Source organism: Sturnus vulgaris, chromosome 5, assembly GCF_052056855.1.
Source record: "Sturnus vulgaris isolate bStuVul1 chromosome 5, bStuVul1.hap1, whole genome shotgun sequence".
Lineage (NCBI taxonomy): Eukaryota > Metazoa > Chordata > Aves > Passeriformes > Sturnidae > Sturnus > Sturnus vulgaris.
This window is the reverse complement of record NC_142247.1, coordinates 71,171,102-71,230,090: the sequence shown is the minus strand read 5'-3', so window position 1 is coordinate 71,230,090 and position 58,989 is coordinate 71,171,102. Positions and strand designations below refer to the sequence as shown.

At 47.5% G+C, this 58,989-nt stretch overlaps 2 protein-coding genes and 1 long non-coding RNA gene across 11 annotated transcripts in view; all 3 read left to right on the top strand.

Annotated features, from left to right (window-relative positions):
- RBM17 (RNA binding motif protein 17) overlaps positions 1-6,059 on the top strand; it is a 12,307-nt gene extending 6,248 nt beyond the window's left edge. For both annotated transcript variants that reach the window (XM_088165971.1, XM_088165970.1), the window contains exons 7-12: positions 1,637-1,778; positions 2,704-2,855; positions 3,503-3,576; positions 3,918-4,016; positions 4,339-4,411; positions 4,557-6,059. In XM_088165971.1, coding sequence (XP_088022097.1) covers positions 1,637-1,778; positions 2,704-2,855; positions 3,503-3,576; positions 3,918-4,016; positions 4,339-4,411; positions 4,557-4,660 — 644 coding nt within the window. In that variant the 3' untranslated portion in view covers positions 4,661-6,059. The remainder of the gene's footprint in view (positions 1-1,636; positions 1,779-2,703; positions 2,856-3,502; positions 3,577-3,917; positions 4,017-4,338; positions 4,412-4,556) is intronic.
- Positions 6,060-17,532: 11,473 nt separating this feature from the next.
- On the top strand, positions 17,533-57,810 carry PFKFB3 (6-phosphofructo-2-kinase/fructose-2,6-biphosphatase 3). Of its 8 annotated transcripts, none has more exons than XM_088165968.1 (17): positions 17,533-17,933; positions 42,931-43,056; positions 43,360-43,456; positions 43,709-43,775; positions 43,894-43,968; positions 44,272-44,328; positions 46,019-46,143; positions 46,885-47,092; positions 47,366-47,512; positions 47,653-47,757; positions 48,735-48,864; positions 49,027-49,089; positions 49,242-49,306; positions 50,804-50,974; positions 52,004-52,026; positions 53,846-53,896; positions 54,871-57,810. In XM_088165968.1, exons 1-17 carry the CDS (start codon positions 17,918-17,920, stop codon positions 54,875-54,877), a joined length of 1,533 nt encoding a protein of 510 aa, XP_088022094.1. In that variant the 5' UTR covers positions 17,533-17,917; the 3' UTR covers positions 54,878-57,810. The 8 variants fall into 8 exon arrangements, with proteins under 8 accessions (XP_088022094.1, XP_088022091.1, XP_088022089.1 ...); XM_088165965.1 differs by lacking the exon at positions 17,533-17,933 and adding an exon at positions 38,097-38,681; XM_088165963.1 differs by lacking the exon at positions 17,533-17,933 and adding an exon at positions 38,098-38,681 and having other exon boundaries at positions 53,849-53,896.
- LOC148223766 (uncharacterized) lies at positions 27,971-36,791 on the top strand. Its single transcript, XR_015804105.1, has 2 exons — positions 27,971-29,939; positions 34,290-36,791. It is a non-coding gene; the product is annotated as an uncharacterized LOC148223766 (long non-coding RNA).
- Positions 57,811-58,989: the final 1,179 nt, after the last annotated feature.

The window sequence follows — 58,989 nt, the reverse complement described above, 5'->3', positions numbered from 1 at the left end:
TTTATTTAGTTAAGTCCTCCTGCTTTTCCCATTGCAGTCTTTGTAGCAGCAGGACATGAACAAGTTGTTTGTTCGGGGGGGAGGCTGTGGGGGACCTGTGATGCTGCCCTGTTTCACATCTCTGTTCTGAAGAAATCTTTCTGCATTGCTGTACAAGTGACTTGGCAAACTGGGCTCTTCCAACCATGTGCAGCTACTCACTTCTGATATGCAAGAAGAAATGTCACAAGCAGGTTTCTCTGGGTAGACTAGAAACCTCCACACTGTGTAGAGAGAATTTTTCCATTGCTCTTTCCTTGAGGAGGTACTTAGTGAATATCTTTCCTAAAGGAATTATGCACTAGAGACAATTTTTTAAGTCTTTCAGGGATGCAGTTTAGCTGACGAGATTTGTGTGCAGTGGTAGTGAGGATCTCAGTTGTCCACAAGATGGCATCATTTTGCTATAGGAACAAAACTATTACCTTTTTTTTTTCATGTTTAACTGCTGTAAATTTTAGGATTTAAAATAATTACCAGTATGTTGTCTACTTTCGAAAATAATAATAAGAAAAAATCCTATGCACACAAACTATGCTTTGGGAGTCCTCATTGTATTTATGAGAGGATTAAAATGTAAAAAATACCTCAAAGCTTAAATGTATGATACAGTGAAAGCATTTGACACATATAAACATTCAAAACTGTAAGACATTGTTTTGAGTATATAATTAAGAGCAATTGATCAGTGTCAAGGAAAAGTAAATACAGGATGGAAATAGTAGAAATATCCTTAAGGGGAGAGCTTTTAAAACATGACATGGTCCCACAAAGAAGCCTTTGTATAGCTTCTCACTTGATGCTCAATTCCAGGCTGGAAGAAAATAAGAAAATATTTATTTAGCAAAAGTCCCATAGTCCAGTCCATCTGCTGTTTAAGTAAGAATTATTTTTCCTCATATTATATCCTCAAACTTCGTGTCTGACTTTTTATTGGATAAGATACAAGAGCTAGTGTACAAGAAAATATACTAAAATTAAGTCAGTCTGGTAAAAGTCCTTAAGTCCATTAAAAAAGTGATTTTTTTCTAATGTTCTAGTAGGCTTTTTTTTTTCAATTTGCTGTTTGACTTGTCAGTGGAAGGTGATTTAATAATCCGACCAGTATGATTGAGAATCCAGATCCATCTCCATCCGCAGGAAGAGCTGCAGTTCAGAAATTCTCAGTGAGATGAGTTGCATTCATTCTTTTTAATAGACTTTTTAATATGGTTTCTCTTCTCTGCAGATGTGTGGTGTATTTTTATTACAGTCCTTGGGCCTTGAGTTGTTTGCATTGATCAATTTTTGTTATCATTCTGTTCTGATGAATGGGAGTTTGTCCTCCAGATAAACTCTTTGTAGTGCAGGTGGTCTCTTAATGTTCCTCTTCTCCACTTAATAAGAGGTTAATAAATGCATTATAGAGCTGTGGAAATCTACATCCAATGAGGAAAACCCAGAATAACTCAGATGTTGTTTCTGAGGGAGAGGTGAGGGGATGTTGAAACAGTGTGTGCAAAGGAAACCTTCTTCTGATTTGGATTTATGTGGAAGACCTTTTCATAGTTTGTTAGGATTTTCTTGAAAAAAACCCAAATGTCTCTATTTTCTCCAGCTGTAGCATCATTCCCATATGAGGAGGAGTCAAGACCTCGGGCACCTTCTTCCAAAGCAGCAATTCCTCCTCCAGTGTATGATGAGCCAGAGAGACCTCGTTCCCCCACAGGACCCAGCAACTCCTTCCTCGCCAACATGGGGTAAATAAATGAGTGATTCCTGCACATTTTGTGGGAAAAGACATTGGAAGGTAGTGGAAACCAAAAGCTGAAATAGTTTGTCAGGAGAGAAGAGCACAACCCATTGCATGTGTGTGGTTAGTATGAGTTCACAGAGTCCATATTGACAGGATACAGGAAAAAAAATGTGGATGGACAGGATTGAGGGAAACATCTCAGGTGGTTGCATCAAGGCTGTGCTTTTAAGCCACATGCCAGCATAAAGTGTTTATGGCCTGTACAAAGGAAATTGAACATTGAAAATGCAGGTGGCATGTTAGTTCTTCTAGGTTTCTTTCCCAACTTTGTCTTAAATTTGCTACATACCAGCAAATCGATATTTCAAATAATTTCAGCTCTGCTTTGTTCAAACAATTCAGAGTGTATTTGCATGAATGCAGCAGCTGTGGCTGCAAATCTGCCCATTTACTTTCCTGCCCTGTATGTGATGCTTGTGTTTGCTACCATGGCAACAAAGGGAAGGTGAATCTATAGCTAAAAATAGGTTAGAGACCTCATTTTTGGGTTTGATGGAGTTTTTTTAATTGTCCTGAAAAAGATAACTGAACTTGGTACTGTTGGACCAGCTTGTGCATTGTTACAACCTCTAATTAGCAGTACCATGGAACCCTCACTTCACTGAAGTAAGGGCTAAAATTCTGACCTAACCTGCTTTACTTTGACCACACAATTGGCTCTTTCTTCTATAACTTAGTGTTTACCTAGCCACACTTTTTAGCCTTTTTCTTAGAAAAAAAAATCATGTAACTTGTAGAAGCTCCTGTACTTTCTGCCCCCGTGTAAGGAAATTTTAGAAGGTAGAATATTTGAGCACTCAGGAGAAATGCAGCGTTAATGTTTTGTGGAAGAAACCTTTATGAACTGATTTTTTTTTTTCTCGTTGCAGGGGGACAGTAGCTCACAAAATCATGCAGAAATATGGTTTCAGAGAGGGCCAGGGGCTGGGCAAACATGAACAGGGGCTCAGCACAGCACTGTCAGTAGAGAAAACTAGCAAGAGGGGTGGCAAGATCATTGTTGGTGAATCTACAGAGAAAGGTAATTGTGTCCTGCACCAAGTGTGTGGGAAATTAAGCTCTTGGGTTTCTGTTTACCCTCTGTCCTTGTTGAAAACATTGGAGTTGGAAAAATTACTCATATTTGTTCTTGTGGAAATTTACAATATTTATCTTTTTGTAAAGTGATCCCGTATGCGTTTTTTTTTAGCTCATCATCCCTTTCCTCCATCAGTTGTCCTCCTTTAGTGCTGGGGAAGCCTCTTCACTTCCAGGGCTGATCCTGCTCTGCCCTGATGGCTTTTCCCTGTCTCATCCTGTTGATATTGCTCTCATTTCCCTGCTCTTGTCTGATCTTGAGACAACATCCAGGCTTCTGAGCACAAGTGGTGGAAGTCAGAATACTTTTAGTCTTGTAGTTCTTATGATACAATTCTGAAGTTAGGAATTATTTCCCTCAAAGGAGTAGTACATTGTCAGTGTTACTGCTTAATTCACACCACTGGAATTGTTTTTTCTGCTTACTGTCATTCCATGTAGCTGCAAGTTGTGAATAACTGTTCCTCACCAATATGAAATTACATTTTGTGACTTTTATTCCATTGTTTGATCAATAAGATTCTCATAAAAGTCCCTAATTGAGCTTTAATCTTAAATTATTCCACAATTCACTGTTCTGTCTTCATACAGAAACGGGCAAGAAGGCAGATTCCAACCCCTTGACTGAGATACTGAAATGCCCAACTAAAGTGGTCTTACTGAGGGTGAGTTGGGAGTAAGGAAATGTGTCTTCATGTTGAAATGTTTAAACCTCTGTTCCTGATACAAAACTCTGCACAGTTCAAATGGCTCTGGCCTGCACCCACATGGTGTTCTGTGCTCTGGAGAAATTATGTGACTTCCTGGGGTACAAGCTGTGACTTTAAATCAACACTGCTTTAAATTGTGCAGTTCCCTTGTCTTAGGGACAGGGACCTGCCTACTCCTGTAGCTCTTAAGCTTTTAAAGTATTTGTGGTCACAATTCACAGAACATCTGTGATTTGTCTACACAATCACCTGCGCAGACTCCATCCAGTGAGTTGGGTTTATTCTTTGACTTTTAGAACATGGTCGGTGCTGGGGAGGTGGATGAAGACCTTGAAGTTGAAACTAAGGAGGAATGTGAGAAATATGGCAAGGTTGGGAAATGTGTCATCTTTGAGGTAAGAGACAATCTGTCTCTCTTTTTGGCTGCTCTGAAAGTAAACTGGGCACTCATCCCTCACAACTGGAGTGTTACTGCCTAAGAGGGACATACATAGAAGATTTCTCAGGGTCCTTTTTCTGCGTTGGAATTCTGGATTTTCTGTACCTGTAAGATACAAGCAACTAATAATAGCAACTGTGCAAAAATCACTTGAGTATTTTGTTTTTAGAACCTTCTTATTTCATTCTTTCACTGCCGTTGTAAAGAACAGCAATTGAAAACAATGTTCTTGCTACTGTTCTGATTACTTGTGGCTTGGGGTTTTTGTTTTGTTTCAGATCCCTGGTGCCCCTGATGATGAAGCTGTAAGAATATTTTTAGAGTTTGAGCGAGTTGAATCTGCCATCAAAGGTAGGATCCTAAATCGTATCCTGTGAACCTCAGAGTTAACTTCTGTAGAGAGATTAAACAGTCTCACTGGTCATGCTGTTCAGTTAAAGAGATGTTTATTTTATTGAATTGCTGCTTGCTGATCTGCTCTTCGTTTCAATTCCAGCTGTTGTGGATCTAAATGGAAGATATTTTGGAGGCAGGGTGGTGAAGGCTTGTTTCTACAACCTGGACAAGTTCAGAGTGCTGGATCTGGCGGAACAAGTTTGATTTTAAAAATCTAGCTCGAGGTGTCATTGTTTTGGCAATCACGTTTTCAGCAGTAGTCTGGGAATAAAGAAGAGAAAAGTAGCTTTCCTAGCAGACTGGAAACGAGCCTCATTGAATGGATTTTACACATTCATTGTGACTTACGTTTTTTTGTAATATAAAGCCCTTTGAAAGTAAGATTCACGTCTGTGTGGTTTTAAATTGCACATTTCTGCTTTCTGCTCTGGGGATCCTGGTGTTTTTGAGCTTTCAGATGACTTTGCTCTGTTGAAAACCCACTGCCGAGGAGATGCTTTGTCTGTATTCCTGCTTTCTTTGTTCTGGTGCTTCATCATGGAGTTCCTGTGCTGGATCCACAATAAGTGTGAAGCTTTGGACAAGGACTGTGTGCTATGGTCTTCTCTTCCCTGATGGTCTTTCCTAGAGTTAGAGCTTTGCTCTCCTGAGTCCTCATCTCTGCACACCAGTGATTTGGGTCATTGGACAGTTGCAGCTGGTTTGTTCTCCCGACTCCAGGACAAAGCTTCCGTGCTAGAATGGAGACTGAAATAACAAGGATTGAGTTTGTCTTCACAGATCAAAAGAAAATCCATGTCTAATCCAGGGAAATGGAAAGAGGAGGGAATTTAATGGACTCTTAGCAAGAGCTCTTGGGCAGTCTGTGCTGGGAATATCCAGGGATAACTGATTTCAGGTCATTAGGGAGAAGGGAAACTCTTTCCTGTTATCTGGCCAGCTGTCAGAATCTCACTTCTCTAACTCACACATAGGCAACTAACTTTGATTAATCATTTCAAACCTGACATTTGCTCTTTCTGTTTATATTTCTGTATTTGAGGTCAAATACCATCAGGATTAGGCTTTCTTTTCCTTTTGGGAAGGAGTGCCTGTGGAAGTTTTCAAAGTAGGAGGCCATGGAGAGAAGTTCTCATGAAAATCTGAAGAGTTGACAAACGAAACTACTAAACACTACTACTCTTGATGTAAAATACTACACAGCTCTCTGCTCCTGGGTTTATGTTTTGTTTGGGAACAGTATGTAACAGAGTTGGCAAGAGGTGACTCTGCAATGGTGGCAGTTGTCTCTGTGCCCCATTGCACCCAGAATTGTGCAGATACTAAAGTGACTGTCAGCCCTGAGAGGCATTTTAGCTGTTTGAAAGCTGATGCTGGATGTCTTCTTCCTGTTACACACATGGACTGGGGGGAGGGGGGACAGACCTGTAGTTCAATGCTGTGAATATCTCCAGTTCATGCCCTTCTGCTGAGTTTTAGCTGCAGATTTCTATGACAAACCCGTGGGTCTTGTGTTCTGCTTATTTTGTCTGCTTGTATTCCACCAACCTCTGTACAAACATTTGCTTGTAAAACTGAATTTTTAAAAAAAGCTGGTATTTTATCTGCTGTGTGTTGGTTTCCTTACTCTGCTCTTGTGTTGTGCAAGGCAGTCCCTCAGAGTTGGGCACTGCTGCACCACGAGTTGGCACTTCTCTGTTTCAGCCTTCCTGCAGCAGAGGTAAGGAACAGGCCTGACATGAAAACCACAGGACTCGGGGCAAAAAACAGAATCTAGATTCTGTTCCTGCCTCTGCTTTTCATTTTCTCTTTGACTTTGAGCAATACTTTAAGGCCTTTGCTACTGTGTAGTAAAACAAAGAGATTAGCCTGGTATGAATTAGCATAGGTTTGCTTGTAGTACTCAAATAATTTGAGTGGGTGCTGTAGAAAGTTTAACCACTGGTAACAGATTGTGATCTGAACTTAGCTTGAAATATGACTTGGATTTAAGCAAAATGATTTATTTATGGCTCTTATTTCAGCAAATACCTCTCGAGTGACTAGGCTGTAAGCATTTCCTGAGGTACCCAGGCTGATTTTTGTGCCTTTAACCAGCTGTTGTGCTTTTTAGCCCCAGCTTCTGAGCTTCCAGTCTGATAACTTGCAGGTTTTCTGTCTGCTGAGAATGGCTTTATTGGCAACTTTTGAACCATTTTATTCTGAGAATCCTTACTGTGGTTGAAGACAGGAGTAAAGTTTATCCATGAAAATGTAGGGGAGAGGGTTTGTTCATTTATTATTTTGTGTAAGAGATTGATGCTATAAAATGAGGTGTTTTTCTGTACCATAGGGACGCTGAAGCAAGCACTGGAGCACTGGACTACTTGTCTGAGGTCTATCTGTGTGGTGGGTGCTGTACAAACATGTGACAGTGGAGCCAGGTGTGTAAGCAGGTGATGCAAACAAACCTGCACAGGTGTGGAAACTTGCAAAGGTTCAGGCACTCACTGAGCTCTGTGCTCAGACTTCACTGGTCTCCTTAGCAGGAAGATTTTTGCAAATGCACCTTCTCCCTGTTCTTCCACACTCTAAGTGTGTTGGCTCAGACTTCCTCAGGCATGTTTGTATCTTGCATGCCTTTAAAAATTTGGTTCTGAATTTACTTCTCTGCTGGAGAATTGGCCTCCTCTGGAATCTTGCCACTGACTTCTATTTCTAGTAGTTTCTCAAATAACATTTTATCTAACACCTCCAGGTCTTCCTGCTTGCACATCTCTTGTTCTCTGTTTCATCAGTGCCCTTTCCAAAGGCTCAGCAGCACTTAATTTGGAGCTCTTTGCAGCTGACAAGTTTTATTTGGTAGTTTGTCTTTACACCCTGGAAATTGTGCAGCCACCTCATTCTGTCATCTACGTACGTGGTGACTGGTCTGAAGCAATAATATTTTTGTTTCTCTTTTTGTGTGGTGCCCCAAAAGGTTCTGACTTCACAGAAAGTGAAGAGGATGATGGGCTGTTAAGAACATTTACTTCACGTGCAGTCCAGGATTGGTTATAGTGCTTCAGGTGAAGCACTGGGTGTTTTTCAGGTATGATTTCCTAAATTTAAGTTTTAATTCCTTGGCTTAAGCACCTGTATAAACAGTGTGATTTTCTAATGTGTTGAATAACTGCATCTCCTCTTGGGCTAAGTATGAACTGTTCATTGCTTCTGGGAATTCAGATTAGATGCCTGCTTAGAGAGATTTGAGTGTCCTGAAGCCACCAGGAAGCTGAGAGGGACGTGTAGGACGTGTCACCGTGGAGCTGAATGAGGTGCCTGGTGCATTAACAACCCTGAGGTCTTAAGAATAGGGATTTGCACAGTGGCATCACCATTCGCTGCCTTGTTCTCTTCCTAAATCAGAACACTGGCTACTATTTTAATAGTGAGGATTTAGTGACTTGATTAATTTCTTAATTGCTAAAACCCCAAGGTGCTGTTGCTGAGCAGTAGCAGCTGGTTCAGAGCCCATTGTTAAGCACATAGGTTATGATTTATTTTCTCACCTGCACTACTCTACACTTAACCTATGTTGAATTTCACCTGTCAGTTTATCACTTTGCACGTTCAGTGTCAGACTAAAATCTGATGTGAGATGAAACTTGCAGGAAACATTTTTAATACTATTATTGTCAAAATCTTAAGTTTGCTCTGCCACTGAAAGGTGAGAGTTGTTGCCCTGAATAATTTTGTCTGAATAGCCATGGAGGGAGGGAGGCAGGTGCAAGAATATTTTGCCCAAGGACATGCAGAAGGTGGTTTGGAGAGTTGGGATTACACCCTATTTCCCTGAACTTGCAACTCTGCAACCAAAACCCACATTCCTGGTGGAGCTGCTTTTTGTTGTGGCAACAGAAAATGGTAAAATCTCTTAGCCTTGAGCTTTGGATTCTGAAGCAAGTTCAGAAGTTGTAATTCATGTGCTGCAGTCCATGTAAGTGGTTGCCTTAGGAGGGGCTTATCTGAAACCAGGCTCCTGTGGGAGATTGGAGTGTCAGGGTATTTTACCTTCTGTGCAAAGAGAAAATATGTGTTGTAGCCTCACACAGTTTTCTTAAAGATAGAAAGACAAATATGGAAGCTTTCAAAAAGGATCTTAAACTCTCAAATCCTTCTTGCTCCACCACAAGCAGAAGTCTAATGGGGGAGTGAGAACTTTCAGTCCTCACAGCACTTGGTACAAGAGGCCATGACCAAGACTAAGATTCACCCTATGTTACATTGAATTAAATCCCATATCGGTGCCTGGGATTGTTCCTCCTTAGGTACAGGACTTGGCACTTCTTGTTGAGCTCCATGATGTTCCTGCCAGCTTCTTCCCAGCCTGCCCAGGTCCCTCCGGGTGGCAGCATGACCCTCTGAGGTAGCTGCCACTGCTCCCAGTCTGTGTGATCTGCAAATTTGCTTTAGTGAAGGTGTTAAAGAGGACTGGACCCAGCGCTGGCCCCTGGAATTCACCACCAGCTCCTGGTCTCCAGCCAGACCCTGAGCCACTGATCACTGGCACCAGGCATTCAGACAGGTTTTGGTGTCTGCTCCTGCAGCTCCAAGAGCTTCTTTGTGAGGAGGATCTTAGAGATGACAATGTTTGCAAGTCTTACAGAGGTCCAGGTAGACAATACCCACAGCTCTCCTCTGCCAGGCCAGTCTTTCATTGTGGAAGGTCAAGCTGGGCAAGCATGACTTCCCCTCAGTGAATCCAAGCTGACTGTTGCTGATTTTCTTGTCCTTCATAAAAACAGTGTTAGATTAGCTACTCCCAGAATTGTAGAAATGATTTAAAATTCTCTAACACTTGAGAGAGACATAAAATATCCACACAGCTGAGGTCCATGTATGGATGCATCTGGCACTGGTAATGTGTTCCTAGCTGGATGCAAGACTAACCCTATTCCTTTTCCCAAAAAAGCAGGAGCTGATTGTGATCATGGAGGATTTAGTGTTGCTTACAAGCACTTTCTGTCACAGTTAGTTCAGTACTGTAATGATTAAGTCCTTAGGAGAATTCCTGCCTTTAGGTGATGAGGCAATTGTCCTTAAAGACAAACAGGGATTGATTGTGTCTAGCAGTGTGTGCTCTGTTAATTTGCTGTCGCTGAGCAATGAGAGGACACAGCCAGGAAATGTGGATTCCTGCTTTGCTGCTCTGGGGAGATGTAGGTTCTTCACAGGTGGGTTTGAAAGTAGCACCTGGGCTTGGGAATTTTTTTGGTATGTCATCTAGACAGCACTTTCAATAAAAGACTTCCTCTTGCCCTGTGATACTTGATTTTATTCAAGCTGCAGAGCAGTTAAAGAACAATCCCAGTGCCGTTATCATCTTTCAGTTTGGTTTATCCTCACAAATCACCACTGGCTTCTGGTTGTGGATGTAGAAGGTACTTCTAAAATCCAGCTGGAGATGAACACCATGCTCCTGGCAGGACACATGCCCCTTGACTTTGTGTTTAATATGTGAACACAGCTGTTTGTTACCTGTGATATAGTTTAGAGGATAAATTCATCTGCTTTGTCTTGTTTTGAATCATAAAATCATAGAATGGTTTGGATTGTAAGAAACCTCAAAGACCATCTAGTTCCAAGCCCCTGCCATGGGCAGAGACACTTTCCACTAGACCAGGTTGCTCAAAAATTAACCTTTTCCTCAAAAGACCTTAGTGACATTTCCTGCTTCACAGTGGACAACAGGATTTTTTAAGGATGCAAAAACTGGTAATTGTGTGAGTTGCTCATAACATCAGCCAGAGTTGACAGACCTTAACCCCTGGGTAGCACTGGATGTAATCAGAGATATGCATGCCTTATGTCAGAAGCAGTAAAGGAGTAGCTGCTCCTTTTTTTCCTCTCCTTTTTTTCCTCCTCACGGAAGGATTTATTAACTCTGAAACTTTTTCTAAATGAATGCTTGGGTTGGTAAGATTGTCTTTCTTTTTCCTGCAGGTCAGTGGGTTACAAGTGCTGTTTGCCTTGAATGTCCAGTGTGATTTTTACCTCCTGTTTACTGCAAAAAATATTTTGTGCCACTCGCGGTGCAACTCAGCCAGTTAGTGGCAAGGAGAAAAAAAAAGTGCTGTAAAGTCTGCAGGACTTTTAACTGCTGGACAAAATGGTGGGCAAACCTAAAGTCTTTAACTTCTGTTTCTGAAGAGAGAAAATGTCTGTGTGCCTGTGTTTAACCAGAGCTGTGCAGTAGCTGACAAAAAATACAAATGTGATCCTGTTGTCAGCTGTGCTCCTTTAGGGATCTTGCTGCCTGTTTGTGTCAGGTGGGGCTGGATCTTGCTGGTGGCTTTTTGTTCACAGGTACAAACACAGCTTTCCATGTCAGTAAGCAAAGTCCTGTTCGAATGGGGGGAGAATGGATATTGAAAAGGAAAAGGTGCAATGGAAGAACGGGTATGAAACCCAAAGGAAACATTTTGTAAGTTGAAGAAGGGATAAGTGTGTGTGTGGTTTCCTGCGGAGGTTTCCTCTCATACCCCAACTCCTGATCCCTGCTGAGCTCATGGTTGTGGCTTTATGGCTTTTTTCTTTTTAGCATCAGGAAATTGGGAAATCCCAGAGCACGGGGTTGTTAGTACAGAAATATCAAAACACAGCCTTATGTCTTGTATCCAAACAAATGTCTGGTGTCCAAACAACATTACCCACCCCAAGCTTTCAGCCCCTTAGCTGTGGGAATCTGGGGATAGGGCACAAATGTCCTGCACCCACCAGGCCTTGTCTCCCATGCAGGATATCCCCATGCCCTGCTTTGGCAGCCCCAGCAGTTGCAGCACATGCTTAAAGCCCAAGACACTCTCAGCTCTTTTCCAGGAAGATGCCTAACCCTTTCCTTTCTTCTCTCCTGCTTCTTACTCCTCCTCTGGGAAGAGCATGGTTTTTTTTCAAAGCAGCTTTAAAGCATCTTGCCACTTCACAGCCCTTGAGTTGTTTTTCCTCTCCCAGTCTCTCAGGTGTTGATCTCTGGCCTCCATTTGAGAGCTTGCAGCAAGTCAACATCTCAGGAATCCACATGGTCCTGCCAAGACAAAGGTCTTCCACTCATCTGGGGTTTCTCCACCTTCTGCCGCAGGCACAAAGCTGGGTAGCACTTTTGGACTTCTCTGCTTTGAACTTGTAAAACTTGTATAGCAACTGTGAACCAAAACTCAAATGATACTCTGGCAAAACACACCGAGCTCCTCTTGGGAGGATGGGAAGTGAAAACTGGTGGGGTTTGGTGTTTTTCCACTTTAGGAAAGTGCTGAGTTCGTGTAGTTGAAGCGATGCAGTTACCACTGGGAGAGATGTGAGCTGGAGCAATTCCCAGTGTCTTGTCTTCTCTCTTTGTGGGAAGGCATGTTGCACTCAAACAGCAAAATTTAAAGGCCTTTCCAGGGAAATAATCCTGTGGCAATGAAGTGTACTCAAACTGGAGTTCAGAGATTTGCTTCAAGCACAAATTTCAGAGGAAGATCCATCTCCCTGCACCAGCAACAGCCTGCCCATGATCCCATATGACACAACACCATTGCATCCAAAGACACTGTCCCAAAATTATCACATTCACCTGCATGGACTCAGCTCTTCTGAAGAAGTCAGGTACTTTGGGGTAATAAGGAAATTAAGTTTTGAAAATACCTTCAGCTATCACATACTAGTCATAGTTTCTTCCCTCTTCCTCATTCAAATTTCTACCCTGATCATTTAAAAGTGTTTTGCTTTGTTTTATTTCTATCCAGCAAACTGATTTATTCATGGGCAAAGCCTGATGGTTTTTATTTTTCCTGCAGTGATGGGGAACACAAAAGCCTGGAAACTTGAGGCTGCTATCAGCATTTATGTTAAAAAAAAATGGTGGTTTTGGCATCATAAAATCAATACATACTTTTTTTTCCCCCTGTTTTAAAAACAGAGGGAGTTAACTGCATGGCAAGAATTTGCCTCAGCAAGCCTGGACTGTGTGAAACAGAATTGATTATCTGTCACTCTTGATACATCAGAAGAAGGATGCAGATGTTTCTCCAAATGTGACATTTCCTCTCCAGTGCCAGGTAGGTGTGTGGTAGCAGTTCAAAGCCACAGAAATCAATGGAGACGGGAGAGTGAATTTCCTGCATGGAAAGAGCAGAATCAAATTTAGAAACCTTCTGGAGCTGGCAGCAGCAAAGAAGCTGGGAAGGTTTGTGTCTGGCAGCTGCAGTAATTCCTGTCTGCAGATCACTCCTGGGAAGTGCTGTCCAGTTCTTTCTCTCCAAAACCCAAAAGCTGAAAATTGTGCAAAACAGGAGACTGGGATCTGCAACGGACCAACTGGTCACAAAATGCTTTAGGTTAGAAGGGGCCCTAAAGATCATCTCATTCCAACACTTTCCACTATCCCAGGTTGTTCCAAACTCTATCCAATCTGGCCTTGGACACTTTCAGGAATGGGGCAGCTACAGCTTCTCTGGGAACCCTGTGCCAGGGCCTCACCACCCTCCCAGAGAAGAATTTCTTCCTAATCTCTAATCTAACTCTGCCCTCTGTCAGTCTAAAGCCATTCCTCCTTGTCCTAAGTCTTTGACCTGTATCTCTCTAATCCAATCTTCTCCCCACACCTTTATAGAGTACCTAATCTCTGATATGAAGACGCCAGCACTAATACCAGAGGTTAACAAAAGTAATCTCTCTAGGTCAGCTACAAGGGGGAGATTGGCTGTAAACTCTCCAAAAGCTCATTGTTCCCAGTCCCTTCTGCATCTTAAGCCCTGATGACCTGGTTGTCCTGCCTGTTCTCCCAGCAGAACCACACAACTTTCCTCTCTGTAACCTTCCCCTGCTAAATTTGCAAGGCTGAAGGATCAGGCTGGTGATCAGCACATGGGAAGAGCTGTCTGTGAGGAAGGGAGCTGAGTACCAGTGTCTGCTGCTGGAGTGTGGGAGGATCAGCAAAAGCCTTGAAAGCCTGGGCATGGGCTGAAAGCAGAAGTCTGGTGGTCACTGCCTGGTCACTGAAATGTAACCTTGAAGATTGGCTTAGGTGTGACTGCAGCAGCTCAGCCAGAGAACAGCTGAGCAGTGGGAAAAGGGGTCTGATTCTGATAGGGAAAGCAGGATTTTCAGGCAATGTGTAACCCAGGGGAGGAGGAGTAGCCTGCCTGAGCACTCAGACATCTTATAAAAGGACAAAACAGAACTTTGCAAGCCGGATCAATCATGTAAGCAAGTTCCCTGGTGTACCCAGCACCAGCAATTCCCAGCACCCTCATCTTCCTTGGGTTTGTGCCACGCAAGTCATTCCAAATGTTATAAATATTTCAAAGGAGCTGTTTGCATTCTTATTTGCTCGTAGAGTACCAGCCTTGCAGTGAAGGAGATCCCTGTGACTGCCTCTCAGGCTGAAAGCACTGACATTCCTGTCTCACACTGCTCCCACTCCTTATCTCGCTACCTGGAAAGGGAGAACAGTTCAGTACTGGTTTCCTGGCTGGGAATATGCAGGGATGTGCAGGGCAGCTCATTTCATCCCCATGCCCCTGATGCAAAGCCTGCTTGTGCACACAGATGGATTCAGTGCAAAGTGGGGAAGACAAATTAAATCTCCATCGTGGATAAAGAGGTGTTTCTGGGCTTGAGGATGAAGTTGAGGGGAAAATCCCTCTTTGTGGGAGTGGTGAGGCTGGCACAGGGTGCCCAGAGAAGCTCTGGTTACCCCTGGATCCCTGGAAGTGTCCAAGGCCAGGCTGGATGGGGTAGGAGCAGCCTGGGATAGTGGAAGGTGTCCCTGCCCATGGCAGGGAATTTGGAATTAAATTGTTTTTAAGATCCTTTCCAACCCAAACTTTTCCATGTTTCTATGAAATACGGGTTGTAAACCTGTGAGACAGGTGAAAGGATCCTTTGCTAGGTCAGTTCTAAGTAAACAATCCCCCTAACATATTAGTCATTAAATTATGCTTTTGTTTCCTTTGGAAACACCTTCCTACAGGACACAGCTGGGAAAGCTGATAGCAACCATTGAGCTTCCAGGTGCCTCTCCCACAGAAATCAGGGCTTGGGAAGATCTCAGGAAGCTTTCTGGACCATCTCTGAGCCCTGGGGGCACAATCACTGCTGACTAAAACCCTTCCCACCAGGCTCAACATGTTCTGAAAACCTCAAGTGATGCTGAAGCACTGCTACCCTCTCTGGCTGGGCAGCCATTTGTGCTCTGCCAGTAGGAGAGATGCTCTGATTTCAATGTCCTAGACCAGAGTTTGTTTAGTTTCATCTAAATCTTGTTTGGGGACCAGCTTAATTCTCAGTTTTGTTTTTATTTAATTACTACTGTTCTCACTTTTAAGTTGTTCTTTCTAGATGCCAGACAGAAATGCTGTTCAACTGTGACTAAGGGGTGAAGATCCTCGTACACCACAAATCCCCAGTCTATGTTTGAAGTCTTCTCTGCTTATTTAAATTGCCTGGCACCACTGAGATCCCTGAGGTGCTTTCTGTGGGTGAAACCCAATAATATCTGATACAGGGAATGATGCTCTGACTCCTGTAATGGCCTTTGCTGGAGCTTGGAAGCTGGTTTCTGGAATTTTCTGAAAAATGGAAAACGAATGTATGGACGCCAAGGATGGTCCCATCTGAGATCTTTCTAGGTCAATGCACAGAATAACTGGACAAATCCCAGGGCAAGGACCAGGTGACAGAAGCACCTTAATGGGGACCTGAACCATCATCCTTTAATACAGGTCCTGGTCACCACTATTAAACTCTGGGATGCTCCTATTGGGAAGTTTTTGGAGCTGAAGTCCAAGCAATATCAGTGTTGGGAAAAAAAAAAAAAAAAAGCATCTGAGGAGTCAAGCCCCTTCCAAGCTGTGCAGGTAATGAGCAGGATATTATGGACAACAACGTTGGACATGAGCATCCAAACATGGATTTTCATGGATAAGACACTTATTTTGGGTCTAGCCCTGAGTATATTGCATTAAGTTTCTTTTGCTAAGTCTTGGAATCATGTGCTGGAAATATCTTTCTCAAGATGAACTGCTAATCCATATTTATCCTGGGAAATAAAACTCTAAAAATCCGGTTTTGTAGAGATTTGAAATCTCATCACTCCAAGAAATTTCACTGATTTGCTGGAGCAGAGGGCTGGGTAGAGCTGAGGAGGACCAGAAGAACTCCTGGATCCTGCTGCACTGGCCTTGGGCATGGCTGGGGTGTCCTTCCCTTCCACCTGGGTGCTGGGACACATGGAGCAAAGGAGGACTCTCCTTTACCTTCTGGGCTGTCTGGAAACAACACATGAATGTCCAACCACCTGCCTTAAATTTTTCCAGCCTGTGGCCCTTTGCTAAACATCCTGGGAAAATCCATTTTTGGATGGTTTTTCCCCCAAGGAAATGGTTGCTTGCTCAGTTTGCTTGGGCAGATCCCCAGCCTGTCCTGCTGTGTTTTCCAGGGGCAGGGCAGCTGTAACTGATTCCAGTCACTGAGAGAAGCCCAGCAGCCCATGGCATCAAATTTTGAACATTTTTGTTCCTCAAATGATGCTGGGGCCCAGGAACATCTCCACATGCATAAATGAGTTAACTGCATCACTTAATTAGTTGTTTTCATTTTCCTTTGTCTTCACTCAGAGTCAGGATTAAAAACATGAAGGAGACGAATTTCTCGTGTTTGGATTTGGTTGTTTATTAGATCTTATGTAAAGTACAGAGAGTTTTGCAACACTTCTAGCTACCAGCTAAAAGTGAGCAAAACGGAGACTAATCTAGTTAGTTACAAGGTCTTTTAAAGCTAAACAGTCCAATAAAGAGCTAACACCTATATATTTATACTTTTGATTCAATAACCAAACTCCTGTTTGGTTATTGAATCAAACTGAACTCATGCAGTGCAGCACTATCTAAATAAAAACTACTACCTGAAATCATGAAGAAGAAGGAAGAAGACAGAAAGAAACAACAGCCAAAATCCTCCATCTTGTCCCATCCCTATTACTATATTCTAAAAATCCCAAATTCAAAACCCTTCACCATGTAAAATCACACACTTTTATTCTAACTTACACACCCGTGATTTTAACTCCATCACTCAAATTTGGAAGCCTTCTCCAAGGCCTCAGGTCAAAAGCAGTGTTCTCCAGGGGGTCAGTGTCAGAAATCACAGAAAGCTCAAAAACCTCAGGTTTCTGGGTTTCAACACATGTGCAGCAGCCAACACTCTCTGAGTAGGACAGAGGCAGCAAAGCCATGCAGGACTTTGATGTCCCTGTCCCTGCCATTCCTGTTGGAGCCACAGCTCTCATAACAGCCTGGGGGCAGGTTTTTTTTATTTTATTTTGGAGTGCTCCTCACCCACTGTCCTAAACAAGTTTCACAAGTGGGGGTTAAGCCAAGCCTGGCAGACTTTGCCCTGGGGAGGATGAAGAACACTCACCTGAAGCATCAAGGTGATCTGGATGGGGCTGGAGCCTGCAGGAGATAGATGGGGAGACTTTAGGGATGGTTTGAGGAAAATGTTGTTGACTCCAGGAGGGAGAAACAGTTCTGCAGGGAGCAGAGACACAGCATGGAGCTCATGGTGTTGTTCTCAAGCACCAAGATGAAAGGATGGGATCCTATCATGCACAGTTCAGAGTTTTTCTTGAGCTCCCTCCAAGCCAATGCCTCTTTCTACCTCCAGGGAGGGCATAAAGGAACCACAGTAAAAATAAAACAATCCTCCCAGGTTAAAATGTTCCACCTTCACCTCCTGCTGCAACCTGAGCTCCAGAGATGAGAACACACAGACCTGATGCTGTTCCAAAGCTCACGGCTCATCCCAGCCCCGTGATGCCAGGCAAGGGGTACTTGCTCATCCTCAGGATCCAGCACAGCAGGATCTGAACTTCCAGTTGCCTGTGCAAGGGCAGGAGATGCTGAACAGGGGGATCTCAGTTTCTGACCCCCTTATTTCTAAACCAGCTGGGTTTTCCCAGGGCTACCACAAAGAAGATGGGATTGGTGCTCTGATGAGCTCAGAAATTTGCATAAGTGATGTAGGAGGCCAGAATTCCATTATCACACCCACATCCATTACACTCAGTTCTGTACTAGTCCTACCAAGAAAAAAAACACCACAAATCAACTCAAAAACCCTTTCCTGGTGCCTTCCACCCCTTTCTAAGGCAATCAGTTCTCTGTCCTGTTCCTGTCACCTCTCTCCCATCCCTGCTGCCTCCGGGAAGCGAAGGGTTAAAAAGCTCTGAAACTGCAAGAACTTCCTCCTTTCTGCAGTGCCACCCTCGGAATGACGCTGGTTTCTGCCGGGCTTTGCCCAAATATGTCCGTTTCCTTCTGAAAGAAGGAGGAGGAAGAAGGAAAGAAACAAAGATACAGAAGGAAATATATTATTTTTTTGTGTATATATCTAAGAGAAGGCGTCCGCGGCCGAGGAACCCAGGCGTCCGAGCGCATCCCTGCCTCCTCCCGCTCCATGCCGTTCCGCAAAGGTAGGGCTGGATGGGTGGGCAGCATCCCGGGATGCTCCCCCAGGGTCTCCCTGGGCATCCCGGGATGGGTCCGTGCCCCTGGCAATGGGACATTCTGCAGGGATGGGAGATGGGAGCTCCGGGCTGTGCCCGGCTCTGCCGCACCGCCGGCTCTGGGGGAGGATGGGGGACACCCCTGAGGGTGTGTGTGCGGTGGGTGTGTGTGTGTTCTGTGCAGCCTGAAAAGGGCAAATGTCCCCTCTCCGCCCTCCCTGAGAGGTTTTTCGTCTGTCCCCGGGCGAGGGGAATGAGCTGCTCGGGTGGTGCAAGGGCTGAGGACGGAGGGCAGCGGGATGTTCTGGGCAGGGGATGCTGCTGGTCTGAGAACTGGCAACATGCGTTCATTTGTGTCCTTGGGAGGTGCTCGGCTGAGGGGCTGGGAGAAGAGACTGGGGAGATAAACCCGGGCAAGCCCCTTTCGTGCCGTGGTGCCCTCTGATCTGCACCCCAAACCATCTCTCTTCCACAGAAATCCCCACTTGCCATCCCTTGGCTTGGCAGTGTGGGCAAGAAGCACCCGGTATGGAACCTAAAGCCCTGATGGGTGCTCCTGTGCTGGGTTTTCTATTCTCTTGGGGCTGCTGTGAAGCAGAGACTCTTAAATGTCACCTCGTTCCCTTTCCAGAGGGAAGTGCGGGCACGGTGGGACACAGAGTGGGATGCTTGCAGTGGTCCCTTTTCCCAGCAGCTCTATTGGGTGGAGAAACTGAAAGGAAAAACTCTTCTTCATGAGACAAAAAAGCCAAAAGGAGGCAGGATTCAGTCGGGATGTGCAAGGACACGGGCGGAAGGTGCTGCTCAGCATCGCACACAGCTCTCTGCCCGGCGGGCAGCCCTGTGCTGGGGCAGGGGCAGAGGTGTCACACACCGACACTGGCACGGCATCGAAAGGCAGCAGGGAGGGACTGAAATTGGCGGGGAGAGGGATGGGTTTGTTTTTTCTCCCTTTGCCTGCTGTAGGGAGGATGTTGTGGGGGTGAGGCAGTGCCCGCAGTGATGCTCACAGAACCCGGCATCTCCGGAGCCGAGGGCTCTGCTGCCTTTTAAGGCTCACGCAGCGTGATGTGGTTCACACCCTCGCATCTTGCCAGCGCAGCAGACTGCAGGGCTCCATTTAATTTTAGGTGATAAACGGATTAATTTGGAGCAGAGGGAGAGAGATGCTGGGGGTGGGCGGTGGGAGGAAAGCTGAGCGTGTGAGGCTTTCAAAGCGCTGAGCTGGGGAGCAGGGAGAGACCGGGGGAACTTCCCATGTTGGAGGGCAGCTCCCGTGGCTGAAATGACTCTGGGCAGGTCCCCAGCATTTGGGAACACAAGGTGGGTTTGCAGCAATTGATGCTTTTCCATGCGGTCCTGCCCAACACACCTAAATTTGGAAGGACCCGTTTGCTGGGACCCCGTGCTGTGCTTGTCATCGCTGCCAGACTCGTGGGGCACAGCTGAGCTGCAAATCCTGGGCAGTTCTATCCTGCAGCCCTTGTGGCACCGTCGCAGCTGTAGCTCGTCTGTCTACAAACTTCCTCTAGAGGTCAACCTTGAAATGCCAGAACAGCTTTCAGCAGCTCCAAGGTGACAGAGAGGCCGGTGTGGATGGGGTTTGTCCATTGTTTGTGTATTTTACGAATAATTTTTGTCACCACAAGAGTTGTCAAGCACTGGAAAAGTGGTGCCTGGAGGAGTAGTGGAGTCACTGTCCCTGGAGGGATTTAAGACATGTAGACGTGGTCTTGGGGACATGGTTTAGTGGTGGCTAGCAGTGCTGTGTCCTGTCTGTAGCCTTTAACCTCAGTTCAGAGCATCTTGCTGGGCTGCTGGGACCCCACATCACCAGCCCTGACTAGAGCACTGCTCAGTGGCTGCTGCTGGGCTCCCTGGGCTTTCCAGGGACACATCCATAAGCCACCAGGCAGGATGGTTGTGGAGAGCAGAGCCTTGTGGCTGCCCTTCAAAAGCTGCCCACAGCCAGCTGTGCACATCCTAAGTTTGCAGGAGAGTTGGGCGTGAAGATATTTTCCTTCTAGTTCAGCTTGGTGCATAAAAAATCCTTGCTCAAGGTGGTGGCTTTAGCTGGGTTGGAATCTGGCTGTGTTCCTGACCCTCCCAGAGGAGTATGGGGACTCCAGGCAGCTTGGCAAGGAGGCTGAGCCTTTACTCTGGGAGCCTTTTGGGAACAGCATCTCACCTCAGGGCTTGCTCACAGCCACCCTGATCCAGGGTGGAAAGAGGAGGCTCTGCCCAAGGGCTGCTGCTCTGTAGACCCTTGGTAGCTTGAAACACTAGGACACCTTGGGATGAGCATTTTGGAGGCTCTCAGCTGTCTTTGCACAGCCCTGTGCGTGGAAATGGAGCATCCTGTGGCGGAAAATGCAAATTTGCAGCTTTGGCATCACTTTCCTGTGTCTCTCAGAGAAGTCTGTGTGAAATCCTGGTTTCCTTGGCTCTGTTCTGCCTTCTTTCTCCTCGGGCACCATGGCCAGTGGCATTGCTACAGGACCTCCACTTCATGGCTGTATAACATCTGCCATTTAGCCAACCTCAAGGCATTTGGCAGTTTCAGATATTAAAGGAAGATATTTCTAGCAAGGTTGCTCAAGAACAGCCAGGAGGAACGAGCTTAGGACAGAAATTAATTTCTTCCAGCATTGCTGCATCAGCTGGGAGCACTGGAGAGAGTCCTGATCCCCAGGCAGTGCCATTACCCTGGCAAAGGCCTGTCTGAGGCTGCAGCTCTGCTGGCAGGAGGTGTTGGAGCTTTCACCTAAAATGCCCTTCCTGAAAAATATGATTTAATTACTGCAGCTGGCGCGAGGAAGCCTGGGAGTGTGCAGGTGATAAGCTGGCAGGGCACTGCCAGCGAGGGGGACATTTGTCATCTGTCAAAGGACAAATGAAATCCCGGTGCTGCTGGCTGGGAAGGAGCTGGAGATAAGACTGAAAGCCAGCCAGCAGAGATTGAACACATGATGATAGAAGCACAGAATAATTTGGGTTGGAAAGGATGTAAAAGATCACCTAGTTCCAAACTCTCTGTCAGGGCAAGGACGTCTTGTACTCAATTAAGTTACTCAAAGTCCACTCCAACCTCACCTGGAACATTTCCAGGGATGGGGTACCCACCACCTCTCTGGGCAACCTGTGCCAGGGTCTAACCACCCTAATCCTAAGAAATTTCTTCCTTATATCTAATATAAGTAAACCCTCCTTCACTTTGAAACCATCACCCCTTGTCTTATTGCAACAGACCCTGCTAAAAAATCTGTCCCCATCTTTCTTATAGGTTCTTTTTAGGCACTGGAAGGGGCTCTAAGATCTCCCACAAGCCTTCTCCAGGCTGAACAGCCACAGCTTTCTCAGCCTGTCTCTATAACAAAGGTTCTCCAGCCCCTGGAGCATCTTCATGGCCTCTTCTGGACTTGCTACAACAGCTCCACATCCTTCTTATACTGGAGACTCCGAGCTGGACACGATGCCCCAGGTGGGGTCTCACGAGAGTGGAGTGGAGGGGCAGAATCCCTCGCTCTCCTACTGCTCTCGCTGCTTTGTACATTCTGTCAGCAGAAGTTACAACGTCCCCTGGCGTCATTTCTGCTTGCTGAGATCAAGGAAGCTCTTGTTAGCAGGAGCAGCGGTGCCTTTTGCCTGTGAGCATGAAGGAAAGGGCAGGACTGCGCCACATCCCGGCATTGTTATTTCTGCTGCCTGTCCCCTGCGCCACCGAGCACTTTCTCGCTGTCCCAGCTCTTGCAGTGACTCAGATTACAACACACCCTGATGGGAAACTCTGCTTTTGCAGAATGGTTACAGTTCAAGGTGCAGAACTGCCTTTCTGCAGCTTTTTTTAGGTATTGGAAGGGACAATCTTGTCACTTTGGGAGGCTTTCTGGATTGCTGCCAATGCCTTGCAAACCCACATGCTGCTGTGGTCACGTCACCCATCGCTCCTCGATGTCGTGTCTTCCTGGCAGCCCTGGAAAAGTTTTTATCCAGCATTTCCTGTCAGAGGCACTGGAGAGGATTTTTAAGCACTGATGGACGCAGAGAAACCATGTGAGGAGTCAGGAGCTGCTTGAGGGGGGTCCTGCCTGCTGCAGCTCCCCATGGGGACTGTCCCAGTGACAGTGACACTGTGGGTGTCTGCTCAAAGGGCAGGGAGGAAACGTGTGGCAGAACTGGCCCTGGCTCTCCTGACTCACTGGCTCATGCCTGAATCAAACCATCACCTGGTTTTCACTGAACCCCTTTCCTGGAAGGCTGGAAATCCCCTCATTCTGCTTTGTCCCCCAGCCTGTGTTTCTCACCGTGGTATTTTCATTCTAGCTCTTGGTTCCATTTCATCCCCTTTCACCTCACCAGCCTCTTGAGCCAAAGAACCCAAAGGAGCTGGTGTCTGTCCCCCCATCACATCCCTCTCAGCACCTCCCTGTGCTTCCAAGGAACCCCTCAGTGAGCACGAACTTTCTCCTGCCTCTCAGCCTTTGCACTTTCTTTAGCATTTATGGCAACCCATGGGGAGTTTTTAATGGATTTCAGGGTCACCATGCCCAGTTTTGTTCCCATTATTGCTCAATGGATCATGCACAACCAAGCAGCAGAGTTCACCACGTCTCATGGTGCTGGTGCAGGGGGGCACATGCCAGGCCATGGTGGCCAGGTGGGACAACCTTGGCTGACACCAGCTGCAGGTGGAACCACAATTCCACTAGAAACTCTTGTAGGATGCTTCTAAATGGTGTGCAGCTCTGTGAGGTCCAGTGGGATTTTTGTGACCTGCTCTGCATTCTGATCACTCCACAGAAACCAGCTGGTGGGGAGAGATTTGGATTGTTAGCACCTCTCAGACTTCCTGAGTCTGGGAATTAAACCACGTAACAATATTGCAGGTATATCCTCATGTTCTAACCTGGGAGCAGGCAGACACACCTACAACCTCCCTGCCAGGGCCAGCATCCCACCAAGCAACTCAGGATGCTGGAAAACCCTTCTTTTTGGTGTCCTGCCTCCCTCCTGGCAGGGATGGGGAAGGACTCTCCATTGCTGCATTTCTAGCCAGCATCTGAAACCAATCTCAGTGGCTGCAGGAAAGCAGCTCAGATTGGGCTTGGGCTTCACCCCAGTGCTCAGATCCCACCACCAGCATCCCCCAGGCCCCTTTCCCACCTGGCATCCCACCATCCTTGTGCCACTGGGAGCCTGTGCCAGCAGAGCTGCTGCCCTGCTGAACCTTTCCCTAACACACCCTCTGTGATGGAGAAATTGATCTCAGCACAAAACAGCTCCAAAGGTTTTAAATCAGATGACCACAGGTTTCTTTCATGGAGGGACGTGGGAGGATTTCAAAACCAGCAGCAGGCAAGGTGTGATCCCTGTTTTCCTGGTGCGTGCGTGCAGGCACACACATCTCTGCAGGGCACCTGATTCTTTTCCCCATCATAACTACATTTTAAAGTTGGAAAAAAAAATAAAGGATGGGACTCAAGCCCCAGTTGGGACTCAAGATCAAACCCACACAAGCAGATTTAGGTTTCCTTTGTGTTTTCCCCTGGAGAATTCCTTGTCCTGGCAAGAGGTATTAGGATTCCACTAATTAGGATTCCACTGGGACAGCATGTCTTGTATAATCTTTAAATATTCTGTGCTATGAAGAAAGCTGTTATCTTTTCCAGGCCAAAATCTATTTCCCAGTTTCCTGGAGAACAAAATCACTTTCGTTTTGTTCTCTCCTATATACCCCATTCTGAAAATATCACCTTGGTATTGCCCACCCTGTCCCATCCCAGATTAACTCTCTTCCCAAAAGCACAAGGCCTGGAGTGAGATGTCCCCTTCCTTGGTGCTGAGGAACCAGCACCATCCAGTCCAGAAAACTCAACCTCCTGCATTTTGTATGCCAGCCTCTTGCTAAAACATCATGGAATTGGGCTTTCCTTTTGATTTTCCTTCATTATTATGAATAATAATAATAATAATAATAATAACAATAGTAATATTTTCTCCAGGGACTGTTTGTTCTGTTTGTTCAGAATTGACTGCTGACACATTTCTGTTGCCCGTCTCCCCAGTCCTTTACTCCTTATTGGATGACTTCCAGCTTTGGGAGTTGAGGCAGGGGAAACTGAGGCTCAGGAGGGTGCAGAGATGGGCTGGGGGCTGCCCTGACAGTGCCTTTAGCTGCTCTTACCCACGGATCCAGCTCTCTCTGACCCAATCCTGGCTGTGCTGGAGCATCCTGAGGTGTGTTCCCTGTGTAGGCACATTTTGGGGATATTACTGGTGCAGATTTCATTGTAGTGTAGCACGGAGCTTCCAAATCAGCCTCTGTGGGCGGGAGCAGGGTACTAAAACCCCACCTGGAGAGATGTTGATTTGGGTTGTTAATCAAGGAAAGTTTTGCTCAGCCCTGAAAAATATTATCTGCGGACAGAGGGGGCAAGCTGAGACAGACCAAGATCTCCTTGCGAAATGGTTTGGGGAGAAACGATGGGGAGAAGGGGCGATGGGGAAGGTGGTGGTAAATCCACGGAGAAAAGGAAGTATTGCCGTGTCTTTGTGCAGTCCCAGCCCTGCTTTGGGCTCCCTTTTGGCAGGGCTGGTGTTAATCAGCCAGCCCGATTTATTTATTCCCCTCCTCGCCGCCTCTGGAGCATGTTCACGCGACCCGACGCGGGGAGAACCTTTCCCAGCGCAGCGGGCTGAACTTGTTTACCAGTTTAATTTATTATTTTATTGGCCTGCTGGCATGAAGGACGGCGGGGACGCCGTCCCGGAGCTGAGGCCAGCCCCGGGAAGCCACACGAGCCATGCACGCCCCGGTGGCGTGGGCACGGGCAGGGAGCGCACGGAAAGCGCCGGACACGCGAAGGGAGCGTGCGAGAGCCCTGCTGCCCCTGCTGCTGCTGCTCCTGCTGCTGCTGCTGAGCTTTCCAGCTCCTTCCTGGAAACACTGAGAGCAGCTGAGGCTGGTAAACAACACGGACAACCCGCCAGGATCAGGGGAGTTTTTTCTCCCAGTGGTACTGATAACTTAGACTCTTGGCTTTTACGTTTTTCAAATCCTGTAGTGCATTAGTGCATGACTCTAAACTCCATATAAAGTGTTAGTTAACTTGTCTTCACATTTTGGTCAGGCAAAACAATCTCTCTGAGCCTGAGATCCAAGGATACTCTGCTGCTTCAGGCCCTGAAAAGTCTAAACAAAAGTGAATTTGAAGGTGGAGGGGGGGAAGCAAACTGGAGGAATATGACTTCATTACCTGAATCTATAATTATAGAGTTAACCTCTGATATGTAAATAGACCAAACTTTTATCTGTCTGAAAAACTTGTGTTCTATTTTTGGGTGTAGCCCCTTGGGGAGGCTTTGTCTGCCCCTAATGTACCTGAAGCCCCTTCATTATATAAATATAATTTATTCTTTTAACTTTGTCTGGCCTCTGTTTCTAGGTAAGCCCGAAAAGGCAGTAGAACTGGGAGAAAAACTGGATATTTTGTCTCCTGTTCCCAAATCCATGAGCCCCAAGGAGGGATGTGGCCTCCCAGTTTCAGGCTCTCCAGTTTTCAGGCTGCCTGTACTGGGGGATAAGCAGGGTTGCACTGGGTCTTGCTCGTGGGCTTGAAGCTGAGGACTGAACAATTGCTGATTTCTGTGCCTGGGAGACCAAATTTTTCCACCCCTAAAAATGCAAGTGGGCACTGCCAGGTAACCTGGCACATGTGTAAAATAAAGGCTTCTCAGTCACCAATATAAATTTCTCAGGAGGAAGCTTGTGCCTTCACTCCAGGTATGACCCAGGCAAGCACCTCACCTTAATGCCAATAGGAGACTCTAACATGGCTGGAGCAGAAATTTGAGCATTTGACTTGGTTTTTTTTCTCCTTCTCACTGACTTTGTTAGAAATCCTCCTTATTAGCAAGGAATTTCTCACAGGAGCAGTAGGACATAGCTGTGGCTGTGATTTGGGCTTAGGCAGCCTGATAAAGCCTTTCCACTAAAGGAATTTGGGATGGCTTTATGCCAGCACCAGATGCTCCAGGGATGCGTCCATGCTCACAAAACAACATTCCCATTCAGAGAAAAATAAAGAAAAATAAATTTATAGAATAAGCAACATATAGAATAATAATAAAGAAAAATAAATGGTAGGGTTTGGGGTTTTTTTCTAGCCTGGGTCCATTTCCCAGCTGGAAGGTTGGATCTCATTCATGGCTGAGGACAAGGCTTTGGGAAGAGGGACTCAGAAGTAGCTTCACCACAAAATCTCCATGTTGCTGAACTAAGCTGAGCAGGATGAGTTGAGACAGAAGAGACACCTGCCAGCAGTGATTTTTGTGTTTATTTTTTTTTCTCCAAGGTGGCTTTGCCAAAGGCAGAGAATGGGTTTCCACCTCCTGCCAGCTGTGAAGAGCATGTGCATAGGGGAACACAGTCAGCAAAGCCTTTGTTTCCCTTAAACATTAAATCACCTCTGGTTGCTGCCATGTTTCTCCTTTCCCTTTTTTTTTTTTTTCCTTCTCTTAATAATTTTTGGGTGCAGCTCAGCTGCTGAGAAACTGATCACGTCCAACACATTCACAGCATAAATAAAAGAACAATGCAATAAACCATTAAATCATGTAGGGCTGTTGCAACAGCAGCAATTAGGTGGAAGGCATGAGGGTGGGAAGCGTTCTTTTCATGGATGTGACTTTCCTAGCCCAAATTCTGGATGACCTGAGGTTACCTTTTCCAGCCTGGCTTGGGATGTGCTGTCACACCATGCTGGCAGCCATGGGGTTGGGTGGCCTGGCAGGTAACAGCCTGGCTGCAGGCAAGATGGGGCAAGGCAGCGTGGGATGGGGCTGGTGAGTGCCAGTGCTGAGCTTTAGTCACCCCTGTCATCGATGACTGGCTCTGCCTGAATGCAAGAGGACCAGATTTTTGAGCATCATCCGAAGGCACTGGTGGCTGCCAGGGGCTGGGGTGGTTGTGTGTGCTCCTGCACGTGTGCAAGGGAGCTGTGCTTGCTCAGGCTCTGGGCTGAGATGGGTTTGAGCCTGCACAAGATGGGTTTTCAGGGATATTCAGCTGGTCAGGTCTGGAATGAGCACCAGTGTTTAGGGGGGACACAGCACATCCATGCTCTAAGCATGTCCTGCAGATACTACAGCTCCTGTGACCCTCTGGCTAACCCACCTTCATCCCAAACCCATCCTGCTGGCATCCCCCTTAGCCACAGCTGCAGAAAGGCCTTGCTTTTGCATAGCTGACAGGTTTGGGAATTGCTCTGGGCTCTGCTTCATGGGTACAAACTGTCTCCCACTGCCTCAGTGACCATCCATGGAACCCCTGAGGCATCACAAGCACCTTCCCCCAGCAGTGGGTGAAAGGTGCCCATTAATCATGTGCCTGGGACTGTCCCAGCCTGGGTAATAACAACATGAACTGAAGGAAGGTCATTCCTCGAGCCTGAGCCCGGCTCTCCTTTATAGGGAAGCTGGCAGGAAAGCCTGCCCAGGAGACAGGTGGCCCTCAGATCTCTTGTTGACTGTCTAGCAGTTGTTTTCCTTCGGGCTGAGCTCTGGGTAAACAGCTGGGCTGGGAAATGTGAAACCCTGGCTGTGGCCGTGCTGTCACTGCAGGCATCAGCCCAGGGACGTGCAGGGAGCACGAATCCACCAGAGCTGTGCAGGGGGCACAGGGGGATGGACAGGTGAGGTGAGCCTCTGTCCTGGGGTCATTTCTTTGGTTTGAGAGGTGTCCTATTTGTGGCACAGAGTTTGTGCTGAAACAGGTTGCCCAGAGAAGCTGTGGCTGCCCCATCCCTGGAAGTACCCAAGGCCAGGTTGGATGGGGCTTGGAGCAAACTGGGATGGTGGAAGGTGTCCCTGCACATGGCAGGGGGTTGGAACAGGATAATCTTTTATATCCCTTCCCATCCAAACCATTCTGTGATTCTTTAATGAGTGATATTGCTGAAAATGCTGAAGCAGACACAATTAAAGTGTTTTTTCCCCATGCCCATCATTATTCAGTGAGGATGAGCCATAATCAATGGCCAAGATGTGCTTCCACCTGTGCCATGCCCTCCTGGCTCTGTCTCTCAGCTCGAGTAACAGCAGTTTGGGAGAAAACTGAGGCCCTCCCAAGAGCTTTGAAGCACAGCATCTTTCCTTGTGACCCCTGCCAGGAACCCAGACACTGCTTTGCTACTCCCTGTTAAATTCCAGGGCAGAAATGTAAACATTGAACTCCTTTTTCTTTTTTTATTTATTTTTTTTCTTCCCCAAGGAGCTGTTAACAGCTTGTCATTGCGGGTTGGAAAATATAAATGTATTTGAGAAAATATGTTGGCAGCAAGCTCCCCATATTGTTTCAGCTTGCCCCAAAATTCCACAGAAATTTTCCATTAATATTTTTCATGTCTGATTGGAAAATACCGGGGAAAGAAGAAACAAATTCTGTAGATGTTTTTTAACAATTTTAGCCTTTTTTTTTTCTTTCCCAGTCAGGTCTCCATGGCATAGAAAAAAGTAAAAGAAATACATAAATTAAAATAATCTGCTAGGACTTAAATGCATTAAAAATCACTGCTCTATAAGTGGAAGAATTTTAAGAAAACCATGATAAGGAAATTTGGTTATTTAATTTCTGCATTCCAGCAATCTATGTGATCTGATTCCAGTAATCTGGGTCCAAAATTTGGTTAGGAGAGGTCTCAGGAAACTGGAGATTCCCTGAGAGAGGTTTTGACTGTAAGGAGCTCCAGCAAAAGATATGGAAACAAAACTGGACCTTACTACTCTAAATTTCAGCTTGTTGACCACACGCTTTCCCTCTCACTTGTCTTTCACAGACCTCCTAAAAGTAGTGCCTACAGGTCTTGAGTTTAAAAGCATATGACAACACTCTGGAAAAGTGGGACACTTAAAGCTCACCTCGGGATGCTTTGTGGTTTCCACCATCTGAATGGAGAGGGGAGCCCTTGGGGAGGCTGATCCAGGGACCAGCTCAACCCCAGGAGTGGTGCTGGTCCCAAAAGTGGTTCTTCTTGGCCAGAGCTGAGGTGTGTGGGCCACTGTTGGGCAACCTGGATCATGCCAGCCCTGTGAGGAAGCAGGGATGAGCAGGCTGTCCATGGGGCAGACGTGCTCACAAAGGTGAGGTGTGGGTGGGAAGATCCTCGGCACGTACGCGATTTCAAAATGCAGCTCCTCACCAAAGCTCTGCTCTTCCTCCCTACGTGGGACTCTGGATTGGACAAGGACTCGTGTTTTGGATAACTTTGTCCTGGAGAGCACTGAGATGTGCATGGGATGGTTTTGGGCATAGCTCTGAGGTTCCCTCCGTGCTCAGAGGACACAAACTCCTCCAGGACACGTCTCCTCCTGGTTTGCAGTCAGTACCCACAGCAGGGCACCTGAATTGTTCTCTGTGCAAATGCCCATTTCTCTCCACAGGTGGTAGAAGTGGTCAAAGGTGGCCAATTCCTTGTAGACACCCCAAAATTACATAAATCCTTCCCAAACTCTACCCACAGCTTTGCTGTGGATGGAGGCAGAACAGCAGGAGCTGAGAGCTTCAACGCCTCCTCCCTGCTCAGCATCCCCCAAGGGAACCTTTCCATCTGAGCCTCCCAGGCAATGCAGATCCTTCTGGGATGCTGCTTCAAAAGCCCCTGTATCAGGAGCCAAACTGATTATCAGCGGGGGTTGAGACCTGAGATAAAAAAATACCCTTTCTCCTAGGCTGTGATTAATCTGCTGCCCGCTGCTGCCTACAAGCACGTCCTCCTTGATCATCACAAATACAAACCACCACGTGTTCTCCCCCAGAGCTTTGTGTTTCGGGTTTTCTACATTACTTTGAAGAGATTCCCCAGCATCTCTGGGGTATCTGGCCTCACCACATCATTGCCTACAACTTTTTAGATGCTCCTCTGTCACCATGACGATGCTGAGATTGTCGCTGGCCCGGGCTTGTTACATAACGAGGTGAGTCAGCCCCAGAAAGGCCACAGCTTTTGCCATTGTTTGATTTAATAACCTGCAATGAGGAGATAACGATCCAGGTTCTTAATGAAAGGTGGGTGGTAATGAGAAGTTAGGAAACAGTTCAATAGCAAAGTCCATGGGATAATGACAGGCTGTGATTTCCAGAGGGTGATCATCCTCCACTGTAAATGGGCTGAACAGACTCCTCATCCGTGGGGGGTTCACATCCAGCACGGGCTGGGAATTGAGTTCTTCGTGAGCACAATCAACTTCAGGCATTGGGCGCCTCCATGAAAATAAATCCTTTAACAATCTGCGCATACAGGAGGGCTGGAATTCTTTGTTCTTCTCATCAGATCTCCAAAATGCTGCATTGCTTTGCAGCTCTGTGCTGGTTTGGGCTGGGGCAGGTTGGTTTTATTCAGAGTAGCTGCTCTGGGGCTGTGTTTCTGTTGATAATATAGAGATGGTTTTGGTTTAGCTGAGCAGGACTTACATAGAGTCAAGGCTTTTCTGCTCCTCAGCCCATCAGTGAGGAGGCTGGGGGAGCACAAGGAGTTGAGGGGGCACAGAGCAAGGACAGCTGACTCCAAACTGACAGAAAATATTCCATAACACGTTTTGTCGTGTTTAGGAAAGGGGGGACATTCAGGGTGATGGTGTTTGCTTTCCCAGGCCAGCACTACATGTGATGGAGCCCTGCTTTCCTGGGGATCACTGGACACCTGTGGGAAGTGGGGAATTAATTCCTTGTTTTGCCTTACTTGTGCACGTGGCTTTTGCTTTACCCAACAAACTGTTTGTACCTCAACCCATGAGTTTTCTCACTTTTACCCTCCAGTTCTCTCCTTCATCCCACTGTGGGGGAGTGAGTGAGTGGGGCTGAGCTCCCAGCCAGGGTTAAACCATGAAAATCCTAAATTGGGTCTGGTTCAGGTGTCAGCAAAAGGCTGTAATTCTGCTGATTTTCCCGGAGAAGGCACTGTGGTAACACATGCCAGGTCCTGCTGGCAGCAGCAGGACAGGAAATATCTGATCTGGCAGCAGGGACAGGGTAGCCCTGTAAACACACTTTTCTCTCAGACCAGCAGGATTTTTCTGCTGGATCAGTGCCTTGTCGCAGGTGCTTGTGGCCTCTTGATTAGGGATGAGGTAACCTAAAGTCAAGTTCAACATCCTGTGCATTTGCACCCTAAAGCAATCCCAGGATTTTCAGTGGGGAATTTCACAGCTAAAAATAACAGGGCAAACAGGGAAGTGTTCCTTTCACGTAAATGAAAGTACCTGGGAGTAGAAACCTCAACCCAGTGCCAGGTTAATGTGAATATTGTCTATTCAGAAGCTCTGGCAATGGCAAAACCTGAATTGTGGCTCTCTGACTGATCTGCACCCTTTGACCCTTGCTATTGGGGCCAAGCCTGAACTTTGGCAGCCAGGTTTTATTTCAAGGAGAGCCAGTATTAAATTCCTGAGACTGGAATATCCCAAACTCTTGTCATTTAATTACCCTCTAACAATTCTTAGAAACCCTGTTTCGTAGAATCACAGAATGGCCTGGGTTGGAAGTGAGCTTTAATATCACCCAGTTCCAACCCCTGCCATGGGCAGGAACACCTTCCACAAAAACAAGATGCTTCAAGCCCTGTCCAACCTTGGACACTTCCAGGGATCCAGGGGCAGCCACAGCTTCTCTGGGCACTCTGTGCTAGGGCCTCACCACCCTCACAGTAAAGAATTTCTTTATAATATCTACCTTAAATCTACCCTCTCTGCAACCTATGGAGTCAATTATCTTTATGATTTAGTCCATTTATGGGGTGAGTTTTGTTTTGTACTAGTCTTGTCAGGTCAGGAACTTTCACAGGACATTGCTCAATCCTCCTGGACCTGTTTCTGAGCAGACCTGCCAGCTTTGAGAAATGTCCCTGCTTTAGTGGATGTTTGCAGCTTCAGAATGTTATCTCCAAATTTTATTTCTTGAGACTTACAGAATATAATTATTTTTAAAAATTACAAATAAACCTCCTTTCTTAAATATGAACCTCTATCTGGGATGCTCCTTTGGGGTCATCAGTCCTGGCTAATGGACACCCATTGTACACCTTCCCATTTTTGGTCTTAAGATTTACTGGGTCTAGCCAAGGACCATCCCAGACACATTTGGAGGCACCCATCTCTCTGAGGACAGTGGAGGAAGCCTTGAATGACTTTGCTTTTAATTTGACGAATTTGGATTGAATCCAGGATCTCATCCTTCCTTCTTCCTCATATTAATCAAAGCCAGGCATTGCATTTACAGCTTTCCCATTTCTTTTCCTGCTACCCTTTATCTCAGCCAGTTATATAGAGGTGCTTACCTCTAGTTAGAGCACAAATCCAAACGTTCAAAAGAAATAAGGTTTGAACCCTTGCCCTCCTGTCTGAAGAGTTATAAATGAAAAGAAATTAAACAAACAAGCAAACAACTTTGCAAAGTGTTGACTTCGGGAAGAATTTCCTGTCCTCGAAAGAATTCCTGCATGGTTCAGAGTGTGACAGTGGCAGCACACGGCGAGCTCAGGTCAGAGGGCTGAGCAAAAGCAGCAGGTCCCCATGCTGGAATCAGCTGAATGAGCCAGAACTCTGAATTTCTGCAACTCCTTCCTGGCTTTTCCTGTCCCTTGGCTGCCAGGAAAGCGAGGTCAGCCCTGGATGCAGTGTTTGACTGGGGCTGATACAGTGGGGTGAGCAATGCCGTGTGCCTCTGTGGGAATTTCCCCCTCTGGGGCTCAGCCCTGATTTCTCAGTGTCAGAAGCTGAACCCTGCTGAATTTCTCCCCTTCCTCTGCTTGTGGCTATTTTTAGGCAGAGCTGCACCCACGGGCAGGCGTGTGGCAGCCCAGGTCTTGCTCCAGGGGTGCCCCAGTGCCCAGCTGCTGTCAGCAATGATCGGAATTTCTTACAGCCGGCCAAGGAAGGAGTTTCCTTGAGCACATCGGGTGCAATTAGAGGGTGCAACAGGCTGAAAAACTGCACGGCTTGTCCGCAGCCAGGAGAACGCGTGTCTGCACTGGTGGGTGAAAGGAGAGAGAGCTCTGGGGCACACGATGTTCCCTGGATCCTGCATCACTGATGTAGAGGGACCAGGAGCTCTCCCCTGATTTCAGAGTCTGTAAATCCCGTGCTGAGCAACATCCCTTAATCCCTGCAGGAAACCCTGTCTGCAAATAATGTGGTGAAGAGATGTTTTTGCTTGGTTTCTGTTCCCCTTTGCCCGATGCGACAGGAGGAGGAAGAGCAGTGTTAGACTGCAAGAACAGGGCGGGTGAGAGAACAGAAATGAGGAAGGAAAACACAACTTGTTTAGAGGAGAAGGAATAAAAACCCCTCTTTTCCATGGCAGAAACACCCCGATCCATTACAGGGATGCAGGAGCTCTTGGTGTTCCCTCCCGGGCATCAGGAGCTGGGCGGGATGGGGGAGAGGGAGCGGTGATGTTCTGGTGATAAAGGTACAGTTCGCACTTCGCTCCTTGCTCATTTATTCCTGCAACTGAAATACCTGGGAGGGGCGAGGGAGGCAATTGTAAACTGCAGGCGCAAAGGACCTTGAACTCCAGCTGCCGCTCCAAACTCAAACATTTTTATCAGCCTGATAAAAATCAGACATTTATCGCCCTCCCCGCCACCAGCGTGGCCCGTAGCAGCTTTTTATCAAAGAAAGCGCCATCAGCAGTGAAAATTACTCAGCATCCAGCTGGCAAGAGGAGGGGGTCAACCACTTCTTCCTGACCTTTCTGAAAGCATCTAATTCCCCGAAAAATACTGCAGACAATTTTCTTGGCTTCTTCAGTATCCCGCTATTTAAAATTATGGTTTTGCAAGTGCAAAATCCAGCATTTTGTTTCGGCTTTTTTTTTGTTTGTTTGTTTGTTTTGGTTTTTTGGTTTATTTGTTTGTTGGTTTTGTTTTGTTTTGTTTTCCCTTGAAAACCATATAAATGCTCCTTGGTCAGCCCAGAGAAATAAATTTTTCTGTTGCAAGAAAATGTCATTAATACACTAAGAAGAATCTAGGCAGCTGCTGTGTAACTTTTGCAACTACCCTGGGGTAGGGAGCACTTTAGAACGGCTTTAAACTGGATGAGAGTAGATTTAGATGGGATATTAAGGAAAAATTCTTTCCTGTGGGGGTGGTAAGGACCTGGCACAGGTTGCCCAGAGAAGCTGTGGCTGCCCCATGCTGGAAGTGTCCAAAGCCAGGGATAGTGGAAGGTGTCCCTGCCCATGGCAGGCGTTGGAACTGAATGATCTTGAGAATCCCTTTAAACCCAAACCATCCTGTGATTCTGAACTTTGTGCCCACATTCCAGGCTGATAAACCAAGGCCACACTGGAAACTGCTGCAGATGAAGCTGCCCTGACATGAATGGAGCACATGTTGTGTGGCTGCATCTACACAGTAATGTACACACAGCTCCCAGCCACCCTCTCCAAATTCTAACCACGCAAAGAATTCCTGGATGTGTGACTCGGATCGCACCAGGCTTCTCCCTCCCTGCACCCCCGTGCCACGTCCAAAGGAGAGGATGTGTGTTGCACTGAATGTAGGCAAGAACGTGACTGGTCCTTCCCCTCCAAGTTTCCTTTAGAGGGAATCAAATAAATAAATAAATAAATAAATAAATAAATTTTAAACAGTTATTAAAAGAAGAGGGTGAATCATGGCTTAGTCAGAGTTGGGGCTCACCAGAGCAATCCCTGCTGGTGCTGGCATTTTGATGCCAGGGGGAGGATGTCAGGGAAGGATGACTGCTGACTGGCAGGTTCTTCCAAAGGGGATGGAGAATGAAGTCTGGAGCTGCTATTTTGGGATGCATCCAGAGCCCAATGCCACTGCTCAGGGTGGGTTGCTAGGTGAGTTTGACGATGGAGCAGCAGTGGAACAAAGAGGGAATTGAGTGGTTTTAGTTTTGGTGTTTTGGAGAAGTTTGAGTACTGTAAACCGCATAAGAATTGGGTATCTCATTCTCACAGAAATGGGGGTTTTCCCCCATCTCTCCCAGACTTTCCCTTTTTGTACTTCCCTCTCTCACCTCTCTGGACCTGCTGCGTTCATCCATTGGATTCTTAAGGTCAATTTTTGTCCCATCTACCACTAGTACTTTCATATTTCAAACCCTGGCATTACAGTTATACCCCCGTCCCTTCTCATTTATTAAATATCTGCCAGTTCCTGGTTGGCATATGTACGGCAGCAGCTCCAGCCTGCACTGGCTGGTTGATTCCTTCCTCCACCCTCTGTCACACAGTGAGGCTGTGGGACAGCACATGGGCTGTCCCATGTCACACTGTGCCTGCGGTGGCTCTCAAGCAGCTGACAACATTCAGGCTGCGTCAGGACTTGATTTCCCAAAAAACCGCTGAGCTAAGCACCCCTTTGGACTCTTTTCACAGCAGCTGCCAGCAACATCTTATTTACCAGTCCAGGTGCTATTTTTAGGGAGCTGGGATTTTGTGAAGCACACTTTGGGAGGGGAGAAAAATTAATCCTCTGAGTGCACCTAGTGCTGTCCTGCTCCCTGCCCTCTCCCCGGGGTGCAAGTGTCTTATAAATAGTAGTGTTTCTTCCAGCTGACCTCCCTGGGAGCAGCTGGGTGCTGGTGCCTTTGAAATCCAGGCCACTTATTTAGGAGTCGAAGCTTTCCGCTCCAGTTATTTAGGAGTTTCTAAGCCAAGAGTTACTAGGTGGATCTAATTTGAAGCGACTGTGATTTTAATTCAGGCAGGGTTTCGCTTTCGGGCTCCTTTTCATGTCGTGGGGGAGGTGATTTGTGAGGTGGAAAAGAGCCACGGAGAGGGGAGAGAGCTGCTGGAGGAAGGGGGATGATGCTCGAATTCCTTGTCCTGTAAAATCATGTGAATTTTTGTCCTCCTTCTGACTCATGCTGTAGCTGGCAAGCGACTTTCTGTTGCCCTACATGTGAAAAGGATTTGGGGATTTTGGGCAGAGTGGTCCAGGGAGGGCTGTTGTGCCTGACTCCCATCCCATCCTTGCCAACTGGAGCACTCTCAGCTCTCTCCCATCTTCCTTCCCACATCCCAAATCTCTGGTTCTTTTCCAGCTCCCTCATAGTAGCTTTTTAATTTTTTTTTTTTTTCTTGTGAATATTTTTTCCCTGTGTGGGAGAGGGAAAGATTGTGCAGTTTTTACTCCATCTTGGCTCCATGTAAGGAATTAGCTAGAAATATCTTCTTTCTAAATGCGTTATAAAAATACAAGCCTTTGCTCTCAAAGGAGGAAAATGCCCTAAGTAAAAATGGCTATTGAACGTTTTAGGTATCTGAGATGCTCCTTATCAGGCTTTAAATTTTGAAGCAAAATTTGCTTTATTAAACACCATCAAAGCAGATGCTCCCACCTCTACAGCTCTTCCCACCCATGACACATTCCCATATTTCCCTGCCGTGGCAAATTCCCACCCAGAACCCTTCCAAAGAGACCCCTCCATGCCAGGTGGGATCATTCCCATCAGTGTTGGGAGACAAGGAGGGTTTGAGCACCTGCGTGTTTGGGATTTGGGCGTGTCACAGGAATTTTCAGGGTGGTCCCAACCCCTCTGTGCTGCAAACAGAGGCTGTGTGGGGGTGTTAGCATTGCTGGGGTGCCGTTTATAGCCTAATTTAGTGTGGAAATGTAACTTGCAGGAATCTGGAGAGTGGATTAAGAAGTCTAAAAAACTAATAAATTATTGCAAATTATTATTATTATTATTATTATTATTAATGATAAAATAGTATTTATTGTATATGAACATGACAATTTACAACAAATAAATAGTAAAATGATAAAATAATAAAAATAATAAAATCATTATGTGGAAACATTAAATAGTAAACAATCAAATGAGATTATTAAATTTAAATAATATTAATTTTTTTAAAAAAGAAAAAAAGATTAAAAATTAGGATTATGCTCCCGTTTGAGAGAGCAGAGCTCTCCGCGGAGCATCCCCAGGTCTGCGGCCCCTCCAGCTGCCCCCGAGCCGCTGCTGGCGGAGGGATGCGGGAGGGGGATGCGCGGGGGTGATGCGGGGGGGATGCGGGAAGGGATGCAGGGGGAGATGGGGGGAGGATGCTGGAGGGGATGCGGGGGAGATGCGGGGGGAATGCGGACCCCGCCCGGGCGCGGAGCGGGGCGGAGCAGCCGCGGTGGCCGCGGGCAGAGGCGGAGCCGCCGCATCCCGGGCATCCCCTCCGGGGGAGGCGGCTCAGGCACCACATGTGCGACGTGAGCGACGTGCAGGAGCGCAGCGCCGGCATCCCCCGGCCCCCCGGGACCCCCCGGCATCCCCTGGCCCCCCACGGGTCCCCCCGGCCTGGCCCGGTGGCCGCGGAGTGAGGGGCGCAAGAGGCGCGCCGGCGGAGTCCCCGCATCCCACCGCTGTCTACTCAGGGCTCCTTTTTATTTTTCTTCCCCCCTCTATTTTTATTTTTTTAAATTGTTTTTTATTTGCCTCTAGTTTGCTTCCTTTTTTTTTTATTTTCTTTTTTTTTTCAACTTTATTCCAATTTTTTCACTTTATTTCCATTTCCCCTTCTTATTTTCGCCTCTATTCCCTGTTTTATTTCCTCACTTAATTTTTAATTATTTTTAATATTTTTCCCTTTATATCTTTCACTCCTTATTAATCTTTAAAATAGATTTTTAAAAAAAGTTATTTATTGTCGAGTTTTAATTTTCTTTTAAAAAAAAACCCCAAAAATCCAACAAACTAATTCCATTTCCATCATTTTACATCGTTCTCCCTCGTCGATTTAAAAAGCAGTGGGAAATGAGACAGGGCGTTTATTTAACTACAAATATTTTAGTTTGGGGGTCACCCCACATTCCTGGGATGGGGTTGGGGGGGTGTCGGTGCCGCGCCCCCCCCGCGGAACAAAGCGCGTCCTTTGTCCGCGCTGCAGTGCGGGGGGCGGGCGGCAGGGGGCAGCAGTGGCCGCGCCGACATCCCGCCTTCATCATCATCATCATCCTCCTCCTCCTGCTGCCCATCCTCCTCCTCCTCCTGCCCATTTTCCTCCTCCTCCTCCTCCTCCTCCTCCGCAGCGCCCGCCCCGCCCCGGAGGCGGTCCCGGCCTGTCGGGATAGAAATAGGCGGCGCGGCCGCTGCCGGCATATCGTGAGCAGAGCCGGTCAGAGCAGCGGCGAGGACTGTAGCACCGCTCCTTCCCCGGCTGCCTCGCGTGGAGATCCTGCCTTTCTTCTCTTGTTATTTTTTTTTTTTTTTTCCAATTCAAAAAGGAAGATAATTTTAATTTTTTTTCTTAATATCTATTTATTTTTTTCATCCCGCTTTCCATTGGGGATCGCCCTCGCTCCCTCCCGGCGTGCAGAGGCTGCGCTGGGGCCGTTCCTGCCCGGCTTTGTGCCCTGCAGACCCGGCCCTCCTCTTCCTCCTCCTCCTCCCCCTCCTGCCGTAAAACCTTCACGAGGCTTTGAGCAGCATCCGAAGGCGCCGCAGCCGCTCGCCCAAACCACCGACTGCAACAAAACCCCTTTTTAATTTTTTTTTATCATATATTTCCCCCACTCCCTTCCCCCCTCCCCTTTTTTATTTCTCCTCCTCCCTCCCTCAAACGCATCAAGGTGGACGCGGAGCGCAAAAAGACCTTTGTTTTAAAAATGCCCATGGAGCTGACGCAAAGCCGCATCCAGAAGATTTGGCTTCCCAATGACAACCGCCCGGCGCTGCCCCGCCGCTGTGAGTACGGGCACGGCAGCATCCCGGAGGGATGGGGATTGGGATGGAGGGATGTGGATTGGGATGCGATGGGTGGGCAGCTCTCCCCTTTCTCTGCGTGCCGCCGGGGCTCTTTGCAGCATCCCTGCAGCATCCTTTCTCCTCGGCGTGCCCCAGCATCCTCCCGGTCCCGCATCCCACCCGCTGCCATCCCGTGACTCAGTCCCGGCAGCGGGAGGAAGGTGCAGCCGTCACATGGCCCCGCAGGATGCGGGGAGGTGCCGGGACACGCGTGGCCCCGTTTCTACTCTCTGGGATTAAAAGGAAAAGCAGGGAGCAGGTTGTTCACCTCGCAGCCGGGGCGCCAGCTCAGCTGGGATTTTCACGGTGTCAAGCGGCTCGCCCGGGGATTTATTAATGGCAGAATTGTGAATGGTTTGTGTGGAAATGACCGTAAAGATAATCTGCCACGTGACAGGACACCTTCCACTAGACCAGGTTCCTACAAACGCCGTCCAATTAGTGTGTTAAACTATTTTTTTGGAAATGGAGGGAGGATTAGGACAATGGATTTAAGGGAAAAAAACCCAACCAAACACCAGCCGTTTGCACTTTACTAATTAACCCTGTGGGGATGAAATAGGCAGGTGGAGGGGAAGGCAGAAATTAGTGCTGAAACTTTTGCAGTGGGTTCCCCTTGTCTCTGAAGCTCGGAATGTAAAAATGTTTGCATCATCCTGGTGTTACTATAAACCAAATCTTGAAATCATGATGCAATCCGAAAGCTCAGGAAGCAGCTCCTTTAAGTCACCCACCAGCTACACTGACAACCTGCCAGGAGCTTGTTAGGAGTTGTGCGACTCCTAACTCTAAATGAGCGTCTCAGGAATGTGCGGAGCCGGGATGGAGGGGGTGGCACTCGCAGCCTGGCGAGGGATGGAAGTAGCTCAGGCGGAATGCTTGTCTTCATCAGGCGTTTAAAGTCTCTTCCGATGTTTATTTACCTTGTCTGGACAGTTTCCCCTTCTAAATAATAATAATTTAAAAATAGATATCCTATGAACTTGGCAGATGCTGTTGCCCGCGGCTGTGGGTCAGGCACCCTGGAGCAGATGTTGGGATGCTCAGCCTGTGCCTGGCAAGGGCAGCTCTGCAGCGGGAGCTGCCGAGGAAATGGATTTCACCAACAGGCTGCACATCTGGGTAGCCAAGGGGCTTTGCTTGGAGTGGGGTAAAACGTCTCCCGGCTTAATGCTTTGCACGTGTCTCTGTGGCTGGATTTTTTTCAAGGACTGGCACCTCTGAAGGAAATCCCTTATGTATGCAGTGGTTTTTTGCCACTTCATTCACCTGGTTTTTCAGAGAAAGCTCCCTCTTGGTAACAGAAAAACTAACACATATATTAAGGCACCGAGGGGCTTATTAATAACATAATGTGGCTTCTAATTATTTTTTCTTGGGGTGGGAACAAGCCACGCTGGGCACTGTTCGCTGTGCAACGTGAGAAGAGGGTTTTTAGGCTTTTTTTAGCTCACTCTTTTTTAACTCAAGTTATTTTAAACGCGAGGTGCTATTAATTCCTCAGCAGCAACAAAGAGCGAGGGCTACAAAGCTGTGTGGGAAGGGAGGAATAACGGAGACCACGTCCAGCGTGATGCCTGCAGGGAGCGGGTGCATCCCTGGGAGCATCCTCTGGAAGGACGCTCCCCGGGTGTGAAATAATTAGCCCGATTGTGCGATCGCTCGCCCAGCGGAGGCTGCAGTGATTCCTTCAGCTGGCGTTTTGACGGCGATCCATTAAATTGCTGTCACGCCGCACGTCTCTCACGTAGGGGCTGGGAAAGTGGAACCGTCGAAGGCGCTGGCTGGGCAGAGCCGAGAGAGGGGAGGGGGATACTCCGGGAAGGGAGGAAGGGGGATGCTCCGAGAGGGAAGGAAGGGGAGGAAGAGGGGATGCTCCGAGAGGGAAGGAAAGGGGGATGCTCCGGGAGGGAAGGAAGGGGGATGCCTCTGCCTCTCCCCATCCTGTCGCTGCTTTTTCCCGTCCCTCCGGCTCGGTGAGTGTGAGGGCACACACCAGGAATGTGCGCGTTCATCCTCGGGGCGATAGCGGTTCCACGTGTGCGATGCGGAGTGCGGGATCGGGCATCCCTGAAAGATGTTGGAATTGCAGCGGGAAGAGGCTGGGAAAAGGGTAATAGGACTAACAGAACGTGCGGTCTAGGGGGAATACTTATGAGGAGACAGTAAAAATGCCTGAAGTGGGGAGGTGGCTGTTTTATCCGACTTCTTATAGAAGCAAATTTCCTTCCCTTTTCTGCTGGTTTTTTTTTTTTCCTCTCCTCCTTTTACCCACTGGTAAAGCTGACTTTCTGGTAAATAACAAAGTTGATGAGCTCCTAAATATCCTCTGATTGAGCCTGAAAGTCATCTTGACTTACCTGTCTAGATGTCGATAAGGAGTAATGAATATGTATTGAAATCCTTGATAGCTTCTCAGCAGTGGTGAATAGAAATGATGAATGAGGCTTTTGTGAAAGTCTGGGAGCAAAACACTGGGTTCTGTTTCATCCCTGATGCAAAGTTTCCCGGAGACTTTTGGTTTGGGCTCACTTTCCTGATGGAAAGTTGCTCACTGATGCCACGGTGTTTTAGGAGGTGCTTCCCAGGTGCTTTTCCATTATCCGAGGGCAACAAAAACAGGGGGAGATTCCTGAATTAGGGGTGTTTAACTCTTGTAGCACCCTTGGGAGGTGACACGTGTGTGCCCACACAGTGCCAGCCCTGGGGCTGTCACAGCTGTCTGGCGCCACAGGGACATAAACAGTACCCAGCATTGTCCCTTTACTCTTGGAGTGTTATTTAATGGCCCCAAATCCTCTTGGCTCTGCTCTGAGATCCTTTGGCAGGTGGAGAAAATCTGTAAAACAGACTCGCACCCGTAGCTCGGATGAGGATGTGACATTGTTAGATTGGGACAAGTATTCTTCTGGGTATGTTGCACAGCTCCCTTGTGCCCCAGCACAGAAAATTGGCACTTGCTGCCAAAATCTTTGGGAGCTGCCCTGGGGTTTTGAAATGCAGCTCGGGGCGGGGAGGGGGCAGGTTGCACAAAGGGAGTGAGTGTGAGGGCAGCTCCAGCCTGGGGAATGTGAAATTCATGAAATAAAAAAAAGAGGAAATATATTTTAGGTAACTTTTAATCTCTTGCCTGCTGAGTTTGCTTTGGTGAGAAACTTGGGAAGATGATGGGTGGCTCTTCTCTGCCATCTGGATAACAGTGCCATAACTCTCCCTTGTGACTCTAATTTGGTTTCTCCAGCTGCTGGGTTTATTTCGTTTCTTAGAAGGGGAAAGTAATCCCATGTACTTTACATCTTCTGTGGGTACCTCTCAGTTTGTTTTCCCTTTCCAGATCCACTCTGATAAAAACCTACCCCAGCCCAGTCTCCATCCCTGGGAGCCCCTGGCATCCTGTGGTCCCACCTTCAGCAGCTGTGACAGGCAGGCAGAGCTCTCCACCCAGGCCATAATTAAGCCGGGTTTTATGGCTCTGCCACCAGCCACTCACTCCCTGCATTCCTTTCCTATGAGGTCTCTGGGCTCACCGGTGGATGGAAGAGTGGGTGAGAAATTCCCTGCAGGATCCCATCTGTCCTGCAAATGCTGCCTCTGGGTTTTCTTTCCAGCTGTTTGATATGGACCCTCTTCTCCACAACAAAAACAAAAAAGAACCCAGCTTGGATTTATGAGGAAAAAAGGGATAAATCACTTGGGTATCTGCTTTTAAATGCTGGTAGTTCTGTGGTTTTCTTGCCTTTTTTGTCTTCAAAAAATTCAGTTAGTTGGTTGTGTGTCAGCTAAAAATCTAGTCAAAGATTTTGGGAGATGCTTTCTGTTGGACCAGACCTGGTATTTCAGCACAGACACTGCTGCAGGGACGAGTGTGAAATCCTTGGCTGTCCTTGAACTTTTCATAGAATTGGCAAAACCATTGGAATGTTAAGTTGTACTAGCCTTGATTTTTAAAATTTTTTTTAAAAAATTATTTATTTTGGTTGCAAATGAGGAAACTGAGGCACAGAGGTTCTCCAGGGAGCCTAGGCCAGCTGCTGGCTTCTTGCCTATTTTGCACCCATCATGATGTTCTTGCTGTGGCTTTCAGGTTTCCTCCACCTACTGAAGGACTTGGAAGGAGTCTGGATAAAAACGAGTGCCTTGATGCAGCATGAGCTGGAGAATTAACAGCTCATGTTCTTTTTCCTTGCAGCCTGTGGGCCCCAGCTTGCCAATTCCCCCACTGTGATAGTCATGGTTGGCCTCCCAGCCCGTGGCAAGACCTACATCTCCAAGAAGCTGACTCGTTATCTCAACTGGATTGGTGTCCCCACAAAAGGTAAGGCTTGCCCTGGCTTCCAGGGGAAAGCAGGAGCTCTGGTCCTCAGGAATTCCTCTAGATCAGTGTTTTGGGAGATGGGAGTAGTGGGGGATGTTTCAGAGATCCCACAGGCCAAATATCTGTGTTTTCCCATCCTACTGCAACCCAGGTTCTCCTTCACTTTGAAAACCAAGGGATGCCCTGAGCCTTTTGCTCTGAGGATGTAATGCCTTAGCTTGCTTTAACTGTAGAAGCTGCACGACTGAGTCATGCCCCTCTTTTTTTTTTTTTTTTTTTTTTTTTTTTGCTTTTCCCCCTTAGTTTTCAACGTTGGGGAGTATCGCCGTGAGGCTGTGAAGCATTACAGCTCCTATGACTTCTTCCGTCCTGACAACGAGGAAGCCATGAAAGTCAGGAGGTGAGTGTGTGAGTGTGGGCACCCCCCTGACCCCACACGGGGGTCAAGTCCGTGGCTGGGAGCACAATTACCCACTTTGGGGGTGATGAACTGGGAAGTTGGTCTCTGAATTTCCTCTGGATTTGAATTTCCCCTGCCTGCTCAAGGAGGGTCCTGAGAGCTCAAAACTGAATCTGTACAGGCTTGGTAACTTCAGGGTGGCCAGCACACCCAGAGGACATCAGGGCCACCTGTCTGTCCCCTCTTTTGCAGGCAATGTGCCATGGCTGCCCTGAGGGATGTGAAGCTGTACCTGACGGAGGAGGCCGGGCAGATTGCGGTGAGCTCCCACATGTGCTCTGGGGTTTGGCAGCTGTGCCAGCCCCAAAGTCCTCTGCAGTCCCCTCTCTGGGAAACCAGGCTCTTGTGGTGCTAATCGAGATCTTTTGCTTTTAAAGGTTTTTGATGCCACCAATACCACGCGGGAGAGGAGAGGGATGATCCTAAACTTTGCCAAAGAGAACGGATTCAAGGTTGGTGCCATGGGGCTGATGCCTGCATTGTGAAGCTCACTGTCATGTAGAGTTGGTGTTACCTTTTTTCACTCATGTGTTATCCTCATGCTGCTCCTGTGAGTGAGATTTCACTGCTGGGTTTGATTAAAAATACAAAACTCTTCCTTCATTCTCTGTACAGAGCCATGGGGATGGAAATGATGGGAGTGGGGCAAAAGGAGAGGTTGGGTCAAGCAGGGAGGAGGTTGGGTTGAGCAAGGAGCTGGTGAATATTACAAACCTTGTTGGTGACTTTCAGCTGAGCTTTGCTTTGCTTCACAGGTGTTCTTCATTGAATCTGTCTGCAATGATCCCAATGTGGTCGCCACCAACGTCATGGTAAGTGTGGAACTGGTGGAAGTGTCCTGCTTTTGTTTTCCCTCCATAGAGAGGTAGGAATGGCATCACCTTCACCAGCTCTGGTCTTCATGGTGGACTCAGACCCCCTGGTATCTGCTGGAGGAACAGCACAGCACTGGCTATTTAGGAGGTTACTGGAATGTGTTGATGACTTCAAGTGATAGCACCTCTCCTTGTTTGCTCTTCTATGTTGCACCTTGTTGTCACCAACAAGGAGGGGCTGGTGAGGAATGTGAAGCTCCAGGGCAGCCTGGGCTGCTGTGGCTATGAAGGGAGATGTCAGGAGAGCAGATTTTGGCCTGGAGTATAATGGGATAAAAAGCCCAGGAGGGAAGAGGGGGCCCAAGAAAACTGCTTGATGTTCAAGGATCAGCTTCTCCAAGTTCAGCTGTGATACATTCCCAGCAAAGGAGCAGCCAACAAAAATGCCAGGATGAACAAGGAGCTCCTGGACAAACTCAAACACAAAAAGGAATCCTACAGAAAGAGAGGATGGAAGCAAGGACAGGCAGCCTGGGAGGAATACACAGATTGTCTGAGCAGCCAGGGATTGGGTTAGGAAAGACAAAGCCCTGACAGGCCTGGGGGACTACAGGCTCAGTCTCATATCAGTGTCTGGGGAGATCATGGAATCCTGGAAACTCTGTCGATGGACATGGGAAATAGAAAGGTGATTGGTGGCAGCCAACATGGCTTATCTGGAGGCAAGTCATGCTGCCAGCCAGGGGCTGGGGCTGAAGAGTGTTTTTGCTCCTGCTGGAAGCTGTTGTCCCAGTGACCAACTTTCTGGAAGGTTGCACACAGCCTTTTCTGCAACAAAAAGCTCAGTTTGCTGCTTTTTTTTTTTCCACAAGCTGGATTTTTTTTTTTTTTTTGAGGATTTTAATCCCTTTATTTGGAAACTAATGCTTGAAGGGTGAGAAAATGATCTCCTGGCTGAGCGTGGGATTTTGCTCCATGGGGAACTGCAGATGAATTGTGCTCTTAGTGCTGGGATCAGTGTGGAAAATACACCCCAGGCCTGGGATGCTGCCACATGTGTTGATCCGTTGTGTTATCCTGTTGGTTTCAGGACTGCTTGTGAAATTACTAATGTGTAATGCTGCTGTTCAAACCCAAATCTTCAGGAAAAGCAGCCTGTTAGATTAGTTCAGGCAGGACTTAGAAACAGGCAACGTGAATATTCACAGCCCTCACGGACTAAGATCTTTCAGCCCAACAGCTTGCAACAGATAATGCACAGAAAGGGGTTGAATTTTGCCATCCAACTGTCCTGCTGCTGAGCTGGGTTAAGAATCTTATGTAAGCTCATGAGCTTCTCTTTCTCAGGCTGAGCTTGAATCTGATGAGGATTTTTTAGCCATTAGGAAGCTGAGTTTTCCTGCTATTGGTTGGTGCTACCTCAACTCTTGGGAGAATGGGAGTGGACTGAAGAGTGTCTGTATTAACCATGCAATGGTTGATACCAAATTCTCACACCTTGTGCTTGGTTTTGGGTCTGGTTTGCTTATTTTCTGCTCTGTGATGAGTGATGACTATAAAGTAGTCATCACTTACTTTCAGCTGATCACTGGATCTTGGCAAGACTTTGAAATTCCAGATTAGCATTGTCTGGCTTGGAAAGCTTCCTAACCTCTCCTTGTGGCATGTTTTCTTTTTTTTGTTCCAGGAAGTCAAATTGTCCAGCCCAGATTACCGGGACTGTAATTCCACTGATGCCATGGAGGATTTCATGAAGAGGATCAATTGTTACCAAGCCAGCTACCAGCCCCTCGACCCTGATGACTATGACAGGTAAGAAACCTTGACTTCTTCAGCTGCCTTGAGCACCTGCCCTCTCTCCCAGGAGAGGAACAGTGAAGGGTGGAGCTGTATTTCACTTTGTCTTCAAACACCTGGCTGTGCTGGGATGATTTATGGCCAGGCCTCACCTTGAATTCAGGCCTTTTACAGGAAAATGCTGGTTTCCCCAGGCCCTGTGCCAGGGAAGTGGGCACTGATGCCTTCCCAGGCTCTTCTGGGCTCAGATGAGCTGTTTTCAACCTTGTTCTGTGGGCCTAAGTACAAAGGCTTTGGGAAAGCACTTGAGTTTGAGTGGTTGAGGTGCTTTTTTCATTGTCCCTGTTAAAGAAAGGGACTGCTTGGCTCAAACCACAGGATTGAGCAAGCCCTGTGGCTTCTCCCTGGTTGTTGTGTGCCTTGGAAGAGTTTTGCTGTCCTGCCTGACTCTGCAGGCACCTCCCAGCCTCTGCACTGCTCACAAACACGTCTGTATGCCCTGCACCGATTGTCCCAGTCCTGCTGATCCCTGTCTTGGGGAAGAGCATGTTCCCTGTGAGTCCTGTTTAATCCTCTTTACTGCTGCAGGAGGAGGGGTGGCGATTACACTGCTGCTATTCAGCTCTCCATGAATCCCCATTACCTGTTGGCTCCCTGCTGAAAATAGCCTGCAGGAAATCCTCTGAGCCTGTGATTACATGGACAGAGATAACTCACAGGGCTGCTTTTGAGAATGACGTCTCTGTCTGTTCCCAGGGAACTTTCTCTCATCAAAGTCATCGATGTTGGCCGGCGGTTCCTGGTCAACAGGGTTCAGGATCACATCCAGAGCAGGATTGTTTATTACCTGATGAACATCCACGTCCAGCCCCGCACCATTTACCTCTGTCGGCACGGGGAGAGCGAGTTTAACCTCAAGGGGAGGATTGGAGGGGACTCTGGCCTCTCCAACAGGGGCAAAAAGGTGAGGGAGAAGGAAAATATTCCCCCCATGGCTTCCAGGAGTGATCTGGCTGTAGTAGATGCTGTGCCTTGAGTTAAGTGCATGTTTGACAACTGGGCTGCTGAGGGTCTATCTGTAGCTCTTGGGGATCAATGAATGGGTGGCTGCCCTTCCTCTTAGAGTAGAAGGCTGATCTTTCTGCCTATGGAAGGCAACACTTACTGGGAAGTAGGGAAGAAGGCCCATTGGGAAGCTGTGGACCAGGAATCAACTTTTTTTTACTATGTCCCACAGTTTGCAGAGGCACTGAACAAATTTGTGGAAGAGCAGAACCTGAAGGACCTCAAAATTTGGACCAGCCAGCTAAAAAGAACAATCCAAACAGCAGAAGCTCTCCAGCTGCCCTATGAGCAGTGGAAGGCACTCAATGAAATCGATGCTGTGAGTATCTGTGCAGCCAGAATAGCTGGATGGGGCTGGATGTTGCTTAACAAGAGAAAGTGAGGTTTTGTCTGGTGGCTGTGCTGGTGCTGTTTGACTTGAGCATCTCCAGTAACCTCATGGTTGTCCTGCCCTGGCAGGGTGTGTGTGAAGAAATGACCTATGAAGAAATCAGGGATCAACATCCAGAGGAATTTGCCCTGCGTGATCAGGATAAATATTACTACCGTTATCCTTCTGGGGAGGTAAGTCTGCATGGACACCTTCAGAGACAGAAGAAATCTTAAGTGTGGCCTTTTTTTCCCCTCATTCTATCCTCTACTCTTGAGCATAGGAGCAGTGAGAGCTCCAAGAAATAAGAATTAAGAGATCAGGGCTTCTGTTCACCTCTGCCTCGAGCTCTTGTGAAATCTTGCCATGTGAAGATCTCACTAAGAAATAATGTCATTTAACAAACAGTCCCACTGACTTTATAGCAGATTAGTAGGGAAGGGTCTCTGGAGGTTTCTAGTCCAACCTCCATCATTATATCTGCTCATAGTTTTGTGCTGCCCTACTTTCTTTTACTTCCAAAAAAAGTAATTCTCACCTTGTTCTCAGTACCATTCCCTAAGGGTTGATGGTACTATCTCTGTTCCTGGCAGTCTGCTTTCAGGGTGTGACACAATGAGGTGGGAATTGACATCAGTTCTGGATGATACTTTAGGCTGCGAATTGAGCTAATTATCCCCACGTTGAAAGTCATGTCCATAGACATTTCCCAAAAATCTTTGGAGACCTTCTCATGACCCTGTATCTAACAGGAGAATATGTAGAGATATCAGACACCAACTCTGGGTGTCTGGAGCTCCTGGGTGCCTGTCATGGTTTTTTGAGGCCCTTCAAGGCCCTGGGGTTTCTGAGGTTGCTCCAGACTTCTCAGAACTTTGAAGTCCTGTACCAAACCAAATATCAAGATGATGGAGAGGCTCTATCTTCAAAGCCCTTGCTGCTTACCTTAATTCTCCTGGACTGAGCTGTGATTCACTGAGATGTGAATGGTTCCTTCCCTGACAGAAGAATTAGAAGTTCAAGAGTAGCCTGAGAATGAAGATTTATTTTCTTTTTAGTAGTTTGTTGGTTTACTCAGAAACCAGGAGGTGTGCCAAGACAAGGACTGTTGTTTCTTTGGGATGCTCGCTGCATTGATCTCATTCCTCATGTCCCTTCCCTTCTGTCCCAGTCCTACCAAGACCTGGTGCAGCGCCTGGAGCCAGTCATCATGGAGCTGGAGAGGCAAGAGAACGTCCTCGTCATCTGCCACCAGGCTGTCATGCGCTGTCTCCTGGCGTACTTCCTGGACAAGAGTGCAGGTGAGCTCCCTGGCCCTGCCAAGAGGATTTGCCCTGCTGGAGGAGGGCTCATGGATGGTGTTCACATCCTGGAGTGTGCATCTCTTCGGTGTGGGATGAAAGTGTCTGAGCCTGCCTTTGGAGAGGAGGTGGGATAACTCTGCTGCTTTGCTGTCTCTGCAGATGAAATGCCCTACCTGAAATGTCCCCTGCACACAGTGTTGAAGCTGACCCCGGTGGCCTATGGTGAGTGAAACCTTCCTAAACATGCTGGGGGGGTTGACTTGTACTTTCTCCTCAGTCCAGGCTGTCTGGGAGAAAAGCAGGGATCTGTGGTGGGGCATTTGGTAACATCCTGTGCCTGCTGGGCTTGCTGATCTCTGTGCTCCTTCCTGCAGGCTGCCGGGTGGAATCCATCTCGCTGAACATTGAAGCAGTCAACACGCACAGAGATCGACCAGAGGTGGGTGTTGCTTTTCCCTGGAGCTGTCCTTTGGTGTCCCCCTCCTGTCCCCTGTGGTCAGCTGGCAGTAGGAGCTGCCAAATCATGCCTGGGGTGGGCATGGGGAAATTGCTCAGCTGGGTGCTTGGAAGTGCTACTGGGAGCATCAGATGTGCTCTTGCTCTGCAGAGTCAGGGCCAGTTGAGAGTTTTCCAAGGGAAAAGGACTGTTGCATGTTCCTGCTTCCCAGTGTGTTTGCCCAGGGAAAACTCCTCCCTGGTCTCTGACTTTCACCTGCATGGCCATCCACTTCCCAAGCTGGGAATGGAGCTATGGATGGAGAAGGTGACTTCTCCCAGGTCTCTCAGCTTGCAGGCAGAGCCTGGGCTCAAAGCTTGCCCTACATCTGCCTCTGAGGGTCTTTTTCCTGGATTGCCCATGGCTCTCTGTCACTCTGTAGGGTGGGAGGTGGCAGTGCTGAGCCAGGGATGCTCTGTGGAAGAGACCCCTCCTGTGGAGCAAGACCCAACCTTACAGGAGTTTTATCTGCCAAGTGCTCCACTGGAGCTCGGAGGCCAGAACAGGATAATGGGTGGCTGCCCAGCCCTGACACTGAGTTGGCAGAGTGGGCCACAGGGACCCTGGCAGCACCGATGTCCCAAGATGCTGAGCCATTTCCAACTTGTGCTTAGTGGTGGTGGAGCCCAAAGTGATGCTGAACAGTCGGGACTGTCCCCTTTTGGCCAACATCTCCTTTCCTTTGCTTCCCCTGTCAGGTGGCAGCACCTGAGCCTCCTGTCCCTCCCTGCAGCTGTAGGGGGGAAGCCAGTCCTTCCCCCTGCATGGGGCCATGGTGCCCTGCTTTGCTACCCTCTCTGGGGATGGCAGCAAGGCCTTGGGTAGGGTGGGGTGAGACTCCTGCCAAGTGCTTGGGTGCCCCTGCCCAGCTTTGCCTCCATCCCTCCTCGCTTGAGTTGGAGCTTGGCGTGGTGCTGACACTCACTGGCTGCTCTGCTCCCACTTTCCAAATCTTCCTGGTCAGCCTGGGCTGGCTCATCTTCCCCCTTCTTGCTTTCACTCCTCTCTCTGGGTGGAGGGAGCAGCTTTGAGGAGGAGACCGATGGGCACCTCTGTGTGTGCAGAGTCATGGCTTGATTGCTGCTGGGTGTGTTCAGCTACCTGTAGTTACTTTTTTTTTGTCAGCTGAGACTCAGATGAGGAGAAAATCTGTCTCATGTCTGAGTGCAGAGCCATTTTTTTTTTTCTCCCCTTCCCTTCTGCGCTCTTAAACATTTTGCATCAGGGTTTTTTTGTGTCCAGAGCCCTTTCAGTGCATCCTTTGCTCATTGACAGTGACTGTGGGGAAAAGCAGAGGCCACTTTAAGATAAAAAAAGAAAACCAAAGCAACTTGCTTCTTTTTTTTTTTTCCTTTATAACTGTCGCCTTCTTCCTTTTTTCTTTATTTTGCTCTATTTTTTTATATTTACTTTTATTTTCTTTGTCTCACTTTAATTTAGGAAGCAAAGAAGGGACCTAACCCGCTCATGAGACGTAATAGCGTTACCCCTCTAGCAAGCCCAGAGCCCACCAAAAAACCTCGCATCAACAGCTTTGAGGAGCATGTGGCTGTTTCTTCTGCCCTGCCAGGCTGTGTTCCTCAGGAAGTGCCCACGCAGATGCCGGGACAAGTTAGTTGAACTCTTCTTTTTTTTTTTTTTTTTTTTGTTACTCTTTTTTAGCTTTTTTTCTTTTTGTTGTTATTCTTGTTGTTTTATTGTTTGTCCTCCTGTCACTCCTGAAGCTGAGGAACTGCTTGCACTTGTTGTAACCTGTGCTGCTGTCTGAGATGCATCTTCCTCCCACGGCTGCTGTCCCTCCCTGCCTTGGGTCACTGTTGATCCTCTCTTGGGTTTTGAGAGTGTCATGAACTTCCACCAAGCTCTAGGCTGCATTAATTTAGTGCCTTCACCATCCAGCATCAACCTCCTGAAGGGTCTCCTCCCTGGAGTGAGCAGGAACAAAGGGCTTGTGCATTCCCTCTGGGTGCTTGGCTCTGGTGTAGACCTGAGAGTGGCAATAAATCAAATGCTCTTGTGCTTCTCTTAAGGAGGAGCTGCCAAGACTCATCTTTGGCTGTAAGGGTCTCCTTCCTCCTGGAGCTGTAGGCAAAATGGACCAAAATTGAGTTTCAGAAGGCTCTTGGTGTGGTGAACCTGAGTGAAACCCTGTGGGTAGCTGCCATGGTGCTCATGTGTCCTCTCCTCTTTCACCCACCCATGAAGGGACATAGGAAGAGAGGCCTTGCTTGCTGCTCACTTCTCCAGGCACAAACCCCTCTCCCAAGCTCACTAAGGAGTCCTATATAATCTATAGGAGCTTTTGCCATGCTGCCCTTGCCCCCAGCTGCCTGTCCCTGCTGTCTGTGTTGGTGTGATGTCCTTTCTCCCCTCCTCACCCAGACCCTGGGCAGGTTAGGAATGAATGGCTCTGTGCTCCCCCATTGCTCTGCTTGGTTGTTGCTTTGCATGAGCCTCCCAGGACAGCTGGGTCTGTCTCGGCTCCCAGGGCTCTGCTTGGGCTGGTTGAGCCTCACAAGAAACCTTTTGCCAGCTCTGGCTGCCTGGTACCCCTCGCTGCTGTCCACTGTCCTCTGCCCGGTGTGGCGTGGAGTTACTGACACCTTCTCTGTTCTTTCTGTTCTCTCTGTCTCTCTGCAGCCTTTACTAGGGAAGGCATGCCTGTAAGTACCTTCTTGCATCTTATTCCCCCTTCCAACCCTTTCTCTTGCCATCCTGCTGGGTTGTTTTGTTGTTGCAAAAATCTGGACGAGGTGTGGAATTCTTGGAGTTAATACTTTGCTGTTTTGGGGGGGGATTTGTTTTAGGAAAGGTAAAGAGGAGACTGTGGGTGCTGGTTTCTATCTTAGCTTGATGACATGTCCCAATTTTGTTGTGAAATTAAACAAATTATTATTTTCACTCTGCCTATGGGTGATGCTGTTGGGTTTCTTGGAGTTGTCTCCTCTGTGATAGCATGTTGTAGTGTAGGGTGAGAGAGCTCTGTCCTTCCTAAGGGCTCTGAGTTGTGTCTGATGGCACCAGAGAAGTATCTGAGAAGCTTCTGACCTTCTCAGGAATGGCTTTTCTGGGGCTGGATGATCCTGGGACCAACCATCTGCAGTTCTGCAAACTTGGATTTTGAAAACAGCCTAGATGTTGTGGGCAGAGTGAATGGAGATTGTCCTTCTCTACCTCTGTTAAGAAAGCAAAACATCTTGAGCATTTGATTCACTAATTTTGAATAATCAAGGCTCTGGTTTTGTTTAGTGCTGTTACATCCCTGAGTAACAGGAACAGGACAGCTCCTGGATAAATTTGAATCCATTGGACTTAATGCTGCATTGAGCTGAGAGCTGCAGTTGTTATGTGCTCGGGTGCCTTCTCAAAGACTGGGAAGACTTTGGGGCTGAGCTGATACTGGGTAGTGTCCAGGGAGTCTTTTTTGCCCTTTGAGGGCCAGTTCAAATCAGCAGGGCCAGTTCAAATCAGCCTGTGAGCATCCCTGTCTTGGGTTGTTTTGTGGGCTGAAGATGGAAGGATCTGCTCTAACATGGCCAGGCAGAGCTCAGCTCAGCTCTGCTTGCCTGTAGCAGCTGTTGAATCTCAGATTTCTTCCCCTTGTAGAGTAAACATTTTTGAGAAAAGGGAAGTTAGAACTGTAGCACTTGGCTTTGCTGGTGGATGGGTTGGGTGAGATCACTGTGCAAGTGTAGAGGTTGAGTTGCTCAGCATGGCTTGCATGTCTGTGATCCTTCCCTTGCTGTTCATGGCCACTAAAGCCCCTGATGAAACCTGATCCTCTTGGGTTGCTCTGAAAGCATTTTAGTTTTTATGCATCCTTCCCTCTGTGATTTTTCACATCTGTATTGTAACAAAAGGCACTGCATGCCTTGGTGCTGGCTGGGACACTGAAAACACTCTGCTGTTGAGTTTGGGAGATGGATGTGTCAGATTTTGCTGGTGATGGTTACCCACACCAGGTGTAGGCTGGCAGCAGCAAGTTTAAAATCTCCAGCTGCTGGGAGTCTCTCTCCACCTCCTAGTGTGGGACTTAAAGGCTGCTTTTGTGGGACCCATAAGGACATGCCAAAGCCAGGGCTTGGTGACTTTCACACTGCTGTTAGCTCTGGCAGCCTGCTGTCTGGTACACTGGTTTGGTCCCTCACTGTCACCACCTGTATGGGACTGGGGAGGTGGAAGGTACCTCCTTCACAGCTTGCACCAGGGGCTTGGGTTGGTAGTGGGAGCTTCACTGCATCAGCCCTCACTTTTGGGGTCTTGACCCCCATCCAGGAGGACCGAGGGGCCACCTGGAGAGGCTGGGGACATGGCTGAGACCTCAGAGTCCTCCTGGCTGTGGGATTGAGCTGACTGGGGATGTGGGACTACCTGGCGTGATGATTTCTTTTCCTTTTGCTTGGTTTGTGATGCAAACTGCACTTTTGAACAGTCACCTGATCCCCTCCCTTCTTCTCCCCTTCACTTTTCATGCTTAAAAAGAAGACCCGTTTGTCACTTTCTCAAAGTTTTCTCTTTGCTAATATTTCCAAGGTAAATGGCTGTGGTGCATGTGGCTTTTCCTATCCCTCCTCCTGTCTCCTTAGATAACAGCTCAGCCTGCTCTGCCTCGTAGCCTGGCTGGGATTCTTGGTGCTTGTAAGAGGCAGCTTAGGTAGTAAAAGCGTTTTTAAAAAAATCCCAAAACCCACTCAAACCCAAAAACAAACTTAAAAAAAAGAGAATCCTTCCTAGCTGTTTTCTAGTCCTTTTTTCCCCCTACCTTGTTTCATGTAGTTCTGTGAGTTGGGAAATGTCCTTGTTGTCCCTTGGGCTTCTCCTGGAGCAGATGTTCTCCTTGGTCCTGCTTGTGTTGAGCTGGTTGTCTCTGGTTTTGTGGTTCTCACCACGTGCTGGTGGGTACCTGCTGTCACCACTCTGTACCAGGTCTGTGTCTGGAGCATCTCTTGGGCCCATGAAACCTCATGGGGTGCCACCAGGGGAGTTGTGCTGCTGGTCCTTGGCATGGTCAGTGGGAGCTGCCTGTTCTTGGCATTGCCAAGGATGGACAAACAATGACCTCGTCCTTAGCAGGAGACGGGGGGACACTGCCCACCCTCAAAGGGAGCAAGAGAGAGCTGTTTAATTGCTGGGGGGGAGGAAGAGAGAGCTGTTTAATTGGGCTGCTTGGATGCTCTCTGTGGTCCCCTGTCACCTCGCCTTGTGTGGACCAAAGAGCATCATCAGACAGAGTGGCATGGAAGGGTTGGCTTGGGTTTAGCTCAGTTTTTAGGGCTATCTAAGTTCCAGCCCTGTAGTTAGCCAGGCAGTGCCTGAGGAGGGGCTGAGCAGTGATTCAGTCACCTGCCTCTCCCCTGGGGTGGGCAGTGTCCTCTCCTCTCCTGTGGGTGCTTTGTAGTGACCCGTGCGTGGCTTTGTTCCTCCTCACCCCCTTGTTCACGTGTTCCTAGAAGGTGCTGCTGTGTTGGAGCCTGACCCCAACTCTCCTCGTTCCCCTCTCGTTCCAGAACATGAACAACTCCCAGAAGCCGTCGTGACTCCGTGACACCGCCGGCGCTGCCAGCTTCTCATCCCATCGCCATTCCCGAAGCTTGCTCACCCTCCGGGCCCCTCCAGCTGTGGCTGTAGTGAGCCCCACCCTGGGCTGGCTCTGCTCAACGCTGCCAATTCATCCCCAAAACCCCGTGCTGCTCATGGGGGGATGCAGGAGAGCCGAGGAGGAGCAGCCCAGCTCCCTGCCGGGGTCACCACCAGCTCTTCAGGCTGCAGCGTTTGCTCTCCTCTCCAGTATCCTGTTAGGTCGTAGCGAGCTGTAAAGTGCTTCTGTAGTGCACAGGAGTTTCATTTTCTTCTCTTTTCAGTGGTTTTGATCTTCTGTATAGATGATTGGTACCCATCCATCTCCGGGTGGGGTGTGTATATATGTGGATGGTGCGGGGTTAGCAGAGAAATAGGGGGAAGGGAGGGGGGTGGGTAAAGGGGTTTTGCATTTTTTTTTTTTATTATTATTAATGTTGTTAATTACTTTTGAATAAGCCCCTAACATGCTGTGCTGCAGTCCTTCACCCACACTACAACTGGTCACACATGCCAGCCTGGCTCATGCAGATCTGTGAGCACCAGGAAAGCAGCTGTGTGAATTCTTTCACTGCAAGAACTGCTGGGTTTAATAAAAAAAAACAACCCATTCTTTCACTTTTTTTTTTTTTAAATCAACATACCTTAAAGGGTTTTGCAGAGAATGTAGATCTGCTGCTAAAATAGGTTGAAAGATGCCTGGAGTGCATGAGGAACCATGCCAGCAGGGGCTTGGGTGATGCTTTCATCTTGGGGAGCACCCAGGGATCGTCTGAGCTTAGGCATGGGTTGAATTTTTGGGGAGGCTGAGCACTGTTTGAGGTGCTGTGCTGGTACTTCATCTCCCCTTTCTTCTTTTTTAGATGAAAGTGGAGGTATTGGGAAGGGTTTGAATCCTGAGGCTTAGATGCATTTTGCAGACACACAGGTCTCATAGAGGTGGCCAGAGGTCTGGCTGGGTTGCAGGAGTCCCTGTCTGACTGCAAAAAGCCACAGGAAGGGACAGTTTTGTCTGTATTTTTTAATATTTTATACACACGTGTGTGTGTATATGTGTATACTTAGAAATGGCTTGGTTTTTGCACTTTATTTGTGGCAGAAGCATAACTACTTTATTTTTTTTTTTCAAGTTGTGCCCCTTATCAGGGGAAGCCTGAATACAGGCAACTTTTTCTATTTGTTTTTAATTGTATTTTGCATGCTGGAAAGCTGGGACTACAAAATAATAGTAGTTACAGTATTTGAGGTGGGGGGAACAGGGTGAGGTCCTGACTGACTCCATCAGCCAACTCCCAGTCGTTTAATCCATAAAATCCCTTATTGGCAACCTGTCCTGGGCTGGGAGACAGCAGTTAAAAATGGCAATTAACCACTATTGCTTTGTGCAAAAATCTGTGGATTTTGAAAATTTTTTCAGTGTTTTGGGTTGGTTTTGGGCTTTTCCTCCCTTCCCCCCCACCTATGTGCAGCATCTTTTCCATGCCCATCTCTCTTTTTTTCCTTTTTTTTTTTTTTTTTTGCTGGAGGCAGGAGGTGAAGGCAGCCCCCCCTCCTGCAGCACTAGGCTGGGGAACTGGAGTTGGGCAACCCTTTGGATTCATCCTTCCCATGGCTTTCCCCCAGCATCCTGAATAAGGGAGCACCATCCCCATAGCTGGGAGCGCAGAGAGGCTTAGGTGGAGAAATGCTATTTTTTGTAAGAGTCGTGTGTGTGTTTTGGGGGTGGGTTTGGTCTGTTTTTTCCTTTGGGAAAAGGTGAACCACAGTGCCTCACGCTTCAGCTTCGTGCTCGGAGCGGCACCGACGGCGGGAGGGCAGCGGGACCACGCTCAGCCCCTGTCCCCTGGGGGTGACAGTCCTGGCAGTGCCCTGCCTGTGTGAGCTTGTGCATATGTGTATCATACTCCTGTACAGATAAAACAACACTGCCCCCCTCCCTCTGCTTCATTTCTGTTTAAACATCCTCGTTAAAAGCAGACTTCTCCCTCTGCGCCCTGCGCGGCATCTGCGCTTTCGGTTTCTCTGCCTTTCACACAAATGAATGTTTTGGGGAGGCCACTCACTGGGCTCTTTTCAGCTTCCTCCTTCACGGGGACTTTTATCTCTTCCCCTCCTCCTGCTGCAAAAAGATAAGCCAGCAATTACAAACATGACGTGTGGCTGCCCTGAGATCAATCCTGGACACGTGAAATTGCGTGGATGTTTTGGTGTATATTTGTGTGTGTGTGTGTAAATATATAAATATATATAAAAAAAAACAGAAAAAAAAAAACCAAAATGAAAGCCCTAAACTTTCATCCTTTGGTAATAATAGATCTCTTAGTAGATCTACAAAAACCTGGAATTTGAACAAGATGTTTTTTCCAGTATTGGGAAAACTGCTCTCTTAGCTCCTCTTGTGCTGGAGGTTTTGGTGGGATGGTGTCAACTCTGTGCCATCACAACTGCCCCAAAAAAGTTGTCCATCTTTTTGGTTAACAGAGCCAAGGACTGGGCAGCTGATGCCACAGCCAAGGCAGACTGGGAGACAGGACATGTCAAACCACACCAATTATTTCTTCCCCCACCTTTTTTTTTTTCTCTCTGGTTTGTTTTCCTTTGTGATACTTGAATTTATTTTTTAATTTTTTTTTTTAATAGCAAAGCGCTCTTTATTTATTTAATGTATACTGCAAAGCTTGGAGAGAAGGGTGTAGTTACTTGGGATTACTCTTTTTTTTTTTTTAATTTGTGGTATGTTAACTTTTCTGTATATATGTCTGGAATAATTGCCTGATATAAAGCTGTGCCAGCTTAAAAACAGGGTCTGCCTTTCAGAAATTTGTATATTTTGCAATTGCTGGACCAATAAAATATCTTGTTGAAATACAGATGTCATCTGGTTCTTCCTTGTGTCAGAAATCATGCTCTCAGGCCCTAAGGGTCACCTTGTGCCATTCTGTGCTGCTTCACAGCAGTGTTCCTGTGCCTCATAGAGAAAAATTCTCAGAGACTGTGGATGCTCCATGCCTGGAAGTGTTCAAGTTGAAGGGGGCTTGGAGCAACCTGGTCTAGTGGAAGGTGTTTTTCACACTATTCTATGAATTCTGCAAGTGTTAACACCTACTTAGGACAAGACAATGCCCCCCAGGCTCTACATGCTACATCACTCTCGAGTAGAAAAGTGATGTATTGGGAATTGTCCTGCCTAGATCTAAATCTAGGCTGCAAATGAGGCAGGACTAAGCAGTTATTCAAACCTAGCCTAGTTCTTGAAATCAAATACCTGGATGCTGAGCGAAGGGCTGGACAAGAGCTGTCCCCTGAGATCTGGGCTGGAAAACAGCAGCTGCCACCTGCAAGAAAAGTTTACAGGAAACTTGTGTGTGGGCTTTTTTATTAATTAATGTAATATTAATTTATTGCTCCAGAGAAAAAGTGGGAAAATACAGGGAAAGGTGTAATTTGACATAGTTTTCTGGAGCATATCTTGGGTGAATGCTGCCTCTGCGATCAGAGGCTTGTCCCACTCTAGGAATTATATCTCTAAAAGCTTATGAGGAGTAAAAGGGGCTAAAAGGTGCAGGGTGCTGTGCATCCAGCTCAGCCCCGGGGTTTGCCTCCTGCTGGTTGATGTGCAGCCCTTGCTCTGCTCTCCCCTGGGCTGGCACAGCCTGTCTTTGGTCTAGAGATTTTTGGGGTGCACAGGGATCATCTCCCTCCTCCCAATTGCTCTGCACTCCAGGCCCTCCCACCAAGGAGGGTGTTTTCTCATTTCAAGTGTGATGAAGCATCTGCAATAACGTGAGGTGAGGTGTGAGACTGTGGCCATGCTCATTCCTGTGTGCATCCTGATGGCAGCGAGGACCCCGTGCTCTCCAGGAAATCCAACAGCCATAAGATTTTATTTTTTCTTTTTTTAGCCATTTTTTTTTTTAATCTCTAGCAACCTGGCTGTGCCCTTGAAGCAGGCAGAGACAAAACACTTGTGTTTTAGGGCAAAGAGTGTAGCCTTGCAGCTGCCTCTCAGGGAGTCCTGCAGGGGCTCTGATAACACCTCCAGCCAGGGT

Coding starts and splice junctions, on each gene's coding strand:
- PFKFB3 (XM_088165965.1), top strand. CDS start 38,603: ATGCCCATGGAGCTGACGCAAAGCCGCATCCAGAAGATTTGGCTTCCC. Junction 43,776..43,893: donor AGGAGGCCGGGCAGATTGCG/GTGAGCTCCCAC, acceptor TTGCTTTTAAAG/GTTTTTGATGCCACCAATAC. Junction 44,329..46,018: donor TGGTCGCCACCAACGTCATG/GTAAGTGTGGAA, acceptor TTTTTGTTCCAG/GAAGTCAAATTGTCCAGCCC.